A 72089-nucleotide genomic window follows, 5' to 3' on the forward strand; every position below is an offset into this window, starting at 1 on the left:
CAGTGCGTTAAAAGCCAACTATTAGTCATGTAAAAAAAGGGTCAACTTACCGAGAACGACGGCTGCGAGTGTGCCGAGAGCCACGGGTAGATTCATCGTGACGGCCCGGTAGATGCTGACTTATTCCCGCTTCTTTGAGTCCGATGTTGAAGCTGGTATGGCGATCGCAACTTTTGACGGCGTACAGCAGATTCGGATGTCGCTGATGCAATAGTCTTGTGTTTCAAAGATATCCTCAGTTTGTCTTTCATCAGTACACAGATGTTTCGAACAATAATGGGCGTGGCGGTCTACGACAACTGGTGACAGTAGACGTACAACACGGGGTGATCAACACGGGTGATCGACACCAATTAAGTGACAGTGGTCAAGCCATTAGGGCTCCGTGCGCCGACGAAAGAGGCCGCTCTTTTACCTAGCAACGACACGACGTCCCATGGGCGGGACGCGAATATTTTATCTACACAATAGTACAGGATACCCATTTTTCAGGCGACTTGAATCAAGGTTATGGGCGCTCTACAATCCTGTAAACTTTTACCTACGCGCGCGCGTGCGTATACTCTCTCTATATGTGTGAAAGTATATAATTATGATTAGTTCGATTCCTTGCTCTGCCCCTTCAGATTTTGCTCTTTTATCAACAATTTAAAGTTTTATCTTAAAAACGTTATTTGTCAGTCGGATACTACTTGTATAGCAGCAATTTTCTTTTTCTTTTCTGATACGGGGCTCTGGAGGATTTTTTTTTAAAGGGAAATAAAGTCCGAAATGCGTACCAAGTTGACAAATAGCAGCCTCCACTCAAGCCTGGAAACCATGCCCCATAGGAAAGCGCACAAAGTACCCCAGATAGTTGTGTAAAAAAAATATCGCGGGCGGGCGAGCGAGACATTGTACTATGAACACGCCGTGGCCGCGCTTCGCGGCAAATGAATTGCAGTCAGGCAAGATGGCGTCACCCCCAACTGTGCCTTCTTTGCCTGTGGGGGGGGGGGGGGGTACTTGTGAACGGAGCGGATAGGCCCGCCGGCTTTTTTTGGTCTCATTGTGTATATCATCTGGCGAAGAAGGAAATACACGCGCTACGTAGAAAATTAGTAAGTTAAGAAACTTACTTACACTTAAAATCGAGTGAGCAAGGCAAGACAAGACAAGAGCTTTGTTTCAGAGCCATTTTGTGTCCATTGTTATAGCGATTCCCTAAATATCTAATGCTGGGTATCGGGACAAAGCTGTGTATGAAAACAGATGTTCAAAAGTTTGTCATTATTTTTGGACATGATGTCAACGAAATAAGTATAGCATTACAAATCCAAATACTGTAGTCCATTGCCATTTTCTGGCATGATTTTAGTCTGAACAGTTGGTTCAATTTTTTGGTCAATTCAGTGTTCTGGTTTTTATATTTTCTTGTAACCGAAGAACGTGAAACTCACGATCACAGAAGTCATCAGGCGAAAGCGGTTGAAGTGGTTTGGCCATGTAGCAAGAAGGCCACCGGACAGCTATGTCGCTAGAGCATACCGGCAGGACTTCACGAACCCAAGACCTCGTGGCAGACCTCCAAAGAAGTGGATCTCACAAATTCGTGAGGACACCGGCCTTCCCATAGCAACAGCCGAACGCCGAGCATCTCACCGTGAGGGCATTCGTGGTTGTCTACAACAGGGGAGCACAAGGGTCCCATGGGACTGAGCATTTAAGTCAAGTAAGTCAAGAAGAACAAACTTCAAATCGGTTTACAAGCCTTACAAACCCTTTCATTAAAAAAAACGGTTTCTAAAAGAAAGAGCAGGTCAGGGGACTGCTGATCAATCTATTATTGGGGTTAAACTCCTTCAATTACGGATTGTTGACAAATGGCAATTAAAGAGAAGAACTTGGTGCGTGTGCCGTAAAGCCGTGGATGTGACGAGCTTGAGTGCTACATGCCTTATAAAAAAGTCAGACACATGTCGCTTGAGGACGGGGGGGGGGGGGCCATGGGCGTCGCCAGGATTTTTGTAGAGGGGGGCAAAGCGCATCCCCCCGAAATCCCTGTACTTAATTCCATCATATTCTCGATTTATCATTTTTCGAGGGTGGGCAGGGACATTTCCCCCGCCTCCCCAACCCTTTCAATTTCAGCAATATGACTTCGCACCTCTTTTCTTTTTCTCCCTCCCCCCCCCCTCCTTTTTGTGTGTGTTTTTTTGCTCTTCGGGGAGGGGGGGGGGGGGGTGCAAGCGCCCCCTTGTCCCCCCTCGCGGCGCCCATGGAGGGGGGGACTCACTGATCAAGATTGAGTGGCCTGTGACCAGCCACTGCCTTGTCGGCAAATCTCACAATATGGCCACACGCTTTTTTTTTATTGAAGACATTTATTATTCAAAAAGATACTGTTCAAAGGGAATATACAACATTTGCAAACATCGAAAAATAAAACTACCAAGTTTTTACGAAATATTTTACTAGGATGTTGGTAAATGACGGTCTCATGCATCTTTTAAAATTATGGCACCTGGTGGGAAGTCACTTTCAAGAAAATGGTATTTTTGTAAACATTTCCAACGGTGGTCGGCCGACCAGCGTTGGAAAAACCTAACTATTTTTCAACTACTGCTCCGAAATTTATCATTTTTTCCAGTCCAAATTTTGTTTGCTAATTGGTTACATGTTCATGAACGGGTGCAGGCCAGCTAGACTGGTTCCCTTGCCTTACAATTTTCCATCATCTATAAATTGATCCATTTTATATTTTGTGGAGTCAGGGAACCAGACTACTTGAACATTTTTGTTTTTCTTGGTTTTTCCAACCTTTTCGAACACCAAACTTCAAAAATGTCAGTGTTACAATATGTGATCTATTATACTAAGCTCTCAAATAGTTCATTTCTGAAAATTACAGCAAAAGCCAATGATGTACATTCCCTTTAATACATTACATCCTTGGCATTAAGCATTGTTAAAATGCTACTCCCAAAAAGCAACATATTTTGACTCACTATATTTTCTTTACAATATCAGTAGTATGTTGTACCTTCTATCTACATATTTTAGTGTGTGTGGTTATAAATGTGTATGTGAAAGGTTGAATCAAAATCGATCGATCAAAATGACTGTACCCACAAAACAATCAGATAACCCAGACTCAATTTGAATGGAACGAGAATGAAACTAAATTCAATTTTTGAAACACTGAAATCACAGCGTAACGTAAATTACATCTATGGTAAATGTATCGATAAATAGCATAAGAACGTTGCGAAATCCTCATTAGGATAAGTACCACTTGCTATAGCGTTTGAATTATCTAAAACACTGTGAAACTGTCTTATGAACAGTGTTAATATATTGTAAACGTTGTTCAATCTTTCTATATCTTACAAGTTTTCTACACACCTATCCGTATGCATTGTAGTTAATGGCTCACAAATTGGTCAACCATATTATTTACAACATAATACATAATAATCATTCCTTTGTATATTAGTAGTATTCAGATGTATAGCTTAAACAAATGTATTGTGTTAAACTATTCCGGTATGATTTCCCACCCTTAAAGGGCAATGAAATATAATGAAATATACCGGAAACGAATTTAGTTGGTCTATAGACTCCGTGCACAAGTGCGCCCTCACAAGCAACAAATAAAGAGTGTTAACAATTATATTATAGCTACTTAGTGCAGAATGTGCTGAACAAAGAAAAGAATGATATTAAGGTCAGGTAACCAGCCAAAGGTAACCGGTGTCTAGTGTCTGTAACTGGCCCCCGTCTGGTGCTTTCTTGCCTCTAACGTGTAGTGTGCTTGGAAATTAATCTGTGTGTTTTCGCGTAAAAACGTTGTAGCCAGTTATGGTTTGAAACCAAACTTAGATAAACTGTGAATAAGTGCTGATTTTTTTTTTTTTACTTCTTATCGACAAGGATATACACGTAATTCATAATTTATGAATATATTGAATTGAAGAATTAAATGACATGTGAAATATTGATCTACATAGAATAACACTTTCACAAGAAACACCCGCATTTTACTATACAAATTCATAAATATACCTAAGATAGTTTACCCATTCCCATTGGTCGATAGCCAGTCACGTGGCCGGTTTTACGGTCTATAAAGACCGGCTGGCTGGTCTTAAAACACTTTTCCAGTGTCACATGAAATTTGGACTCCTACATGAAATCCGGTGCCCGCCAGTACCGTTTTGTTGGTTAAACGTTCACAATCCTCACTTAGGTATGCGCAATATTGTTTCATAGTCCTATATTCACACTACACCGGAACAGCTGCGTTCTGCGCCGATAAGGAGTTTTTTACGGTTACTCGCGAAAGGGCCATACCAAAGCACATAAGCTAGATGGGTGTTCCGAAAAAAAAACAATGAAGTGAAATTGTTGAGTAAAATTGTTGGAATTTTTTTTAAAATTGACTTGTTTTGACTTTTAAACTGAAAGTTTTGATTTTTTTTGTACCGAAAAGGTATTTATGAACGGGAATAAATATGTGCTTGACCGCTATGAAACACTATGTTTTAGACCGGTTGGAGTATGGATGCTGATACAGCATTCACTATAATCTAAAAACCACCAGCACACACCTTGCAATAGGACGAAGGAATTTTAAGGGTAGTTGATATGAAAACGTAGAAGTTGATAAACGTATAGCATAACACAGATTTGCAATAATAACTTTTTCAGTGAAAAAGAGAGACAAAAAGCAAGCATCATTTGTTTGTGCAATTAGTAATCCGCAAAACTTACGCAAAAAGACGTATGTCTCGATTTTATTATTACATGTAATACGTGCAGTACTAAAGACGGCTCAAACTCTGGATTCTAAAATTCGATTCTTTGGTTTTTCCTTCATCAGTAAATCTTTTTCAAAGACACTACCATGTAACACCTAGTTTTTAGTAATATCGGACCAGTTCACTTCTTACCAAACCAACGCTCTTTTCAATCTTACCAAAACCGAAATACAGGGTTAGACCATGAAAATTAAACCGTACAAATCGCGATGCGGCAAGATAGTATTTGGTTACCAAACTCAAGCGCACCAGCCCACCTCATACCGCGATAATCTTGCCCCGTGTAGTTGACGGGACAGGAATACTCCCCATTTAGGTTAGTCGGCACGAGATCCACATTTCCGACTCCTCCAGTACAAGTCTTGAACCACCAGCCTCCCTTCAGCTGAGCGGCACAATTGGCGTTGCCATCGGCGTCATTGTCGCGATCGTAGGTTGAGAACGGCTGGCCTAGGGAAACGTCAGTGAGAGACTTACCTAGCAAACGGATGATAAAGGATACCAAGAGTTGAGATTGATCGAAAAGCAATGTGCTATTCCACTGAGCATGTGAGACCAAAAAACGCTTCCTCGGATTACTTCCGAATCCATGACTCCACCAACCATCAGAACGTCGACTGATACCAAACCGATATAACAAAACGTGCCCTTTTCAGGTAAACTCAATCTTAAAGAAGTGTCATCTTTTGAAATTTTAGGCGAAGAAAAGGTGTAGAGCAATCTTAAAGGGACATCTCTGACAACGAGTATCAAAAAGTTAATGTTGCTCCTAACAGTGTCCATTCAAAATGAATATTACATTTCTTTAGGGCTTTTATAAATTGTATATAAACAGTAGCATAAATATATTTAGAATGTAGACTAGTTGATACCTGCTACGTAATCAAGTTTCCATGGTTGCGGTGGATCCACATGCAGTGTGTAGTTGTCACCTGTGATCTTGAACTGCGTCAAGACTATTTTCTTGTAGTATCCTGCTTCTTCCACTATAATCTGTAGTTCCCAAGTGCCTTCCGAGGTCAGCTGGCGGACTACCTCGTTGCCCAGCCAGAACTCCCCCGTCAGATCACCGAAGCCGTCTCGGTACTCGGCCCAGCTACGGATGAAATTGACCGACCCGCGTTTACGATTCTGAATCACCTGGAATGAGTCAGCAAAGAACGAAGTTACCAAATGAAAAATCAATAGGTTTGGTAGTGGGGGGAGGGGGTGGTTCGTACCATACTTTCCTGGGGGCGCTGTTTATCCAACGATTATTAACACTATATCACACAATAGTGTACATATACCCCCTAGCCAAGCTGGCTCTGTCCGTATTTTGTGCAAAGGCAGAAATGTTTAACAATAAAACATTTTTTGGGTGTCAGAGCAGGGGGAGGGGTTGGCATTTTTTTTCTCATAAATTTCCATGGAAAAAAATTGAGGGAGCTGGGGTCCTCCCCCCCCCCCTTGATCCGTGCCTGCTTCCTTGACAATTTAACACATTGATATAAGACGATCGGTTTAATTCCGCGAAGTGCTGATTACACACAACAGGTGTTTCAAGTGCAGGTCAGTGTTATTGAAGGAGGGGGCTGGGCCAGAGGAGGGATTTGAATTAATCCTCCCCATTCGGTGACGAGTTCCGCATTTTCCTGCTTTTTGTTTAGTTAGATGTTTACTTTGTTTCCCATAATGTTCAAAAATATCACTACGACGCCATCTGTGCACACCAAAGATCCATCGCCAATGGGATAAGCGTATACACAATGTACATGTACGACTCGCATACATGCATTAGCACGATATTTGTGTAAAGTTGACATGAACAGTTCCATTTTGGGGGTTGACGAACCGCCGACTCTGAGGGAACGGGCCTGACTGCTGATTTCATGTCGGAACTGCATGTATTCGGTTCGGTAGTGACTTCGTCATACACGCGCACGCATCACTGATTACTAGCGCTCATTGGCTATAAAACACTCAAGTTGCGTTAACGTTCGGTTCCATTCGTGCTATACAAGGTGTCCCAATAAACATTGTGCATGAAGAAATCGCTGATTTTCTCAAAAGTTGGTAAGGACTAGCTTATCAAATTGTATAGCATATTTAGGCCTATGGTAATATGATTGGTGAAAAACATCAGGAAAATCCAACGATGCCAACCAGAGATATCTTTGATTTGGTAAGGCTATGTATTTTTCGACCTGCACAATGCACGTGTAATTTCCACACTATGCTACACCGTGTGAAGTACGCATGGTTAAATTGAGATGACGTCACACTAACGAACCGGATAGGGATGAGATAAAGCGAAGAAACTTACTATCCATTTCCCCCTGCAGTAAACGGTCAAGCCGTTTGGATATTGCGGTGGGCAGATAGTGTAGACACCCCGCTTAAACATGCCGCTGTCCACGATGTCACTGCAGTCAGCATATCGGGGAGCTGAGGGTGTTGACGAAATCTCGACCTCAGCCGTGGCTTCGGCTCCATCGCTGACTTCTAAATTATTGAGAAGCGATTCAGAAATAACTCTAAATTTAGTTTCGTATTAGCTTCTAAAACTCCTAAGAACTCTAACAATAATTAGACAATAACATGTTTAATTGATTCTATCGTCCTTGTGTATGGGAAAAATTGCGCAGCACTACTTTGTTCCTTCGTTCCCATTTGGGGAAAGGGGTGGTGGGTGCTCAGGCTTTTAAATTTTTATAAGGGGGAGTTAGATAAAGATTTATACTGTGGACGTCACTAAATTATTCATATGATATTATATAAATTATAACAAAATATGATAATTTTAAAGAAGCTTCGCTGAATCATGGTATTTTCTTGAGAAAGGTTGTTCACAGAAAGAGGCAAGGCATGAGAGTCCCATAACGTAGGTTCAATTCATAATGAAGACAATGAATCTAATAATTAAGGTAATAAATTGCATTAAAGGAGCTCAATCAACTATTTGGGAGAATACAAAATTCTCAACATTTCTGAATGATAATTATTGAAATATAATAAAGTATAGATATTTTAATTAATACTAATAAAGTAGATATATATATAATATTAACAAAGTAACTATTTTGAAAAGTGACTTCACTGATATTCACAACAAGATGCTTTTGAAGCTGTGTTCACTAAGTTCTCCTTACCAGTCGAGTGTCGTGTCCCTGTGCATCGTTGGTGTAGTTCTCGAGACGCTGCTTGCATCCAATGTTCACCAGGAAGCGGGTCCGGTACCAGGCCGAAGTAACTGCAAGTCCTCAACTGACTCTCAGCAACAACTAACTGTACTGCAGATTAAAAGTGAACCACAATCACCATTGATGAGAGTGTGTAGTGTGAAGCCGTGGCGAAATATATTTTGCTCTGATAGTTTGATTGATAGATTGTTCGTGTGATGGGGCGGTCATAAACGTTAAACGTTTCAAACCGGTTTTGGTGTCTGGCAGCCCATTGATGTAGCAAGAATACTGTTCGGTGGGGGAAGACATCGACATCTCATGGAGTGATGTGACGCTAAGAGACGCTCTTTTTTCTCTCTCTATTTAATAATATGATTTTTTTGTCAAAGTTCAAAAATAAAATTGACTGGAGCGAGGTTTGAGACTGAGACCTCCCGATTGTCGTTCCAGGCCTGGATCCAGAGGGGTGGTCTTGGTGGTCGAACCGCCCCCCCCCCCCAGCCCCTGACTCCTTTTTTTGTATAGAAATATATTACAAATAATGTGAACACCCCCCCCCCCCCCGCTCTGACACCCAAACAAATTGATGACAATCACTCCGGTAATAGTAATGTCCGCCTGTGCACAACATTCGGCCTGAAAAAGCTGGGGGTACGGAGGTATTTGTACACGATTCTGTAATATAGTGTTCATGACTGTCGGATTTAAACATCGCTCCCACTGGTATGGTACGAGCCACCCCCCCCACCCCCCACCCCGACCTATTGATATTACTGAGGCCAAGACCGGAGAGAAAAATGTCTACATTATTTTCAGCATTGATTTGCTGATGAAACCCCCCCCCCCCCCACACACACACAAATTTCTGGATCCGCCCCATGCGTGGACGGTAATTTTGTGTTCCCCCCTTCCTTGGTAAATCTGCCCCCCCCCCCCCCCGGACAGATTTACCTTGGGTAAATCTGTCCCCCTCCATGTAAATCTGTCCCCCTGCCCAAAATGTGTCCCCTTGGTAGATTAGGCTATACTTGAATCAATGGTTGGCCAACCGTATATACATGATGTAGTCTACCAATGATCGGTATGTAGTTATAAACATCTGGTCCAGTTGTTTTGCAATTAAAAGCTTGCCAGACGTTTGTCCCTATTTTTGAAATTATGCGACCGACAAACAAGGATGATCTGATCACAAATCATCCAGCTTGTCCACTATAATACAGTCGCTGACAACGTCGCGGACACTTTCGTCGGGGGCCGCCATCTTGAAATCACGTGAACAGAGTATGTGCTTTCAACATTGGCTATTTAATTTTTGTGGCTCAGACGTACGTAGCTCAAGATGCCCGCCCACGGCTGGCGAGATTTTCGCCTCACAAGGCGAAAACAAAATCAAACAGAACAGAGCAGGCTGCAGGTTGACCGTAAGGTCAGAGCCAAATTCTGCTAAATGCACATCCAAAATCTGTCAGATTTATTATCAAAAATCTGCCAAATTTCCCAGAATTACTCGAAACACACTATAAACACTTAAAATCACATGCAAATTGGTTAATTAAGATTCAAATTACATAATAAACAATCAAGTCACATAAAGATGTTGTGAAATTATTGGTAAATTTTGGGCAAATGCAGATCCGGTCACGACGAAGTCCGTTTCCCAGTGAACCTCAGCACCTAGATCAGCCAACCTGTCCCCATTACGCAAGGGTTTGTTTGAAAGGATTGAAACTTTTTTAAACAAAATTGTACACTTTTTTTGTTCAAATTTGCTGTTTTTCTGTCAAATAACCATTTTTGCAGAATTCTGCCAGAAATCTGCCACAAAAATCCATTCTGTCAAATTTTCTGTGAAACTCGATTTTTTATTAAAATTCTGTCAAAGTTAGGCAAAAATCGGCTAAAACGGTCACCCTGGCAGGCTGCCACGAATGACTTTTTGCTCAGCTTTAATAGATCTCGTGTAAAGTGCGGGCTTAACATGGGGCTTGATAGCTCAGTTCCGGAACGGCATATCCCAAGGTCGTCCGTTCAAACCCCGCCCAGTAAAATTCTTTGTTCAACTCAGGAATGGAATAAAAAAGAATTGTCCTCAAATCAGAGAGAATTTTTGTTTCACCTGCAGTGGCAAATTGGTTTTTAAACCAGACGTTCAATACTGCCCCACCGCATTCCCTTATGGGCATTAATAATTATTCCACAACACTACAAGTAGGCCGATTTTGTTAATTGGCCCATTTCAAAGTGAAAAGCTCTGGTTTTGCTAGAATAAAAATAGGATTTATTGTTATTATTATTATTATTACTTATTATTATTATTATTATTTATTCGACCTCAACAGCACATAAACAAGAACAGACAAAATATATATACATGTACAGAACAGATCGAAAAATCATAGAAATACAAAAATAACAAGACACATACATTATATATTTTGTTCGGGATAAAACACGATACCAAAAAGAAGAAAACTTCATTGATAATGAGAAGTTACCCAGCTGCTTTGGAGCGATATTTTCCCCTTTCTCCTCATGGCAATGTACTTGAATCCGTCGACTGTGTGTAATATGACACCACAATAATTAGCAATGCTCACTTTTTTGGTATTGCGTATAGATGAATATAGGTGAATGGCATTGCCCGTGTGAGTTATTACCATTTTTTTAACCAAGACGGAGGCAGAAATGAATGGTTGAACAAGTTCCAATATACAGATGCTAATTAGCAAGAAAACACCGATGAACAATCAAACGGAAAATACTTGAAACAAAAAAGAAGCGTATCTCACACTATCGAGTGATGAGATTCATTGGCTCCTCCGCGTATGCAATTACTGAACTATTGTACTTGCCTATCCGCCAACGCATGATTGCTAATATCTTAGTGTTATGCGTTTTAATAGTGGTGTTATTATTCACTAAGATAACGGGGAAGCGCCCTATCATCCAGTGAGGTTTCCCACATTTCGAATTTGGAACCTCCGAACGGCCGGTCCCCCCCCCCTCCCCAATAATTTTGGTTTTGGCTCTGCCGGTGAATACACGACGATCCTTAGCACCAAAGTTGTAGTACAAGCGTGACAGGTGCGGAGGGATGTTTTATCCCCCGGACAGTTTCTCCTAGGAAACTGTTTCCCTTCTAGGATATTCTGTCCCCTACTTCAGCGGAGAATTTGTCCCTTCGGGAGTTGTTATTGTTTCCATGCAGTGGGCCTGTAACGCATGATTTGCTCATTTCTGTTATACGTCAACTTAGTTGACAATAATATATATAGGTTTTCCTGGCCACTTAAAACAATATTTTACCTTTCAAATTGACCAACTCTATCATTCGATTTCGTCCAGGAAAAAAATTCCTACGCTTTTAACAAAATCAATTTAGTCATTTTTGGTCACCGGGTCGAGACTTTTCGTCATTTCAGATCAAATTCGTCCAAGCTGTTGCCGAATGGCAGCATGCGGATATCGAATTCGTCTTATATGAATCAATTAGACAAATTCTATTTGGCGTAGACGAGACGAAATCGAATACTCCAGGACGAAAACGTGTGCTCATTGTTTGAATTGGCTGGATCTGAATTTGAAATTGTCTGACAAAAAAGTGCACTGAATAGATGTTGATAGACGAATTTGAATACTAGAAACGGTGAATTCGAACGATAAACGCTTTAAACTAGCCAGGAAAACCATTATATTAGGCCAAAGTGGGCGAGTTCAAGATAATGTCGGGCCCCTAAACTATTTGTCACACTGAATCCGATCAAAAAATATGGATACCAGATGCACTGTAAATGCCTCAAATTCTTTTGCAGTGTGTGTTAAAAAAAAAATTACTATACTTTTAGTCATGTACGACAAAATTGTCAACTTACCAAGAACGACGGTCGCAAGTGTGCGGAGAGCCACGGGTAGATTCATCGTGACGGCCCGGTAGCTGCTGGCTGATTCTCGCTTCTTTGAGTCCAATGTTGAAGCTGGTATGTCGATCGCAACTTTTGACGGCGTATAGCAGATTCGGATGTCGCTGATGCAACAGTCCTCCTCAGTTTGTCTTTCATCAGTAATTTAGGCTACACTAGTCAAATAGTAGGCGTTGGCCACATCAGATATTCATCATGTGACATATCACGTGAATGAAATACATGGCTGCATTGTATAATTTCACTTGAATTGTTCAAAGGATAATAAAACCCACCTAAAGAATGCAACAGAAATGCTATACATGTCTCTGGTTGAAATTTAACCATTGTTGACTGCTGTGATGTGGGATATGACTTTTTAACACCCGAGGGGCCATATCATCCGAGGCAAAGCCGAGGGTGCTATGGTGCTATGCGCCCCGAGGCTATGCGCCCCTTTGCGCCCACGGATCCTAGACACCAGGATTAACGACTGTTCTGAGCTCTAGTACAAAATGCACTGAGCGGAGTTGTCTAGACGTGTGATAACGGGCATTAACACCCGTTGGCTAGTAATCGCGAATTTTCCAGGTGTACCATTGTGTTGGGTTTTCGCATGGCATCTAAAACGGAAATATTCATAAAACTGTCAGCAAAACTACTCCTTATTTTAAGATATAATTGTTCCAAAATTATTAAAAAATAAATACTTCAGGATATAACAGATGGCATTGTGCTTTTGATTTACCATTTTGCATTCAATCTAATCTCCGTCAGTATGCAGATGACACTGTCTTGTACAGAGTCATTAAAAATCAAGAGGATGAAGTGGCACTCCAGGATGACCTGCAGCACATAAACACTTGGTGTAATCTAAACTGTATGACTTTAAACCCAAATAAGTGATGACTGTGACCAGGTCTAGAAACCACTGTATAAAATTGCTGAAAACACTTTGGAAAATGTGGATAGTTACAAATACTTGGGTGTTATTATCTCCAGGGACTTAAGCTGGAAAACACATGTTAATAAAGTCACTTCCAAAGCCACTAGACTCAACGGATTTATTGGTAGAGTAGTTAAAACTAGAAACCCTAACATTCTGACTTCACTTTATCGCTCAATTAGCAGACCCATACTTGAATACGCAGCTCCAGTCTGGTGCCCTGTTCTTTCGACTCAGCAAAAAACGCTAGAGAAGGTACAGAGGCGATTCACCCGTTTTTGTTTGGGTCTGCCGAGAAGGGTTTTAATTGATTCTGTAAATGAAATTGAATATTCAGACAGGTGTGTCAAGCTGGGTCTGCCTCTTTTAATCAACAGGGTTCATTTCCTTTCAATTACGTTTGTTATTAAATGTTTATATAATAAATTTGACGTTGACACTGACACTCTAATTCCCATTAATTGTAGACATATCGAATCTGTTAAATTTGTCCATCATCGAGCTCGTTCCAATGCTGCCCATCATTCTCTTTTTCACAGATTCCCTAGATTATGGGATGAACTACCGGCCTGCATTAAAGATACAATTATCCATAGTTTATCCTCCTTTACAAATTCTCTCAGAAATCATTTATTAGTCCCTGGCCAGGAGGTCCCCTTGACCAAAACAGTTTAAATTTCTAGTTGCCTTGCCCATTCAAATACCTTGCTGCCTGTTTTTTCATCTCAATTTTATAGTGCCTTTTGCATTATAATTCACTCGAATCTCTCTTTTACCGAATCTGTATTTTTTAATGCCCATTTGTGCTTTTAAAGTTTTAACTGCTTGTATAGTTCTATATTCTTATACTGTAAGCCATGTTTTAATAATGTCCATTTGTAATGTCCTTTTGTATTGTCTCTTCTTAAATTGTGGCATCAGGAGATTAACTCGATAGTAATTTAGTTTACTTTTTTAAAATCCATCAGGGGTGCTACTTTTTTTCTCTTTTTCTTGTTCTCTCTCCTAACTGTATGTGCATGTTTTTGTTTTCTTTACTGTTCTTATTGTCTGTACTTGAATTTTTACCTGTAAAATTAATAAATGAAATGAAATGAAATGAAATTGTGCAGTTTTTGTCGTCATAGATGAAGTATTTACCCGGGGAATACACGTGAAATTTCGAGGAGAACACTGTTTACCCAAATTTCGTTTTTAATTAGGCTTTTATTAAAAAGTTTTAGAGAGATGTGATGCCGAACCGATGAATTAAAAGTGACATTTCATTGCTCATCTTAAAGCTACAGATATTGTGCTCGGCATTACCATGGTTATGTAGTTATCACCTATCAGAATTCAATAATAAAGACCAAAAACGTTGACTCATGAATATTCAAAAATATACTTCGCTGGCTTGACAGACTTCGACGCCAGATCGGGCGCAGAGCCTTGCAAATCTGAAAGCCACCGCGCGCAGTGGTCTTTGTTGGAAAGTATTCATGGTATTTGCCACCAGTACAGGCCGTTATCACGCGTCTAACCAGGAGTTGGGCGAGTCGTTATTCCTTGTGTGTAGGATCCGTGATGCGCCCCGCTTTCAATTTGAGATACCGACTTAAAACAATTTCGACTTGAGTCAAGTCTACCGTGAGTTCTCATTGGGCAGACCTAGCGCCTTGGCAGGTTCCACACGCGCGCGCAATGCGCACAATGAAGGCAATCCGATATCACGCTCAGTGTGGAACACGTAATTTTATTTGTCCAGACACGTGACCATCCTAGACCAATGAAATTACAGTATCCAAGCACACGAAAATAGCAACACCTTTTTTATTAATTTTCATATCAAGGTTGAGTAGCCTACTCTTATCACATCACACTATTTATAACGGCGCTAAAGCACGCGTTTATTACTCTCCGCCCATCGACAGGTGGCAGCAGACATGTTTACTGATAATACGTGAAACGAAAATAACGCAGTTCTGCAATAGTGGAGCTGCTAAGCGAAAGATCGTGCATTTTTGGTAATTAAAAAGCATGAATAGGGCTAAAATCAAGATGTGATCCAATCTTGGATCTTGCCCATAAAACAAAAAACTCATTAAAAACTGTATTTAGCATCCATTTTCCTTCTTTTTTTGTATGCTCTGAAATAAACGTATAAGATAAGATATTCTAACATTTTAACATCTGTTTCTTCCCCCATTTTGTGGGCATGGCGTTAATTTGTAAAAGAGGCTGTATATGATAGCAGTTGAATTGATTCAAATGTGGAAAAAAATCATTCAGATTGATAGTGATAAATTAAGAAATCGCAAAGACTGTGTCAAGGCATTTGCTTGAAAATAATTGAAATCAATAGAAATTGTGACTACATACTTGAAGCTTCAAAATTCCATTTTTTTTCCTCAATAGTTGGGCAGCCTTTGAGCTCACAACATAAGCAACTACCACGAACCTTGCGACACAGATGGTTCAAACAATAATGGGCGTGACGGTGCACGACAACTGGTGACAGTAGACGTACAACACGGGGTGATCAACACGGGGTGATCGACACAAAACGACCGTTTGGTTCACGACACCAACTAAGTGACAGTGGTCAAGCCATTGTTGTAGCCATTGCTATAGGGCTGCCGGCTTTCTTGGTCTCATTGTGTATAATCGTCGCATATCTGACGAAGTGACGAATCGGTCATTTTGGAGTTTTTTTTATTAATTGAGTTTTAGGGTTAAAAATATTCGAATTTTCAGATTTTTAGGTTTTTAATTCATGAAAACACTTCATTTTTGTTGTTCCGAAACCCACTAAGTGACGAATCGGCACATATTGGAAAAACTTTGTCTTGCGAACTGACGAATAAATTATTCGACGCTTGGTCATATCAGAACAGCGCGCATCCAGTATCTGACGAAGTGACGAATAACCAGTTATTCATTGGTTACGCACACACCCGTCTTAAAATTGAATGGCGTATGAGGGAACCAGGGATCTTCTGTTTCGCGCGCTTTCCGTCAGCTTTCAAAACGAACTAACGGCGCTGCAACATTATAATGAGGTCTAAAAGAGAAAACCGTTACTACTTCACCTTTATGTAATTTTGTGTATGTAGAGTTGTAATCCTAAAATGAACGGAGTACAAAATGAACTAGGCTAGGACTGCGCGACGGACAGGCTTATACAGACTGGGATTCATTTAAAACGTGCGATATACTTTCCTTCAAAACCGGCGTTTTATAGGAATTCCACAAAAGGTCTACTGCATTTCGAGAAAATCTCGAAAACGGTCCCCTTTAAGTGGCTAATGAGAGCTGAAAACCTCATTTTAATCAGCCCATACTGAAATGAAGTGCCTCCTAGGGGATGACAATTAGGATATTTTTTTTTAAAACGTGCAGTCCACTTTCTTTCATAAACGGCGTTTTATAGGAAAGCATTATTACTGCATTTCGACGGAGTCCATTTAAGCGGTTACTTAAAGCAGAATAGATTATTGGAATAAACCAATACTGAAATGAAGTGCACCCTAGAAGGTGAAAATAGGATTATTAAATAAAAATAGTATTTATTCAAAACATATGCGGTACACTTTCTTTCAAAACTGCGTTCAATGGGAGACCCGAAATACTGCATTTTGAGATATTCCCGAAAATGGAACCCCTTTAAGTGGATAATTTGAGCATAAGACCTCATGGGAATAAGCCCATAACGAAAATGAAGAGTGCCCAGGAAGGTGATACTCAGGATGATGACATAAAAATATGTTTTATTTGTAGATTTTCTTTCAAAGACGGCATTTTTAAGGAAACCCAAAACACTGCATTTCGAGATATTCTCGAAAACGGAGCCTCTTTAAGTGGCTAATTAGAGCAGAAAAACCTCATTGGAATGAGCCTATACTGAAATAACGTGTGCCCTAGCTGGTGACTGATGATAAGGATAATAAAATAAAAATATAAATTATTTCATTGTGTGCGGTACACTTTCTTTCAAAGACGACGTTTTATAGGATACCCAAAATACTGCATTTCGAGATACAGGTTTTGTATTCTCGAAACGGAGCCCTTTAAGCGGCTAATGAAAGCAGAATGCCTAAGGATAACAAGCCGTTACTGAGATTATTGTACCCTGGAAGACAATAATTATTGTTTTTAAAACAATTGCTGTCTTACATGAATGAATGAATGAATGAATGAATGAATAAATAGTGTTCGTTGTTAGTTCGCATTCACAGCTTTGTGTTCCTACTATTTTGTTGCGTCCATTCGAGATATTTTCCTTTTTAATAACTTTTTTATTAGGCTACTGTATATTATTAAAACATTATAGCAAGTACTTGGATTTGAACGTGGGGTTTAAGTGTTACCATATTTTTTCCTTAAAAGAAAATAGAAAATGTTTGTAAAACAAACACATTTCTTTGAAAATGCGCGTAGTGTTGTAAAGAAGTGACGAATATGCAATGGATTTATAATGCAAAAACGCGCGCACAGTCAAAATGTTATCTTACAAAGTGACGAATAAGACATTTTTACGTGGCGAATAAGCACAATGACGTTTAAATCTATCTCGCGAAGTGACGAATAAGTTTCACAGCAAAAATTAGACAAACCTTTAGTCTTACGAGCAAAAAACAAATTAATAGATATATTTTAACAATCACATAACTACCTTGAATAAATTATGAGTGTACAAAAGGGGAAAGTAGCATCGAAAAGGGACACGTAAAATGTGTTCAACTTTAAACGCGTTTTTCTCAGAATTGCGTTAACGCGTAATCGCGCGTATTCGTCGGTTCGTCAGATATGCGACGATATCATCTGGCGAAGAAGGAAAAAAAAGCGCTACGTAGAAAATTAGTCAGTTAGAAACTGAACACTTAAAATCGAGTGAGCAAGGCAAGACAAGACCAGAGCTTTGTTTCAGAGCCACTTTGTGTCCATTGTTATAGCGATTCCCTAAATATCTAATGCTGGGTATCGGGACAAAGCTGTGTATGAAAACAGATGTTCAAAAGTTTGTCATTATTTTTGGACATGACGACAACGAAATAAGTATAGCATTACAAATCCAAATACTGTAGTCCATTGCCATTTTCTGGCATGATTTTAGTCTGAACAGTTGGTTCAATTTTTTGGTCAATTCAGTGTTCTGGTTTTTATATTTTCTTGTAACCGAAGAACGTGAAACTCACGATCACAGAAGTCATCAGGCGAAAGCGGTTGAAGTGGTTTGGCCATGTAGCAAGAAGGCCACCGGACAGCTATGTCGCTAGAGCATACCGGCAGGACTTCACGAACCCAAGACCTCGTGGCAGACCTCCAAAGAAGTGGATCTCACAAATTCGTGAGGACACCGGCCTTCCTATAGCAACAGCCGAACGCCGAGCATCTCACCGTGAGGGCATTTGTGGTTGTCTACAACAGGGGAGCGCAAGGGTCCATTTAAGTCAAGTAAGTCAAGAAGAACAAACTGCAAATCGGTTTACAAGCCTTACAAACCCTTTTATTAAAAAAATACGGTTTCTAAAAGAAAGAGCAGGTCAGGGGACTGCTGATCAATCTATTATTGGGGTTAAACTCCTTCAATTACGGATTGTTGACAAATGGCAATTAAAGAGATGAACTTGGTGCGTGTGCCGTAAAGCCGTGGATGTGACGAGCTTGAGTGCTACATGCCTTATAAAAAAAGTCAGACACATGTCGCTAGAGGACAGGGGGGGGGGCATGGGCGTCGCCAGGATTTTTGTAGAAGGGGGCAAAGCACATCCCCCCGAAATCTCTGTACTTAATTCCATCATATTCTCGACTTATCATTTTTCGAGGGTGGGCAGGGACATTTCCCCCGCCTCCCCAACCCTTTCAATTTCAGCAATATGACTTCGCACCTCTTTTTTCTTTTTCTCCCTTCCCCCCCTCCTTTTTGTGTGTGTTTTTTTGCTCTTCGGGGAGGGGGGGGCAAGCGCCCCCTTGTCCCCCCTCGCGGCGCCCATGGAGGGGGGGACCCACTGATCAAGATTGAGTGGCCTGTGACCAGCCACTGCCTTGTCGGCAAATCTCACAATATGGCCACACGCTTTTTTTTTATCGAAGACATTTATTATTCAAAAAGATACTGTTCAAAGGGAATATTCAACATTTGCAAACATCGAAAAATAAAACTACCAAGTTTTTACGAAATATTTTACTAGGATGTTGGTAAATGACGGTCTCATGCATCTTTTAAAATTATGGCACCTGGTGTGAAGTCATTTTCAAGAAAATGGTATTTTTGTAAACATTTCCAACGGTGGTCGGCCGACCAGCGTTGGAAAAACCTAACTATTTTTCAACTACTGCTCCAAATTTACCATTTTTTCCAGTCCAAATTTTGTTTGCTAATTGGTTACATGTTCATGAACGGGTGCAGGCCAGCTAGACTGGTTCCCTTGCCTTACAATTTTCCATCATCTATAAATTGATCCATTTTATATTTTGTGGAGTCAGGGAACCAGACTACTTGAACATTTTTGTTTTTCTTGGTTTTTCCAACCTTTTCGAACACCAAACTTCAAAAATGTCAGTGTTACAATATGTGATCTATTATACTAACCTCTCAAATAGTTCATTTCTGAAAATTACAGCAAAAGCCAATGATGTACATTCCCTTTAATACATTACATCCTTGGCATTAAGCATTGTTAAAATGCTACTCCCAAAAAGCAACATATTTTGACTCACTATATTTTCTTTACAATATCAGTAGTATGTTGTACCTTCTATCTACATATTTAAGTGTGTGTGGTTATAAATGTGTATGTGAAAGGTTGAATCAAAATCGATCGATCAAAATGACTGTACCCACAAAACAATCAGATAACCCAGACTCAATTTGAATGGAACGAGAATGAAACTAAATTCAATTTTTGAAACACTGAAATCACAGCGTAACGTAAATTACATCTATGGTAAATGTATCGATAAATAGCATAAGAACGTTGCAAAATCCTCATTAGGATAAGTACCACTTGCTATAGCGTTTGAATTATCTAAAACACTGTGAAACTGACTTATTAACAGTGTTAATATTTTGTAAACGTTGTTCAATCTTTCTATATCTTACAAGTTTTCTACACACCTATCCGTATGCATTGTAGTTAAAGGCTCACAAATTGGTCAACCATATTATTTACAACATAATACATAATAATCATTCCTTTGTATATTAGTAGTATTCAGATGTATAGCTTAAACAGATGTATTGTGTTAAACTATTCCGGCATGATTTCCCACCCTTAAAGGGCAATGAAATATAATGAAATATACCGGAAACGAATTTAGTTGGTCTATACACTCCGTGCACAAGTGCGCCCTCACAAGCAACAAATAAAGAGTGTTAACAATTGTAGTATAGCTACCTAGTGCAGAATGCGCTGAGCAAAGAAAAGAATGATATTAAGGTCCGGTAACCAGCCAAAGGTAACCGGTGTCTATTGCCTGTAACTGGCCCCCGTTTGGTGCTTTCTTGCCTCTAACGTGTAGTGTGCTTGGAAATGAATCTGTGTGTTTTCGCGTAAAAACGTTGTAGCCAGTTATGGTTTGAAACCAAACTTAGATAAACTGTGAATAAGTGCTGATTTTTTTTTGTTTACTTCTTATCTTAAATTCATAATTTATAAATATATTGAAATAAATAATTAGATGACATATGTGAAATATTGATCTACATAGAATAACACTTTCACAATAAACACCCGCATTTTACTATACAATATTCATAAATACCTAAGACAGTTTTCCCATTCCTATTGGTCGAGAGCCAATCACGTGGCCGGTTTTACGGTCTATAAAGACCGGCTGGCAGGTCTTAAAACACTTTTCCAGCGACATATGAAAATTGGACTCCTACATGAAATCCGGTGCCTGCCAGTACCGTTTTGTTGATTAAACATTCACAATCCTCACTTAGGTATGCGCAATATTGTTTCATAGTCCTAAATTCACACTACACCGGAACAGCTGCGTTCTGTGCCGATAAGGAGGTTTTTAAGGTTACTCGCGAGAAGGCCATACCAAAGCACATAAGCTAGATGGGTGTTCCGAAAAAAACCCAATGAAGTTAAATTGTTGAGTAAAAATGTTGGAAAATTTAAAAAAAAATTGACTTGTTTTGTACCGAAAAGGTATTTATGAACGGGAATAAATATGTGCTTGCCCGAAATGAAACACTCTGTTTAAGGCCGGTTGGAGTATGGATGCTGATACAGCATTCACTATAATCTAAAAACCACCAGAAAACACCTTGCAATCGCACGTCGCTAGATTTCTATCACAAATTTCCTAAAGGAATGTTAAGGGTAGTTGATAAACGTAGAAGAACGGTTGCTTAATTTTTTTATCCTTTAAACTGTCATGGTTTCCATGATTTTCAGTGAAGCAGATAGTATTTGGTCACCAAACTCAAGCGCACCAGCCCACCTCATACCGCGGTAATCTTGCCCCGTGTAGTTGACGGGATAGGAATACTCCCCATTCAGGTTAGTCGGCACGAGATCCACATTCCCGACTCCTCCAGTACAAGTCTTGAACCACCAGCCTCCCTTCAGCTGAGCGGCACAATTGGCGTTGCCATCGGCGTCATTGTCGCGATCGTAGGTTGAGAACGGCTGGCCTAAGGAAACGTCAGTGAGAGACTTACCTAGCAAACGGATGAAAAGGATACCAAATGCTGAGATTGTTGGAAAAGCAATGTGCTATTCCACTGAACATGTGTAAGACAAAAAAGCTTCCTCTGAGTACATTCGAATGACTTCTAGCTTAAATTAACTGTACAAACGTTCAACCACCAACCATCAGTGTGTCGACTAGCCGATACCAAACCGATGTAACAAAACGTGCCTTTATCAGGTAAACTCCACCTTAAAAGAAGTATCATCTTTTGAAATTTTAGGCGACGAAGAGGTGTAAAGGAATTTTAAAGGGACATCTCTGACATATTTTACAGCCATATTTCACAGGTATCCATCAAAGACCACCAAAAAAACTACATCGTGACTTTTACTCGTTGAAAATCAAGTAGATTCCTAGCCAAAATAGAATAAGCTTTGTCAACACAGTCTGCGTGAAAAAGTATCACGCTTTATTTACACATAAATTGACAGGAAAATAAAGATTTGGGGTGAAACAATAACACGCATTCAATGCTTGGTGATGCAATTTTTGGAAAAGGTAATGTTGACCTGCTACGTGAGGTTTCGTGCACCGTGTACTTTTTATGCATTGTATCAATTGAATTTCGTGATTTCAATTCTTTGTTTTCCCTTCAATGACACAATGTAAACAAAGCACGACTTTGGTGTTTGCAATCATGGCGACAAAACTGGCATAATGGACAAAACTACTTTGAAATTGTTTCATAAAGGAGGCTATTACGACAACGAGTATCAAAGGGTAAAAGTTCGCATATTACTGTGTTCTTAACAGTGTCAATTCAAAACGAATATTACATTTCTTGAGGGCTTTTATGAATTGTATATGCACAGTAGCATATTTGTTTAGAAAGAAGACTAGTTGATACCTTTTGAGTAATGATGATCCCCTGGTTGCAATGGATCCACATGAAGTGTGTAGTTGTCACCTGTGATCTTGAACTGCGTCCAGGTTATTCTCTTTAAGCCTTTTGCTTCTTCCACTATAATCTGTAGTCTCCAAGTGCCTTCCGAGGTCAGCTGGCGGACTACCTCGTTGCCCAGCCAGAACTCCCACGTCAGATCACCGAAGCCGTCTCGGTACTCGGCCCAGCTACGGGTGAAATTGACCCACCCGCTTTTACGATTCTGAATCACCTAGAATGAGTCAGCAAAGAACCGAGTTACCAAATGAACAACTTTATCACTTTGTGTTATACAAAACGGGACAATTGTCTGTTTTGAGCGACGCCAGACCGATATTACCAACAGGCTACCCAGGGGCGGATCCAGGAATTTTTGCAAGAGGGGGAGGGTTCATCGGCGAAAAAATTTGAATGTAGACAGGTTTTTTTCTCCGGACACCTGGCCTCCGAAAATCAATAGGTTTGGTAGTGGGGGAGGGGGGGGGGGGGGGTTTCGTACCATACTTTCATGGGGGCGCTGTTTAAATCCAACGATTATTAACACTATATCACACAATAGTGTACATATACCCCCTAGCCAAGCTGGCTCTGTCCGTATTTTGTCCAAAGGCAGAAATGTTTAACAATAAAACATTTTTTGGGTGTCAGAGCAGGGGGAGGGGTTGGCATTTTTTTGTCATAAATTTCCATGGAAAAAAATTGAGGGAGCTGGGGTCCCCCCCCCCCCTTGATCCGCGCCTGCTTCCTTGACAATTTTAACACATTGATATAAGACGATCGGTTTAATTCCGCGAAGTGCTGATTAAACACAACAGGTGTTTCAAGTGCAGGTCAGTGTTATTGAAGGAGGGGGCTGGGCCAGAGGAGGGATTTGAATTAATCCTCCCCATTCGGTGACGAGTTCCGCATTTTCCTGCTTTTTGTTTAGTTACATGTTTACTTTGTTTCCCATAATGTTCGAAAATATCACTACGACGCCATCTGTGCACACCAAAGATCCATTGCCAGTGGGATAAGCGTATAAACATGTACAACTCGCATACATGCATTAGCACGATATATGTTTAAAGTTGACATGAACAGTTCCATTTTGGGGGTTGACGAACCGCCGACTCTGAGGGAACGGGCCTGACTGCTGATTTCATGTCGGAACTGCATGTATTCGATCGTTGGTGACTTCGTCATACACGCGCATGCATCAAACACTCAAGCTGCGTTAACGTTCGGTTCCATTCGTGCTATACAGGGTGTCCCAATAAACATTGTGCATAAAGAAATCGCTGATTTTACCAAAAGTTGGTAAGGACTAGCTAATCAAATTCGTCACCGACACCACGAAGTAACACCCATCTACATACCAGTAAAAACTAGCAATCGGAGAAAAAGGCAACTAAAGTTGAACGCCTTCTAAAACAACACTTTGCGTCAAAACGACAGAGTATTTTCAGTTGGGTTTCTCGTTGTGGACACTTGATGAATTGAATTTATTAAATCTGCTGTTTTTCACCCGTTTGTGTATTAAATAAACAAGAAATAAGAGAAAAAAGATGAGTGTTAGTTCGTGAAACCGAAAAGGCTGCAAAACTGTAAATTTCGTTTTCACGAAGTAACACTCTTCAATGTATTCAACACGAGGAAAGTGCAACCTTAGGTCAACGCGCGCGCTCATACAACTTATTGCAAGAAGAGTGTTACTTCGTGAAAACGTTTTTGCTCACTTATGAGCAGAGTGCGCGCCATGCATTGCAATGGTCAATGGAACTTGAGTGTTACTTCGTGAAAACGAAAATTGTCACTTTTGCGCAAAAGTTGCCATGGATACTTAGCGCAATTATTAAAGTAAAGCTCTTGAAGCTTTGAAACTTCGTGCAATGGTAGGCCTTGATGAATAATGTTTAAAAATCCAAAAAACTGAAAATCGAAAAAAAAATATGGTGTTACTTCGTGGTGTCGGTGACGAATTTTATAGCATTTTCAAACCTGTGGTCTTGTTTATAATTGGTTAAAAAAAAACAAGAAAATCCAACGTTGCAAAGCAAAGATATCTTTGATTTGGTAAGGCTATGTATTTTTCGACCTGCACAATGCACATGTAATTTCCACACTATGCTACACCGTGTGAAGTACGCATGGTTAAATTGAGATGACGTCACACTAACGAACCGGATAGGAATGAGATAAAGCGAAGAAACTTACTATCCATTTCCCCCTGCATTTAACGGTCAAGCCGTTTGGATATTGCGGTGGGTAGATAGTGTAGACACCCAGCCCAGACATCCCGCTGTCCACGATGTCACTGCAGTCAGCATATCGGGGAGCAGAGGGTGTTGACGAAATCTCGACCTCATCCGTGGCTTCAACTCCATCGCTGACTTCTAAATGTTTGAGAAGCAATTCAGAAATAACTCTAAATTTAATTTCGAATTTAAAAGGCTTTGATGTTCCCTTATAGGCAGATCGTGTTCGTATTGTTAGCCGGATTCCCAACGTTCAGGGCTTTAAATATCTTTAAGCGAAACCCGAAACAAAAGGTTTTAGAAACCCCTAAGAAATTTTACAATAATTAGACCATTTATGATACTTGATGCTTGCATCCCTGTGTATTAGAAATGTGCGCTGCACCACTTTGTAACTTCGTTCCCATTGGGATAAAGGGGCGGTGGGGGCTCAGACTTTTTTTATTTTTTATATAAGGGGGAGTTAATATAAAAGATCCATACTGCGGACGTCAAAACTAATCAGAAAATAAATAAATTAAAACAAAATTTGAAAATGTTAAAGAACGCTTCGCTGAATCATGGCATATTCTTGAGAAAGGTTGTTCACAGAAAGAAGCAAGGCATGGAAGTCACATAACGTAGGTTCAATTCATAATGAAGACAATAAATCTAATAATTAAGGTAATAAATTGCTAAAAAAAAATTGAGCTAAATCAACTATTCGGGAGAATACAAAATTCTCAACATTTCTGAATGATAATTATTGAAAAACAATTAAGTAGATAAAAATAAAGTAGATATATTAATTTAATATTAATAAAGTAACTATTTTGAAAAGTGACTTCATTGATATTCACAACAAGATGCTTTTGGAGCTGTGTTCACTAAGTTCTCCTTACCAGTCGAGTTTCGTATTTCTGGAGCGGCTGCTTGCGTCTGGTGTTCACCAGGAAGCGGCTCCGGTGGTGGAATGACGTAGCAAGTCATCGACGGATGACTCTCGACACCAATTAATTGTACTGCAGATTGAAATTGAACCATAATCACCATTGATGAGAGTGTGTAATGTGCAGCCGTGGCGAAATATATTTCGCTCTGATAGTTTGATTGATAGATTGATCGTGTGATGGGGCGGTCATAAACGTTAAACGTTTCAAACCAGTTTTGGGGTCTGGCGGCCCATTGATGTAGGAAGAATTTTGTTCGGTGGGGGAAGACATCGACATCTCATGGAGTGATGTGACGCTAAGAGACGCTCTTTTTTCTCTTTCTTTTTAATAATATGATAATTTTTTTCAAAGTTGAACAATAAAATTGACTGGAGCGAGGTTTGAGACTGAGACCTAACGTTACAGGCGTGTATCCAGAGGGGTGGTTTTTGGTGGTCGAAGCACCTCCCCCAGCCCTGACTCCTTTTTTTTATACAAATATATTACAAATAATGTGAACCCCCCCCCCCTCCCCGCTCTGACACCCAAAATAATTGATGACAATCACTCCGGTAATAATAATGTCCGCCTGTGCACAACATTCGGCCTGAAAAAGCTGGGGGTATGGAGGTATTTGTACACGATTCTGTAATATAGTGTTCATGATTGTCGGATTTAAACATCGCTCCCACTGAAAGAATGGTACGAGCCACCCCCCCCCCCACCCCCACCCCCACCTATTGATTTTACTGGGGCCAAGACCGGAGAAAAAATGTCTACATTATTTTCAACATTGATTTGCTGATGAAACCCCCCCCCCACAAAAAATTCTGGATCCGCCCCATGCGTGGACGGTAATTTTGTGTTCCCCCCTTCCTTGGTAAATCTGCCCCCCCCCCCCCCGGGACAGATTTACCTTGTCCCCCTGCCCAACGAAAAATGTGTCCCCCTGGTAGATTAGGCTATACTTGAATCAATGGTTGGCCAACCGTATATACATGATGTAGTCTACCAATGATCGGTATGTAGTTATAAACATCTGGTCCAGTTGTTTTGCAATTAAAAGCTCACCAAACGTTTGTCCCTATTTTTGAAATCATGCGACCGACAAACAAGGATGATCTGATCACAAATCATCCAGCTTGTCCTCTATAATACAGTCGCTGACAACGTCGCGGACACTTTCGTCGGGGGCCGCCATCTTGAAATCACGTGAACAGAGTATGTGCTTTCAACATTGGCTATTTAATTTGTGTGGCTCAGACGTACGTAGCTCAAGATGCCCGCCCACGGCTGGCGAGATTTTCGCCTCACAAGGCGAAAACAAAATCAAACAGAACAGAGCAGGCTGCAGGTTGACCGTAAGGTCAGAGCCAAATTCTGCTAAATGCACATCCAAAATCTGTCAGATTTATTATCAAAAATCTGCCAACTTTCCCAGAATTACTCGAAACACACTATAAACACTTAAAATCACATGCAGATTGGTTAATTAAGATTCAAATTACATAATAAACAATAAGTCACATAAAGATGTTGTGAAATTATTGGTAAATTTTGGACAAATGCAGATCCGGTCACGACGAAGTCTGTTTCCCAGTGAACCTCAGCACCTAGATCAGCCAACCTGTCCCATTACGCAAGGGTTTGTTTGAAAGGATTGAAACTTTTTTAAACAAAATTGTACACTTTTTTTGTTCAAATTTGCTGTTTTTCTGTCAAATAACCATTTTTGCAGAATTCTGCCAGAAATCTGCCACAAAAATCCATTCCGTCAAATTTTCTGTCAAACTCGATTTTTTATTAAAATTCTGTCAAAGTTAGGCGAAAATCGGCTAAAACGGTCACCCTGGCAGGCTGCCACGAATGACTTTTTTGCTCAGCTTTAATAGATCTCGTGTAAAGTGCGGGATTAACATGGGGCTTGATAGCTTTTCCGGAACGGCATATCCCAAGGTCGTCCGTTCAAACCCCGCCCACTAAATTCTTTGTTCAACTCAGGAATGGAATAAAAAAGAATTGTCCTCAAATCAGAGAGAATTTTTGTTTCACCTGCAGTGGCACATGGGTTTTTAATCCAGACGTTCAATACTGCCCAACCGCATTCCCTTATGGGCGTTAATAATTATTCCACAACACTACAAGTAGGCCGATTTTGTTAATTGGCTCATTTCAAAGTGAAAAGCTCTGGTTTTGCTTGAATTAAAATAGGATTTATTTTTATTATTATTATTATTACTATTATTAATTATTATTATTATTATTTATTCGACCTCAACAGCACAAAAACAAGATCAGACAAAATATATATACATGTACAGAACAGATCCAAAAATCATAGCAATACAAAAATAACAAGACACATACATTATATATTTTGTTCGGGATAAAACACGATACCAAAAAGAAGAAAACTTCATTGATAATGAGAAGTTACCCAGCTGCTTTGGAGCGATATTTTCCCCTTTCTCCTCATGGCAATGTACTTGAATCCGTCGACTGTGTGTAATATGACACCACAATAATTAGCAATGCTCACTTTGTTTGGTATTGCGTATAGATGAATATAGGTGAATGGCATTGCCCGTATGAGTTAATACCATTTTTTTTAACCACGACAGAAACCGAAATGAATGGTTGAACAAGTTCCGGATGCTTACATGTTTACAGATGCTAATTAGCAAGAAAACACCGATGAACAATCAAACGGAAAATACTTGAAACAAAAAAGAAGCGTATCTCACACTATCGAGTGATGAGATTCATTGGCTCCTCCGCGTATGCAATTACTGAACTAATGTACTTGCCTATCCGCCAACGCATGATTGCTAATATCTTAGTGTTATGCGTTTTAATAGTGGTGTTATTATTCACTAAGATAACGGGGAAGCGCCCTATCATCCAGTGAGGTTTCCCACATTTCGAATTTGGAACCTCCGAACGGCCGGTCCCCCCCCCCCTCCCCGATAATTTTGGTTTTGGCTCTGCCGGTGAATACACGACGATCCTTAGCACCAAAGTTGTAGTACAAGCGTGACAGGTGCGGAAGGATGTTTTGTCCCCCGGACGGTTTCTTTTAGGAAACTGCGTACCTTCTAGGATATTCTGTTCCCTACTTCAGCGGAGAATTTGTCCCTTCGGGAGTTGTTATTGTTTCCATGCAGTGGGCCTGTAACGCATGATTTGCTCATTTCTGTTATACGTCAACTTAGTTGACAATAATATATATAGGTTTTCCTGGCCACTTAAAAAATATTTTACCTTTCAAATTGACCAACTCTATCATTCGATTTCGTCCAGGAAAAAAATTCATACGCTTTTAACAAAATCAATTTAGTCATTTTTGGTCACCGGGTCGAGAATTTTCGTCATTTCAGATCAAATTCGTCCAAGCTGTTGCCGAATGGCAGCATTCGGATATCGAATTCGTCTTATATGAATCAATTAGACAAATTCTATATTTGGCGTAGACGAGACGAAATCGAATACTCCAGGACGAAAACGTGTGCTCATTGTTTGAATTGGCTGGATCTGAATTTGAAATTGTCTGACAAAAAAGTGCACTGAATAGATGTTGATAGACGAATTTGAATACTAGAAACGGTGAATTCGAACGATAAACGCTTTAAACTAGCCGGAAAAACCATTATATTAGGCCAAAGTGGGCGAGTTCAAGATAATGTCGGGCCCTCAACTATTTGTCACACTGAATCCGATCAAAAAATATGGATACCAGATGCACTGTAAATGCCTCAAATTCTTTTGCAGTGTGTGTTAAAAAACCCATTACTATACTTTTAGTCATGTACGACAAAATTGTCAACTTACCGAGAACGACGGTCGCAAGTGTGCGGAGAGCCACGGGTAGATTCATCGTGACGGCCCGGTAGCTGCTGGCTGATTCTCGCTTCTTTGAGTCCAATGTTGAAGCTGGTATGTCGATCGCAACTTTTGACGGCGTATAGCAGATTCGGATGTCGCTGATGCAACAGTCCTCCTCAGTTTGTCTTTCATCAGTAAGTTAGGCTACACTAGTCAAATAGTAGGCGTTGGCCACATCAGATATTCATCATGTGACATATCACGTCAATGAAATACATGGCTGCATTGTATAATTTCACTTGAATTGTTCAAAGGATAATAAAACCCACCTAAAGAATGCAACAGAAATGCTATACATGTCTCTGGTTGAAATTTAACCATTGTTGACTGCTGCGATGTGGGATATGACTTTTTAACACCCGAGGGGCCATATCATCCGAGGCAAAGCCGAGGGTGCTATGGTGCTATGCGCCCCGAGGCTATGCGCCCCTTTGCGCCCACGGATCCTAGACACCAGGATTAACGACTGTTCTGAGCTCTAGTACAAAATGCAATGAGCGGAGTTGTCTAGACGCGTGATAACGGGCATTAATACCCGTTGGCTAGTAATCGCGAATTTTCCAGGTGTACCATTGTGTTGGGTTTTCGCATGGCATCTAAAACGGAAATATTCATAAAACTGTAAGCAAAACTACTCCTTATTTTAAGATATAATTGTTCCAAAATTATTAAAAAATAAATACTTCAGGATATAACAGTAGTCAGGGATGTTAGGGCGTTATAGGGGCCGTTTGGTTCAGTTTCTTCCAAAAGCACCAAATTTGGCACAGATGTCAGTCATACCATACTATTTCGATTTTTGACGGGCGCCAAGACGGGCGCCCCACGGGGCCGCCATATTGGCAAAATCCAATATGGCCGCCAACCGGGTCAGAGGTCAATCGAACTAAACGAGCTAGAATCATAAATAATACCACTTTTCAGGTATTTTCGGGGTCGAGCAATCTGAATCTGATGTTATTTTAACGATTTGAGGCAAGACAGATTGGCAAAATCCAAAATGGCCGCCACATACCGCAGTTAAAAAACTTAACTAGCTAGAATCATAAGTAATACAAACTTTGGAGGGCTTTTCGGTGTCAACGAATCTGAATCTGAGGTTATTTTAATGATTTGATGCCAGACGGATGCCCCAGGGGCCATATTAGAAAAATCCAAAATGGCCGCCAGCCAAGTTAGAGGTAAGTCACAGTTAAAAACTAAACGAGCTACAATTAAGGATTGGACTTATCAATAAAGATTATTGTTTGAACTATTTTCATTTAAATATTTAGAGATGATGTCTGCAGTGACAAAATGCTATATGCCGCTGTGTGCGTTTAAATGGAGCTGTTCATTTGTAGAGGACCTTGCATATAGAAACCTACATGTAGTGTGATTGCATTTCAACCTTCCTTTGCATGAGGCAGCCGCAGCGCACGAGAATGGCACATGTCACTGAAGCATCATTGAGAGTTGGTCCATAGTGATTGCCATGTACTGGTACCATCTTTGTGCCAGCCCCACACGATGAAGTCAGGAATTTCCTGCTGGACCGAGGTGGCCTGTACGTAGTAGCGGTTGCTTTACATGTTCAAACAGCACGGCAGGTAGCTAGGATGCTTCCGACAAGCTGCTTCCAGTAGTGAAGAAGCGATGTCTGGCCCCTTTGATACCCAGTTGCACCACACCCCTTGTGCTCTGCATGAAATGGGGAAGCAAGTTGTGTCGCACCATGTTAGGCTTTGGAAGAAGGGTGGTGCCAAGGACTTTGTCAGACCGAGATCGGAGTAGATGCTTTGGATTAGAATGTTACTGTACTTTTCACCACTTCTGAAGCCCACCCAGATCTCCAATAGGCCAAGGATCTCCAAAACAAGCTTGAAATGATCTCGAAAGTGATCGCAGTGACTCGACTCTCAATCCTTCACTGGCTCAGTGGGTCGCATATCAAGTTACTCCAGTGCACCCTTAAGATGTGGATGCAGCCTTGTCTAGGTTTAGGGCGTACATCCCAATTTTGGCATGGGGCTTTGCCGTCTCGTTTGCTAGCACTGAGTTAATTGTATCCCAACCAGGTGAGGATGTCACCATCTGCAAACTTGTTATGATGTGTCGAAGAAGTCAAGCTTGATGAGCCCGCCTCACTGCAGGGTTCTCATGCGAGAAATGGATATTTACGGTTTGGGCATATCACTGGAACTCACCAAGTGAGAGGTTGCCCTGAGCCTTGGTTATCTGTGATCAACATCTTGGGTGGTGAAGACAATGAAACGACCGTTGGTTGATAGCTCCACCCATCCTCAGCATGGCAGACACACACCACACGCGCCTATACATCCTTAAAATAACTAGGGACAATTTTCTCGCTCCAATCTAAGATTGTTTCTGTGGTATGCGTAGCAATGTCAAACTGTCCGACATGTGCAGCTAATGGGAAAAGGTTTTTTTTATGGAATGACGCACCAGAAACACCAGGTATGACCGGAATGATCTCGAGTGGTAAACTTGACATCAAATAATTAAAATAACATCAGAATCAGACATTTGGACCCCCCCCCCCCAAAAAAAACCGTTGTATTGTTTTAACTGCGAGTACCTCCAACCTGGGTGGCGGCCATTTTTTTCAAAAATGGCGGCTCCTAGAGCATCTGTCTTGCCTCGAATCATTAAAATGACATCATATTTAGATTCTGTGACCCCGAAAACCCATAAAAGGTGGTATTATTTAAGATTTTAGCTCGTTATTTTCTTAACTGTGATATATGTGGCGGCCATTTTGGATTTTGCCAATATGGCGGTCCCTTGGGGCATCTGTCTTGCCTCAAATCGTTAAAATAACATCAGATTCAGATTGCTCGACCCCAAAAATACCTGAAAAGTGGTATTATATATGATTTTAGTTCATTTAGTTCAATTGACCTTTGACCCAATTGGCGGCCATATTGGATTTTGCCAATATGGCGGCCCCGCGGGGCGCCCGTCTTGGCGCCCGTCAAAAATCGAAATAGTATGGTATGACTGACATCTGTGCCAAATTTGGTGCTTTTGGAAGAATGTGAACCAAAATATCCCTAAGACCCCCGACTACAGATGGTATTGTGCAGTTTTTGTCGTCATAGATGAAGTATTTACCCGGGGAATACACGTGAAATTTCGAGGAGAACACTGTTTACCCAAATTTCGTTTTTAATTAGGCTTTTATTAAAAAGTTTTAGAGAGATGTGATGCCGAACCGATGAAACAAAAGTGACATTTCATTGCTCATCTTAAAGCTACAGATATTGTGCTCGACATTACCATGGTTATGTAGTTATCACCTATCAGAATTCAATAATAAAGACCAAAAACGTTGACTCATGAATATTCAAAAATATACTTCGCTGGCTTGACAGACTTCGACGCCAGATCGGGCGCAGAGCCTTGCAAATCTGAAAGCCACCGCGCGCAGTGGTCTTTGTTGGAAAGTATTCATGGTATTTGCTACCAGTACAGGCCGTTATCACGCGTCTAACCAGGAGTTGGGCGAGTCGTTATTCCTTGTGTGTAGGATCCGTGATGCGCCCCGCTTTCAATTTGAGATACCGACTTAAAACAATTTCGACTTGAGTCAAGTCTACCGTGAGTTCTCATTGCGCAGACCTAGCGCCTTGGCAGGTTCCACACGCGCGCGCAATGCGCACAATGAAGGCAATCCGATATCACGCTCAGTGTGGAACACGTAATTTTATTTGTCCAGACACGGGACCATCCTAGACCAATGAAATTACAGTATCCAAGCACACGAAAATAGCAACACCTTTTTTATTAATTTTCATATCAAGGTTGAGTAGCCTACTCTTATCACATCACACTATTTATAACGGCGCTAAAGCACGCGTTTATTACTCTCCGCCCATCGACAGGTGGCAGCAGACATTTTTACATACCGTTTTCCGCTGATAATACGTGAAACGAAAATAACGCAGTTCTGCAATAGTGGTGCTGCTAAGCGAAAGATCGTGCATTCTTGGTAATTAAAAAGCATGAATAGGGCTAAAATCAAGATGTGATCCAATCTTGGATCTTGCCCATAAAACAAAAAACTCATTAAAAACTGTATTTAGCATCCATTTTCCTTCTTTGTTGTATGCTCTGAAATAAACGTATAAGATAAGATATTCTAACATTTTAACATCTGTTTCTTCCCCCATTTTGTGGGCATGGCGTTAATTTGTAAAAGAGGCTGTATATGATAGCAGTTTAATTGATTCAAATGTGGAAAAATATCATTCAGATTGATAGTGATAAATTAAGAAATCGCAAAGACTGTGTCAAGGCATTTGCTTGAAAATAATTGAAATCAATAAAAATTGTGACTACATACTTGAAGCTTCAAAATTCCATATGTTTTTTCAATAGTTGCGCAGCCTTTGAGCTCACAACATAAGCAACTACCACGAACCTTGCGACACAGATGGTTCAAACAATAATGGGCGTGACGGTGCACGACAACTGGTGACAGTAGACGTACAACACGGGGTGATCAACACAAAACGACCGTTTGGTTCACGACACCAATTAAGTGACAGTGGTCAAGCCATTGTTGTAGCCATTGCTATAGGGCTGCCGGCTTTCTTGGTCTCATTGTGTATATCATCTGGCGAAGAAGGAAAAAAAAGCGCTACGTAGAAAATTAGTAAGTTAGAAACTGAACACTTAAAATCGAGTGAGCAAGGCAAGACAAGACAAGAGCTTTGTTTCAGAGCCATTTTGTGTCCAAATATCTAATGCTGGGTATCGGGACAAAGCTGTGTATGAAAACAGATGTTCAAAAGTTTGTCATTATTTTTGGACATGACGTCAACGAAATAAGTATAGCATTACAAATCCAAATACTGTAGTCCATTGCCATTTTCTGGCATGATTTTAGTCTGAACAGTTGGTTCAATTTTTTTGGTCAATTCAGTGTTCTGGTTTTTATATTTTCTTGTAACCGAAGAACGTGAAACTCACGATCACAGAAGTCATCAGGCGAAAGCAGTTGAAGTGGTTTGGCCATGTAGCAAGAAGGCCACCGGACAGCTATGTCGCTAGAGCATACCGGCAGGACTTCACGAACCCAAGACCTCGTGGCAGACCTCCCAAGAAGTGGATCTCACAAATTCGTGAGGACACCGGCCTTCCCATAGCAACAGCCGAACGCCGAGCATCTCACCGTGAGGGCATTCGTGGTTGTCTACAACAGGGGAGCACAAGGGTCCCATGGGACTGAGCATTTAAGTCAAGTAAGTCAAGAAGAACAAACTTCAAATCGGTTTACAAGCCTTACAAACCCTTTCATTAAAAAAAAACGGTTTCTAAAAGAAAGAGCAGGTCAGGGGACTGCTGATCAATCTATTATTGGGGTTAAACTCCTTCAATTACGGATTGTTGACAAATGGCAATTAAAGAGAAGAACTTGGTGCGTGTGCCGTAAAGCCGTGGATGTGACGAGCTTGAGTTGCTACATGCCTTATAAAAAAGTCAGACACATGTCGCTTGAGGACGGGGGGGGGGGGGGGCATGGGCGTCGCCAGGATTTTTGTAGAGGGGGGCAAAGCGCATCCCCCCGAAATCCCTGTACTTAATTCCATCATATTCTCGACTTATCATTTTTCGAGGGTGGGCAGGGACATTTCACCCGCCTCCCCACCCCTTTCAATTTCAGCAATATGACTTCGCACCTCGTTTTCTTTTTCTCCCTTCCCCCCCCCTCCTTTTTGTGTGTGTGGTTTTTTTTTTCCTGTTTTTTTTTTGGGGGGGGGGGCCTTGTCCCCCCTCGCGACGCCCATGGAGGGGGGGGACCACTGATCAAGATTGAGTGGCCTTTGACCGGCCAGCCACTGCCTTGTCGACAAATCTCACAATATGGCCGCACGCGTTTTTTATTGATGACATTTATTATTCAAAAAGATACTGTTTAGTACATTACATCCTTGTTAAGCAGTGTGAAAATGCTACTCACCAAAAGCAACATAGTTTGACTGACTATATTTTCTTAACAATATCAGTAGTATATTGTACCTTCTATCTACATATTTAAGTGTGTGTGGTTATAAATGTGTATGTGAAAGGTTGAATCAAAATCGATCGTTCAAAATGACTGTACCCACAAAACAATAAGATAACCCAGACTCAATTTGAATGGAACGAGAATGAAACTAAATTCAATTTTTGAAACACTGAAATCACAGCGTAACGTAAATTACATCTATGGTAAATGTATCGATAAATAGCATAAGAACGTTGCGAAATCCTCATTAGGATAAGTACCACTTGCTATAGCGTTTGAATTATCTAAAACACTGTGAAACTGACATATTAACAGTGTTAATATATTGTAAACGTTGTTCAATCTTTCTATATCTTAAAAGTTTTCTACACACCTATCCGTATGCATTGTAGTTAATGGCTCACAAATTGGTCAACCATATTATTTACAACATAATACATAATAATCATTCCTTTGTATATTAGTAGTATTCAGATGTATAGCTTAAACAGATGTATTGTGTTAAACTATTCCGGCATGATTTCCCACCCTTAAAGGGCAATGAAATATAATGAAATATACCGGAAACGAATTTAGTTGGTCTATACACTCCGTGCACAAGTGCGCCCTCACAAGCAACAAATAAAGAGTGTTAACAATTGTAGTATAGCTACCTAGTGCAGAATGTGCTGAGCAAAGAAAAGAACGATATTAAGGTCCGGTAACCAGCCAAAGGTAACCGGTGTCTATTGTCTGTAACTGGCCCCCGTTTGGTGCTTTCTTGCCTCTAACGTGTAGTGTGCTTGGAAATGAATCTGTGTGTTTTCGCGTAAAAACGTTGTAGCCAGTTATGGTTTGAAACCAAACTTAGATAAACTGTGAATAAGTGCTGATTTTTTTTTGTTTACTTCTTATCTTAAATTCATAATTTATAAATATATTGAAATAAATAATTAGATGACATATGTGAAATGTTGATCTACATAGAATAACACTTTTACAATAAACACCCGCATTTTACTATACAATATTCATAAATACCTAAGACAGTTTTCCCATTCCTATTGGTCGAGAGCCAATCACGTGGCCGGTTTTACGGTCTATAAAGACCGGCTGGCAGGTCTTAAAACACTTTTCCAGCGACATATGAAAATTGGACTCCTACATGAAATCCGGTGCCTGCCAGTACCGTTTTGTTGATTAAACATTCACAATCCTCACTTAGGTATGCGCAATATTGTTTCATAGTCCTAAATTCACACTACACCGGAACAGCTGCGTTCTGTGCCGATAAGGAGGTTTTTAAGGTTACTCGCGAGAAGGCCATACCAAAGCACATAAGCTAGATGGGTGTTCCGAAAAAAACCCAATGAAGTTAAATTGTTGAGTAAAAATGTTGGAAAATTTAAAAAAAAATTGACTTGTTTTGTACCGAAAAGGTATTTATGAACGGGAATAAATATGTGCTTGCCCGAAATGAAACACTCTGTTTAAGGCCGGTTGGAGTATGGATGCTGATACAGCATTCACTATAATCTAAAAACCACCAGCAAACACCTTGCAATCGCACGTCGCTAGATTTCTATCACGAAATTTCTATCACGAATTTTAAGGGTAGTTGATAAACGTAGAAGAACGGTTGCTTAATTTTTTTTATCCTTTAAACTGTCATGGTTTCCATGATTTTCAGTGAAGCAGATAGTATTTGGTCACCAAACTCAAGCGCACCAGCCCACCTCATACCGCGGTAATCTTGCCCCGTGTAGTTGACGGGATAGGAATACTCCCCATTCAGGTTAGTCGGCACGAGATCCACATTCCCGACTCCTCCAGTACAAGTCTTGAACCACCAGCCTCCCTTCAGCTGAGCGGCACAATTGGCGTTGCCATCGGCGTCAATGTCGCGATCGTAGGTTGAGAACGGCTGGCCTAAGGAAACGTCAGTGAGAGACTTTCCTAGCAAACGGATGAAAATGATACCAAATGCTGAGATTGTTGGAAAAGCAATGTGCTATTCCACTGAACATGTGTAAGACAAAAAAGCTTCCTCTGAGTACATTCGAATGACTTCTAGCTTAAATTAACTGTACAAACGTTCAACCACCAACCATCAGTGTGTCGACTAGCCGATACCAAACCGATGTAACAAAACGTGCCTTTATCAGGTAAACTCCACCTTAAAAGAAGTATCATCTTTTGAAATTTTAGGCGACGAAGAGGTGTAAAGGAATTTTAAAGGGACATCTGTGACATAGTTTACAGGCATATTTCACAAGTATCTATCAAAGACCACCAAAAAAACTACATCGTGACTTTTTACTCGTTGAAAATCAAGTAGATTCCTAGCCAAAATAGAATAAGCTTTGTCAACACAGTCTGCGTGAAAAAAGTATCACGCTTTATTTACACATAAATTGACAGGAAAATAAAGACTTGGGGTGAAACAATAACACGCATTCAATGCTTGGTGATGCAATTTTTGGAAAAGGTAATGTTGACCTGCTACGTGAGGTTTCGTGCACCGTGTACTTTTTATGCATTGTATCAATTGAATTTCGTGATTTCAATTCTTTGTTTTCCCTTCAATGACACAATGTAAACAAAGCACGACTTTGGTGTTTGCAATCATGGCGACAAAACTGGCATAATGGACAAAACTACTTTGAAATTGTTTCATAAAGGAAGCTATTTATACGACAACGAGTATCAAAAGGTAAAAGTTCGCATATTACTGTGTTCTTAACAGTGTCCATTCAAAACGAATATTACATTTCTTGAGGGCTTTCATGAATTGTATATAAACAGTAGCATATTTGTTTAGAAAGAAGACTAGTTGATACCTTTTGAGTAATGAAGTTCCCCTGGTTGCAATGGATCCACATGTAGTGTGTAGTTGTCACCTGTGATCTTGAACTGCGTCCAGGTTATTCTCTTTAAGCCTTTTGCTTCTTCCACTATAATCTGTAGTTTCCAAGTGCCTTCCGAGGTCAGCTGGCGGACTACCTCGTTGCCCAGCCAGAACTCCCCCGTCAGATCACCGAAGCCGTCTCGGTACTCGGCCCAGCTACGGGTGAAATTGACCGACCCGCGTTTACGATTCTGAATCACCTAGAATGAGTCAGCAAAAAACGAAGTTACCAAATGAACAACTTTATCACTTTGTGTTATACAAAACGGGACAATTGTCTGTTTTGAGCGACGCCGGAACGATATTACCAACAGGCTACCCAGGGGCGGATACAGGAATTTTTGCAAGAGGGGGAGGGTTCATCGGCGAAAAAAATCTGAAATGTAGACAGGTTTTTCTCCGGACACTTGGCCTCCGAAAATCAATAGGTTTGGTAGTGGGGGGAGGGGGGGGGGGTGGTTCGTACCATACTTTCATGGGGGCGCTGTTTAAATCCAACGATTATTAACACTATATCACACAATAGTGTACATATACCCCCTAGCCAAGCTGGCTCTGTCCGTATTTTGTGCAAAGGCAGAAGTGTTTACCAATAAAACATTTTTGGGTGTCAGAGCAGGGGTAGGGGTTGGCATCTTTTTGTCATAATTTCCATGGAAAAGAATTGAGGGAACTGGGGTTCCCCCCCCCCCCCCTTGATCTGCGCCTTCTTCCTTGACAATTTTAACACATTGATATAAGACGATCGGTTTAATTCCGCGAAGTGCTGATTAAACACAACAGGTGTTTCAAGTGCAGGTCAGTGTTATTGAAGGAGGGGGCTGGGCCAGAGGAGGGATTTGAATTAATCCTCCCCATTCGGTGACGAGTTCCGCATTTTCCTGCTTTTTGTTTAGTTACATTTTTACTTTGTTTCCCATAATGTTCGAAAATATCACTACGACGCCATCAGTTTTGTGCACACCAAAGATCCATCGTCAGTGGGATAAGCGTATACACATGTACAACTCGCATACATGCATTAGCACGATATTTGTGTAAAGTTGACATGAAAAGTTCCATTTTGGGGGTTGACGAACCGCCGACTCTGAGGGAACAGGCCTGACTGCTGATTTCATGTCGGCCCCGCTTGTGTTCGATTGTTGGTGACTTCGTCATACACGCGCATGCATAAAACACTCAAGCTGCGTTAACGTTCGGTTCCATTCGTGCTACACAGGGTGTCCCAATAAACGTTGTGCATAAAGAAATCTTCTCAAAAGTTGGTAAGGACTAGCTAATTAAATTTTATAGCATTTTCAAGCCTGTGGTCTTGTTTATAATTGGTTTAAAAAATCAAGAAAATCCAACGTTGCAAACCAAAGATATCTTTGATTTGGTAATTTTGGTAATGTATTTTTCGACCTGCACAATGTACATGTAATTTCCACACTATGCTACACCGTGTGAAGTACGCTAACGAACCGGATAGGGATGAGATAAAGCCAAGAAACTTACTATCCATTCCCCCCTGCAGTAAACGGTCAAGCCGTTGGGATATTGCAGTGGGTAGATAGTGTAGACACCCAGCCTAGACATCCCGCTGTCCACGATGTCACTGCAGTCAGCATATCGGGGAGCTGAGGGTGTTGACGAAATCTCGACCTCAACCGTGGCTTCGGCTCCATCGCTGACTTCTAAATGATTGAGAAGCAATTCAGAAATAACTCTAAATTTAGTTTCGTATTTAAACGGCTTTGATGTTCCCTTATAGGCACATCGTGTTCGTATTATTAGCCGGATTCCCAACGCTCAGGGCTTTAAATATCTTTAAGCGAAACCCGAAACAAAAGGTTTTAGAAACCCCTAAGAAATTTTACAATAATTAGACCATTTATGATACTTGATGCTTGCATCCCTGTGTATTAGAAATGTGCGCTGCACCACTTTGTAACTTCGTTCCCATTGGGATAAAGGGGCGGTGGGGGCTCAGACTTTTTTTATTTTTTATAAGGGGGAGTTAATATAAAAGATCCATACTGCGGACGTCAAAACTAATAAATAAATTATAACAAAATTTGAAAATGTTAAAGAAAGCTTCGCTGAATCATGGCATATTCTTGAGAAAGGTTGTTCACAGAAAGAGGCAAGGCATGGAAGTCCCATAACGTAGGTTCAATTCATAATGAAGACAATGAATCTAATAATTAAGGTAATAAATTGCTAAAACAATTGAGCTAAATCAACTATTCAGGAGAATACACAATTCTCAACATTTCTGAATGATAATTATTAAAGAACAATAAAGTATAGATAAAAATAAAGTAGATATATTAATATAATATTAATAAAGTAACTAGTTTGAAAAGTCACTTCACTGATATTCACAAAAAGACGCTTTTGAAGATGTGTTGACTAAGTTCTCCTTACCAGTCGAGTTTCGTGTCCCTTGGCATCGTTGGTGTAGTTCTCGAGACGCTGCTTGCATCCAATATTCACCAGGAAGCGGCTCCGGTGCCAGACCGAAGTAACTGCAAGTCCTCAACTGACTCTCAGCAACAATTAACTGTACTGCAGATTGAAATTGAATCATAATCACCATTGATGAGATTGTAGTGTGCAGCCGTGGCGAAATATATTTTGCTCTGATAGTTTGATTGGTTGATAGATTGATAGTGTGATGGAGCACCAGGAGAAGTCATAAACGTTAAACGTTTCAACCGGTTTGGGGGTCTGGCGGCCCATTGATCTAATAATATGATATTTTTTTTTCAAAGTTGAACAATAAAATTGACTGGAGCGAGGTTTGAGACTGAGACCTCCCCGATTGTCGTTCCAGGCATGGATCCAGAGGGGTGGTTTTTGATGGTCGAACCCCCCCCCAGCTCTGACTCCATTTTTTTAATAGAAATATATTACAAATAATGTGATCCCTCCCCCTCCCTGCTCTGACACCCAACAAATTGATGACAATCACACCGGTAATAATAATGTCCGCCTGTGCACAACATTCGGCCTGAAAAAGCTGGGGATACGGACGTATTTGTACAGTATTCTGTAATATAGTGTTCATGATTGTCGGATTTGATCATCGCTCCCACTGAAAGTATGGTACGAGCCAGTGGCGTAGCCACCGGGGGGCGTGGGGGGCGACCGCCCCCCCCCCCATGAAACCTTGTCGCCCCCCCCCCAGTCGCCCCCCCCCTGAGATTTTGAGTTTCTAAGAAAATTATCATTGATCTAAATCTAAATAGTCGCAAATGATCCACATGATGACCACTGAGAAACGACCCTTCGACCGGCGACCGCGGACCAGTAAGCTGACAACCGGCGTGACATAGCGCATAATGATAATCTAAAATGCGTATTAACACCCACTGCACTGCTCGCTCACACCACGGAACACGTATTATAGACAGGTGGTCCGTGGGTCACACAGTATCAGTCAGCGATATCACGCGAATCGGCCACGCACAAACTTTTTCCTCCATTCATATAAGCTAAATAATAATAATAGACCAATTAAAGGGAATATACAACATTTGCAAACATCGGAAAATAAAACTACCAAGTTTTTGCGAAATACCTTAATAGGATGTTGGTAAATGACAGTCTAAAGCATCCTGTAAAATTATGGCACCTGGTATACTGTCATTTTCAAGAAAAGTGGTATTTTTGTATCAATTTCCAACGCTGATCGGCCGATCAGCGTTGGAAACAACTGGCTTTTTTTTCAAATACTGGCCCCAATTGACCATCGCACTTGTTTACAATCGATTACAAACCTATGAACGGGTACGAGCCAGCTAGACTGGTTCCCTAACCTTACAATTCCCCAATGTATGTAAACTGTTCTGTTTCTTCTTATATGGAGTCAGGGAACCAGACTACAGGAAAATGATCGTTTTTCTTGGTTTTTATAGCATTTTCGAACCCAAAACCTCCAAAAAATCAGTGTAACTATATTTGCTTTATATTTCCAACCCCCCAATTCCAACCATTTCTGAAAATTACAGCAAAAGCAAATGATGTATATTCCCTTTAAAATTCCTTGAAATCAGTGGCGGAAACCTTGTCGCCCCCCCCCCCAGTAGCCCCCCCCCCCCCCCCAGGAAATATTGCCCCCCCCCCAACTGAGATATAGAGTTTCTAAAAAAATTATCATTGATCTACATGACGTCATGGGCGTCATACCTGGGGGGGGACAGGGGGACTGGTCCCCCCCCCCCCTACTTTTTGAAGGGTGGGGGACACAATATCAAATGCCCCCCCCCCCCAGATTTTTGAACTCATTTACAGGGCCCTATTATGTACTACAATGTATCTTTTGCTTAGAAAATATTGGTTAAAGTGGTCAGAAATTGTCTCAGATAGCACCACAGACCATTTAGAATCCACATTTTTTCGGGGCCCCTGAGCGGGCCCCGAACCCCACGCCTATAGCCCAGAATTCTGGTAGCTGATTCATTGACTCCAACCTCGAAAACAATGTTCAAAAAAATTTCTTATGCCTATTTTTGACATGTTCATGTCTCCCTAATGTCACAGTCCCCCCCCCCTTTAGAGGCGCAATTGAGTTATTTTTGTTGCTCGTGGACTACTTAGTAAACATACCAAAATTCGTGGAAAAAGGACAAGGGAATATTGTGTTAGGGCACATTTAAGTTTGAAAAATGTTGTGCACAAGTCTATGGGAATGTCTCCCAAATGTCTAATCCAGGGTAATAATAATAATTATTATTATTACATGTATTTATATTTATTCGACCTGAACAGCACAAAAATAAGAACAGACAAAATATATATACATGTACAGAACAGATCCAAAAACCATAGAAATACAAAAATAACAAGACAAATACATTAAATATTTTGTTCGGGATAAAACACGAGACCAAAAAACAAAAAAAACTTCATTCATAATTTCAACAAATTGACATCTGCCAAGAGTCAAATCACCCGCCAAATACGGCTCCTTTCCCGGTCTATCGAGACTAGCACCCCACCCACCTTACATCGAGGTAACTTACGGCCACCACGTCTGAAATTTCAGAGTGCATTCCAGGATCGCTGGAGCAATCTCCAGGAGAGAACGTCGTTGCTCTTTACAAGAGTAACATTGGAGGAATACCTAACAATTTGAATTATACTGAACATTAAATGAAATCTAGTGGTGGCTTTTTGAAATTCAAATTGAGAATTGAGCTTGGTGATGTTCGGGGACGAAATTAAAGTATCGATATAGGGAATTCGTGTGATACAAGTGTTAAAAGAGCCGGGAAAACCTATATCAGGCCAAAGTGGGCGAGTTCAAGATAATGTCGGGCCCCTAAACTATTTGTCACACTGAATCCGATCAAAAAATATGGATACCAGATGCACTGAAAATGCCTCAAATTCTTTTGCAGTGTGTGTTAAAAAAAACCATTACTATACTTTTAGTCATGTACGACAAAATTGTCAACTTACCGAGAACGACGGTCGCAAGTGTGCGGAGAGCCACGGGTAGATTCATCGTGACGGCCCGGTAGCTGCTGGCTGATTCTCGCTTCTTTGAGTCCAATGTTGAAGCTGGTATGTCGATCGCAACTTTTGACGGCGTATAGCAGATTCGGATGTCGCTGATGCAACAGTCCCCCTCAGTTTGTCTTTCATCAGTAATTTAGGCTACACTAGTCAAATAGTAGGCGTTGGCCACATCAGATATTCATCATGTGACATATCACGTGAATGAAATACATGGCTGCATTGTATAATTTCACTTGAATTGTCCAAAGGATAATAAAACCCACCTAAAGAATGCAACAGAAATGTTATACATGTCTCTGGTTGAAATTTAACCATTGTTGACTGCTGTGATGTGGAATATGACTTTTTAACATCCGAGGGGCCATATCATCCGAGGCAAAGCCGAGGGTGCTAAGGTGCTATGCGCCCCGAGGCTATGCGCCCACGGATCCTAGACACCAGGATTAACGACTGTTCTGAGCTCTAGTACAAAATGCACTGAGCGGAGTTGTCTAGACGTGTGATAACGGGCATTAACACCCGTTGGCTAGTAATCGCGAATTTTCCAGGTGTACCATTGTGTTGGGTTTTCGCATGGCATCTAAAACGGAAATATTCATAAAACTGTAAGCAAAACTACTCCTTATTTAAGATATAATTGTTCCAAAATTATTAAAAAATAAATACTTCAGGATATAACAGATGGTATTGTGCAGTTTTTGTCGTCAGATTTATTATTTACCCGGGGAATACACGTGAATTTTGAGGAGAACACTGTTTACCCAAATTTCGTTTTTAATTAGGCTTTTATTAAAAAGTTTTAAAGAGATGTGATGCCGAACCGATGAAACAAAAGTGACATTTCATTGCTCATCTTAAAGCTGCAGATATTGTGCTCGGCATTACCATGGTTATGTAGTTATCACCTATCAGAATTCAATAATAAAGACCAAAAACGTTGACTCATGAATATTCAAAAATATACTTCGTTGGTTTGACAGACTTCGACGCCAGATCGGGCGCAGAGCCTTGCAAATCTGAAAGCCACCGCGCGCAGTGGTCTTTGTTGGAAAGTATTCATGGTATTTGCCACCAGTACAGGCCGTTATCACGCGTCTAACCAGGAGTTGGGCGATTCGTTATTCCTTGTGTGTAGGATCCGTGATGCGCCCCGCTTTCAATTTGAGATACCGACTTAAAACAATTTCGACTCGAGTCAAGTCTACCGAGAGTTCTCATTGCGCAGACCTAGCGCCTTGGCAGGTTCCACACGCCCGCGCAATGCGCACAATGAAGGCAATCCGATATCACTCTCAGTGTGAAACACGTAATTTTTTCTCCAGACACGTGACCATCCTAGACCAATGAAATTACAGTTTCCAAGCACACGAAAATAGCAACACCTTTTTTATTAATTTTCATATCAAGGTTGAGTAGCCTACTCTTATCACATCACACTATTTATAACGGCGCTAAAACACGCGTTTATTACTCTCCGCCCATCGACAGGTGGCAGCAGACATGTTTACATACCGTTTTCGGCTGATAATGCGTGAAACGAAAATAACGTAGTTCTGCAATAGTGGAGCTGCTAAGCGAAAGATCGTGCATTCTTGGTAATTAAAAAGCATGATTAGGGCTAAAATCAAGATGTGATCCAATCTTGGATCTTGCCCATAAAACAAAAAACTCATTAAAACTGTATTTAGCATCCATTTTCCTTCTTTTTTGTATGCTCTGAAATAAACGTATATTTATATTTTTGTGGGCATGGCGTTAATTTGTAAAAGAGGCTGTATATGATAGCAGTTTAATTGATTCAAATGTGGAAAAATATCATTCAGATTGATAGTGATAAATTAAGAAATCGCAAAGACTGTGTCAAGGCATTTGCTTGAAAATAATTGAAATCAATAGAAATTGTGACTACATACTTGAAGCTTCAAAATTCCAATGATCAATTCAGTGTTCTGGTTTTTATATGTTCTTGTAACCGAAGAACGTGAAACTCACGATCACAGAAGTCATCAGGCGAAAGCGGTTGAAGTGGTTTGGCCATGTAGCAAGAATGCCAACGGACAGCTATGTCGCTAGAGCATACCGGCAGGACTTCGCGAACACAAGACCTCGTGGCAGACCTCCAAAGAAGTGGATCTCACAAATTCGTGAGGACACCGGCCTTCCTATAGCAACAGCCGAACGCCGAGCATCTCACCGTGAGGGCATTCGTGGTTGTCTACAACAGGGGAGCGCAAGGGTCCATTTAAGTCAAGTAAGTCAAGAAGAACAAACTTCAAATCGGTTTACAAGCCTTACAAACCCTTTCATTAAAAAAAATACGGTTTCTAAAAGAAAGAGCAGGTCAGGGGACTGCTGATCAATCTATTATTGGGGTTAAACTCCTTCAATTACGGATTGTTGACAAATGGCAATTAAAGAGAAGAACTTGGTGCGTGTGCCGTAAAGCCGTGGATGTGACGAGCTGGAGTGCTACATGCCTTATAAAAAAGTCAGACACATGTCGCTTGAGGACGGGGGGGGGCATGGGCGTCGCCAGGATTTTTGTAGAGGGGGGCAAAGCGCATCCCCCCGAAATCCCTGTACTTAATTCCATCATATTCTCGATTTATCATTTTTCGAGGGTGGGCAGGGACATTTCACCCGCCTCCCCACCCCTTTCAATTTCAGCAATATGATTTCGCACCTCTTTTTCTTTTTCTCCCTTCCCCCCCCCTCCTTTTTGTGTGTGTGTTTTGTTCCTTTTTTTTTTGGGGGGGGGGGCCTTGTCCCCCCTCGCGACGCCCATGGAGGGGGAGGGGACCACTGATCAAGATTGAGTGGCCTATGACCGGCCAGCCACTGCCTTGTCGACAAATCTCACAATATGGCCGCACGCATTTTTTATTGATGACATTTATTATTAAATGTTGCGAAATCTTCATTAGGATAAGTACCACTTGCTATAGCGTTTGAATTATCTAAAACACTGTGAAACTGACTTATTAACAGTGTTAATATATTGTAAACGTTGTTCAATCTTTCTATATCTTACAAGTTTTCTACACACCTATCCGTATGCATTGTAGTTAAAGGTAGAGTCCATCATTTGCAGCCATCCGAAAAGTAACTGGCGTAATTATTGTTGAAAAACTAACTTGGTTGAAAGATAGTAAGGAGACTAAACTCCATGTGAAATTATTCTTTCTGGGAAGCTGTCATTTTGAAGTAATCAACGAAAGAAGGCATTTCCAACGGTGATTCTTAAGAAGCACCGTAGGAAAATTTAAATTAGTAGTTCGTTTTGTTACTCAGCGCAGCGCGCACAAGTATTCGAACGACGCACACGCGCGCGCGGTTGTTATAATTCGTCGGATCAGTGCGCGACGTCGCGTATAGTTGCAATACAAAACAATTCAAAAACATGATTCAGCAACTTTTGATTTGAAATTGAGATCTTAGAATGCTGTTTTTCTCAGAATGTACAGCTGAAGCTTAGCTGAAACTTCATCAGGTTGGTTGCTCAGTATCCTTCATTAGATTTTGAACTCTTTTGTTGCTTCAAACGAACAAAATGCACAAATTACAAATGATGGACTCTACCTTTAATGGCTCACAAATTGGTCAACCATATTATTTACAACACAATACATAATAATCATTCCTTTGTATATTAGTAGTATTCAGATGTGGGTCATTCCATGTCAGACCAACGCACTTTTTTACCTCATGTCTTCCGATTTTGATAAAAATTGCTGTGCTTGTAGGTCCTGATGAGCAATGAATGCACACCAATTTTTAGCCCGATCCGACCTACCATGTGGTCAGGGCAGAAACCACAAAAAACTGACATTTTTAGAGTAAAATACCACCCTTTTGGTATAAATATGTCAAAACTATGGCAATTTTCATCGAATATATGTGAATTTGGTATTAAAATAATGAAGATTGCATGCTCAAATCACTTCTTTTGTCAAAATTAAATTTTATGAAAAGTAGGTCACGTGACCTTTAATATGCTATTGTGACCTTTGACCCAATTTTTGTAATAATGTATCATTCCGAAAATCAACGAAATAAAAATAACTTGCTAGAGCATGTCTTCCTCTATCAGAATCTACTAAAAATCAGTTGGGGTCTTCAAAATTTACAACTTTATGACTATTTTTGTACAGTTGGTAGGTTACAAATGAGTCAATTTATAGACTTTACATAAGAAATACACCAACACAACTTACTATTCTGTTTCTTAAGTTAATAAAATTTATCTAGATTTTTATGTATAAAGTACAAAGCCAGAAAAAACAAAATTCTACCTTCTGATTCCAAAGAAACTGTCTAATCAGAATATCTGGACTCAGAAGTGTGCTAACCACTAACAGTAACCAGGCCTTCACCCAGTACAGCGGACTCACGTCCAGGTGAAATTCATCTCAAAGGAACAAAATGCCAAGTCTGTGAGAGTCATTAAAGTTCAAGAAGCACAGTGATGAATGAGTAAAGGTAACTTTGATTGTAATATTAAGTATTATCTTCAAACAAACTTGAATCCTAGACCCTGATTAGTCCATCTTTAGCAACAACTGTGTGATTTTATATAATATTGCACAGCTATATTGCACCCCAGATATTAAAAATGTACGTGTACATATGTTGTGTTATTTCCTGCTGAACGGACCAATACACTACATGTATGCACGTACATCTTCACCGCGTGTACGCATTTGATATCAAGTTTGCTTGAAGATAAATTGGTTATAAATCCCACTTGCGCTCGTGGAACACGGAATTATGTAGTGCATCGAGTGGCATATGGGTCACGGCAGCATTGCATTATTTCATATTCCAAGCGCTCGTGGGATAACTAATTATCAGTGGCACCCAGGAGGGGGGGGGGGGGGCTTGAACCCACCCCCAACATTGTCAATTTGTTTGTTTGATTTTAGGCTAGTTTTGTTGGTCCAATCTTTTACAGAAATTTGAACAAAAACCAATTTATGACCCCCCCCCCCCCCACCAAAAGCCAAATCCTGGGTGCGCCACTGCTGATAATTTACACTATGAGTCTGGTTAGACCTCATCAGCCCTCAGAATGAGAAATTCACAAACCAAGATATATTTTAGAAACTTTAGAAACAGAATAGTAAGTTGTGTTGGTGTATTTCTTATGTAAAGTCTATAAATTGACTCATTTGTAACCTACCAACTGTACAAAAATAGTCATAAAGTTGTAAATTTTAAAGACCCCAACTGATTTTTAGTAGATTCTGATAGTGGAAGACATGCTCTAGCAAGTTATTTTTATTTCGTTGATTTTCGGAATGATACATTATTACAAAAAATGGGTCAAAGGTCACGATAGCATATGAAAGGTCATGTGACCTACTTTTCACAAAATTTAATTTTGACAAAAGAAGTGCTTTGAGCATGCAATCCTCATTATTTTAATACCAAATTCACATATATTCGATGAAAATTGCCATAGTTTTGACATATTTATACCAAAAGGGTGGTATTTTACTCAAAAAATGTCAGTTTTTGTGGTTTCTGCCCTGACCACATGGTAGGTCGGATCGGGCTAAAAATTGGTGTGCATTCATTGCTCATCAGGACCTACAAGCACAGCAATTTTTATCAAAATCGGAAGACATGAGGTAAAAAAGTGCGTTGGTCTGACATGGAATGACCCATGTATAGCTTAAACAGATGTATTGTGTTAAACTATTCCGGCATGATTTCCCACCCTTAAAGGGCAATGAAATATAATGAAATATACCGGAAACGAATTTAGTTGGTCTATACACTCCGTGCACAAGTGCGCCCTCACAAGCAACAAATAAAGAGTGTTAACAATTGTAGTATAGCTACCTAGTGCAGAATGCGCTGAGCAAAGAAAAGAATGATATTAAGGTCCGGTAACCAGCCAAAGGTAACCGGTGTCTATTGTCTGTAACTGGCCCCCGTTTGGTGCTTTCTTGCCTCTAACGTGTAGTGTGCTTGGAAATGAATCTGTGTGTTTTCGCGTAAAAACGTTGTAGCCAGTTATGGTTTGAAACCAAACTTAGATAAACTGTGAATAAGTGCTGATTTTTTTTGTTTACTTCTTATCTTAAATTCATAATTTATAAATATATTGAAATAAATAATTAGATGACATATGTGAAATATTGATCTACATAGAATAACACTTTCACAATAAACACCCGCATTTTACTATACAATATTCATAAATACCTAAGACAGTTTTCCCATTCCTATTGGTCGAGAGCCAATCACGTGGCCGGTTTTACGGTCTATAAAGACCGGCTGGCAGGTCTTAAAACACTTTTCCAGCGACATATGAAAATTGGACTCCTACATGAAATCCGGTGCCTGCCAGTACCGTTTTGTTGATTAAACATTCACAATCCTCACTTAGGTATGCGCAATATTGTTTCATAGTCCTAAATTCACACTACACCGGAACAGCTGCGTTCTGTGCCGATAAGGAGGTTTTTAAGGTTACTCGCGAGAAGGCCATACCAAAGCACATAAGCTAGATGGGTGTTCCGAAAAAAAACCCAATGAAGTTAAATTGTTGAGTAAAAATGTTGGAAAATTTAAAAAAAAAATTGACTTGTTTTGTACCGAAAAGGTATTTATGAACGGGAATAAATATGTGCTTGCCCGAAATGAAACACTCTGTTTAAGGCCGGTTGGAGTATGGATGCTGATACAGCATTCACTATAATCTAAAAACCACCAGCAAACACCTTGCAATCGCACGTCGCTAGATTTCTATCACAAATTTCCTAAAGGAATTTTAAGGGTAGTTGATAAACGTAGAAGAACGGTTGCTTAATTTTTTTTATCCTTTAAACTGTCATGGTTTCCATGATTTTCAGTGAAGCAGATAGTATTTGGTCACCAAACTCAAGCGCACCAGCCCACCTCATACCGCGGTAATCTTGCCCCGTGTAGTTGACGGGATAGGAATACTCCCCATTCAGGTTAGTCGGCACGAGATCCACATTCCCGACTCCTCCAGTACAAGTCTTGAACCACCAGCCTCCCTTCAGCTGAGCGGCACAATTGGCGTTGCCATCGGCGTCATTGTCGCGATCGTAGGTTGAGAACGGCTGGCCTAAGGAAACGTCAGTGAGAGACTTTCCTAGCAAACGGATGAAAATGATACCAAATGCTGAGATTGTTGGAAAAGCAATGTGCTATTCCACTGAGCATGTGTAAGACAAAAAAGCTTCCTCTGAGTACATTCGAATGACTTCGAGCTTAAATTAACTGTACAAACGTTCAACCACCAACCATCAGTGTGTCGACTAACCGATACCAAACCGATGTAACAAAACGTGCCTTTATCAGGTAAACTCCACCTTAAAAGAAGTATCATCTTTTGAAATTTTAGGCGACGAAGAGGTGTAAAGGAATCTTAAAGGGACATCTCTGACATATTTTACAGGCATATTTCACAGGTATCTATCAAAGACCACCAAAAAAACTACATCGTGACTTTTTACTCGTTGAAAATCAAGTAGATTCCTAGCCAAAATAGAATAAGCTTTGTCAACACAGTCTGCGTGAAAAAGTATCACGCTTTATTTACAGATAAATTGACAGGAAAATAAAGAATTGGGGTGAAACAATAACACGCATTCAATGCTTGGTGATGCAATTTTTGGAAAAGGTAATGTTGACCTGCTACGTGAGGTTTCGTGCACCGTGTACTTTTTATGCATTGTATCAATTGAATTTCGTGATTTCAATTCTTTGTTTTCCCTTCAAAGACACAATGTAAACAAAGCACGACTTTGGTGTTTGCAATCATGGCGACAAAACTGGCATAATGGACAAAACTACTTTGAAATTGTTTCATAAAGGAAGCTATTTATACGACAACGAGTATCAAAAGGTAAAAGTTCGCATATTACTGTGATCTTAACAGTGTCCATTCAAAACGAATATTACATTTCTTGAGGGCTTTTTTGAATTGTATATGAACAGTAGCATATTTGTTTAGAAAGAAGACTAGTTGATACCTTTTGAGTAATGATGATCCCCTGGTTGCAATGGATCCATATGTAGTGTGTAGTTGTCACCTGTGATCTTGAACTGCGTCCAGGTTATTCTCTTTAAGCCTTTTGCTTCTTGCACTATAATCTGTAGTCTCCAAGTGCCTTCCGAGGTCAGCTGGCGGACTACCTCGTTGCCCAGCCAGAACTCCCACGTCAGATCACCGAAGCCGTCTCGGTACTCGGCCCAGCTACGGGTGAAATTGACCCACCCGCTTTTACGATTCTGAATCACCTAGAATGAGTCAGCAAAGAACGGAGTTACCAAATGAACAACTTTATCACTTTGTGTTATACAAAACGGGACAATTGTCTGTTTTGAGCGACGCCGGACCGATATTACCAACAGGCTACCCAGGGGCGGATCCAGGAATTTTTGCAAGAGGGGGAGGGTTCATCGGCGAAAAAATGTGAATCTAGACAGGTTTTTTTTCTCCGGACACCTGGCCTCCGAAAATCAATAGGTTTGGTAGTGGGGGAGGGGGGGGGGGGTTCGTACCATACTTTCATGGGGGCGCTGTTTAAATCCAACGATTATTAACACTATATCACACAATAGTGTACATATACCCCCTAGCCAAGCTGGCTCTGTCCGTATTTTGTGCAAAGGCAGAAATGTTTAACAATAAAACATTTTTTGGGTGTCAGAGCAGGGGGAGGGGTTGGCATTTTTTTGTCATAAATTTCCATGGAAAACATTGAGGGAGCTGGGGTTCCCCCCCCCCCCCCCCCTTGATCCGTGCCTGCTTCCTTGACAATTTTAACACATTGATATAAGACGATCGGTTTAATTCCGCGAAGTGCTGATTACACACAACAGGTGTTTCAAGTGCAGGTCAGTGTTATTGAAGGAGGGGGCTGGGCCAGAGGAGGGATTTGATTTAATCCTCCCCATTCGGTGACGAGTTCCGCATTTTCCTGCTTTTTGTTTAGTTACATGTTTACTTTGTTTCCCATAATGTTCGAAAATATCACTACGACGCCATCTGTGCACACCAAAGATCCATCGCCAGTGGGATAAGCGTATAAACATGTACAACTCGCATACATGCATTAGCACGATATATGTTTAAAGTTGACATGAAAAGTTCCATTTTGGGGGTTGACGAACCGCCGACTCTGAGGGAACGGGCCTGACTGCTGATTTCATGTCGGAACTGCATGTATTCGATCGTTGGTGACTTCGTCATACACGCGCATGCATCAAACACTCAAGCTGCGTTAACGTTCGGTTCCATTCGTGCTATACAGAGTGTCCCAATAAACATTGTGCATAAAGAAATCGCTGATTTTCTCAAAAGTTGGTAAGGACTAGCTAATCAAATTCGTCACCGACACCACGAAGTAACACCCATCTACATACCAGTAAAAACTAGCAATCGGAGAAAAAGGCGACTAAAGTTGAACGCCTTCTAAAACAACACTTTGCGTCAAAACGACAGAGTATTTTCAGTTGGGTTTCTCGTTGTGGACACTTGATGAATTGAATTTTGTTTTTCACCCGTTTGTGTATTAAATAAACAAGAAATAAGAGAAAAAAGATGAGTGTTAGTTCGTGAAACCGAAAAGGCTGCAAAACTGTAAATGTTCGTTTTCACGAAGTAACACTCTTCAATGTATTCAACACGAGGAAAGTGCAACCTTAGGTCAGCGCGCGCGCGCTCATACAACTTATTGCAAGAAGAGTGTTACTTCGTGAAAACGTTTTTGCTCACTTATGAGCAGAGTGCGCGCCATGCATTGCAATGGTCAATGGAACTTGAGTGTTACTTCGTGAAAACGAAAATTGTCACTTTTGCGCAAAAGTTGCCATGGATACTTAGCGCAATTATTAAAGTAAAGCTCTTGAAGCTTTGAAACTTCGTGCAATGGTAGGCCTTGATGAATAATGTTTAAAAATCCAAAAAACTGAAAATCGAAAAAAAAAATATGGTGTTACTTCGTGGTGTCGGTGACGAATTTTATAGCATTTTCAAACCTGTGGTCTTGTTTATAATTGGTTAAAAAAACCAAGAAAATCCAACGCTGCAAAGCAAAGATATCTTTGATTTGGTAAGGCTATGTATTTTTCGACCTGCACAATGCACATGTAATTTCCACACTATGCTACACCGTGTGAAGTACGCATGGTTAAATTGAGATGACGTCACACTAACGAACCGGATAGGGATGAGATAAAGCGAAGAAACTTACTATCCATTTCCCCTGCAGTAAACGGTCAAGCCGTTTGGATATTGCGGTGGGTAGATAGTGTAGACACCCCGCCCAGTCATCCCGCTGTCCACGGTGTCACTGCAGTCAGCATATCGGGGAGCAGAGGGTGTTGACGAAATCTCGACCTCATCCGTGGCTTCGGCTCCATCGCTGACTTCTAAATGATTGAGAAGCAATTCAGAAATAACTCTAAATTTAGTTTCGTATTTAAAAGGCTTTGATGTTCCCTCATAGGCAGATCGCGTTCGTATTGTTAGACGGATTCCCAACGCTCAGTGCTTTAAATATCTTTAAGCGAAACCCGAAACAAAAGGTTTTTGAAACCCCTAAGAAATTTTACAATAATTAGACCATTTATGATAGTTGATGCTTGCATCCCTGTGTATTAGAAATGTGCGCTGCACCACTTTGTAACTTCGTTCCCATTGGGATAAAGGGGCGGTGGGTGCCCAGACTTTTTTATTTTTCATAAGGGGGAGTTAATATAAAAGATCCATACTGCGGACGTCAAAACTAATAAATAAATAAATTATAACAAAATTTGAAAATGTTAAAGAAAGCTTCGCTGAATCATGGCATTTTCTTGAGAAAGGTTGTTCACAAAAAGAGGCAAGGCATGGAAGTCCCACAACGTAGGTTCAATTCATAATGAAGACAATGAATCTAATAATTAAGGTAATAAATTGCTTTAAAAAAAATTGAGCTTAATCAACTATTCGGGAGAATACAAAAATCTTAACATTTCTGAATGATAATTATTGAAATATAATAAAGTAGATAAAAATAAAGTAGATATATTAATATAATATTAATAAAGTAACTATTTTGAAAAGTGACTTCACTGATATTCACAACAAGACGCTTTTGAAGATGTGTTCACTAAGTTCTCCTTACCAGTCGAGTTTCGTGTCCCTGGGCATATTTTGCGTATCTCTCGAGGGGCTGCTTGCATCCAATGTTCACCAGGAAGCGGCTCCGGTGGCGGACCGAAGTAACAAGTCCTCAACTGACTCTCGACACCAATTAATTGTACTGCAGATTGAAATTGAATCATAATCACCATTGATGAGATTGTGTAGTGTGCAGCCGTGGCGAAATATATTTTGCTCTGATAGTTTGATTGGTTGATAGATTGATAGTGTGATGGAGCAGTCATAAACGTTAAACGTTTCAAACCAGTTTTGGGGTCTGGCGGCCCATTGATCTAATAATATGATATTTTTTTTTTCAAAGTTGAACAATAAAATTGACTGGAGCGAGGTTTGAGAATGAGACCTCCCCGATTGTCGTTACAGGCGTGGATCCAGAGGGGTGGTTTTTGGTGGTCGAACCCCCCTAGCTCTGACTCCATTTTTATTATAGAAATATATTACAAATAATGTGACCCCCCCCCCCTCCCTGCTCTGACACCCAACAAATTGATGACAATCACACCGGTAATAATAATGTCCGCCTGTGCACAACATTCGGCCTGAGAAAGCTGGGGATACGGAGGAATTTGTACACTATTCTGTAATATAGTGTTCATGATTGTCGGATTTGATCATCGCTCCCACTGAAAGTATGGTACGAGCCCCCCCCCCCCCCCCCCACCCCAACCTATTGATTTGACTGAGGCCAAGTGTCCGGAGAAAAAATCCGGATCCGCCCCATGCGTGGACGGTAATTTTGTGTTCTCTCCCCTCCCCCCTCCTTGGTAATCTGCCCCCCCCCCCGGGCAGATTTACCTTGGGTAAGTCTGTCCCCCTCCAAGTAAATCTGTCCCGCTGCCCAACGGAAAATGTGTCCCCCTGATAGTGGCCAGATTATACTTGAATCAATGGTTGGCCAACCGTACATGCATGATGTAGCCTACCAATGATCGGTATGTAGTTACACATATTTGGTCTGGTTGTTTTGCAATTAAAAGCTCACCAAACGTTTGTCCCTATTTTTGAAATCATGCGACCGACAAACAAGGATGATCTGATCACAAATCATCCAGCTTGTCCTCTATAATACAGTTGCTGACAACGTCGCGGACACTTTCGTTGGGGGCCGCCATCTTGAAATCACGTGAGCAGAGTATGTGCTTTCAACATTGGCTACTTAATGTTTGTGGCTCCGACGTATAGGATGCCCGCACACGGCTGGCGAGATTTGCGCCTTGCAAGGCGAAAAAAAATCGTGTGCCTCACGGCCTCGTGACTTGTGAGGCAGAAAACTCAGTAAAAATTGACTGCACACGGTGATCAGTGAGCTATAGGGCCTACGTGCTAATAAGCAGACTGCCATAAATGACTTTTTGCTCGGCTATAATAGATCTCGTGTAAAGCGCGGGCTTAACATAGGGCTGGATAGCTCAGTTGGTAGAGCACCGGAACGGCAATCCCGAGGTCGCCCATTCAAACCCCGCCCAGTAAAATTCTTTGTTCAATTTGGGAATGGAATAAATAAAATCAGAGAGTATTTTGTTTCACCTGCAGTGGCAAATGGGTTTTTAAACCAGACGTTCAGTACTGCCCCACCGCATTCCCTTATGGGCATTAATAATTATTCCACAACTATCAGTAGGCCGATTTTGTTAATTGGCTCATTTCAAGTGAAAAACTCTGGTTTTGCTAGAATATAAATAGGATTTATTATTATCATTATACGTGTAAAGGTACCATGAAGGAGACACGGTATCGTAATTCCTTCGAACGGTGGGAGACACCGATCATTAGGGAGACATTTTCATGTCTCCCTAATGTCACAGTCCCCCCCCCCCCCCCTTTAGAGGCGCAATTGAGTTATTTTTGTTGCTCGTGGTCTAATTAGTAAACATATCAAAATTCGTGGAAAAAGGACAAGGGAATATTGTGTTAGGGCACATTTAAGTTTGAAAAATGTTGTGCACAAGTATATGGGAATGTCTCCCAAATGTCCAATCCAGGGTAATAATAATTATTATAATTACATGTATTATTATTTATTCGACCTCAACAGCACAAAAACAAGAACAGACAAAATATATATATACATGTACAGAACAGATCCAAAAACCATAGAAATACAAAAATAACAAGACAAATACATTAAATATTTTGTTCGGGATAAAACAAGAGACCAAAAAACAAAAAAAATTCATTGATAATGAGAAGCTACGCAGCTGCTTTTGATCGATATTTTCCCCTTTCTCCTCATGGCAATATACTTGAATCCGTCGACTGTGTGTAATGACACCACAATGATTAGCGATGGTCCCTTTTTTTTACAGATGCTAATTAGCAAGGAGACACCGATGAGCAATCAAACGGAAAAATACTTGAAACAAAAAAGAAACGTATCGCACACTATCGAGTAATGAGGTTTTTGGCTCCTCCGCGTATGCAATTACTGAACTAATGTACTTGCCTATCCGCCAACGCATGATTGCTAATGCCTTAGTGTTATGCGTCTTAATAGTGGTGTTATTAGTCACAAAGATAATGGGGGAAGCGCCCTATCATCCAATGAGGTTCCCCCACATTTCGAATTTGGAACCTCCGAACGGCCGGTTCCCCCCCCCCCCGATAATTTTGGTTCTGGATCTGCCGGTGAATACACGACGATCGTTAGCACCAAAGATTTAGTACACATTACGTGACAGGTGCGGAAGGATATTTCTATCCCCCAGGATGTTTTATCCCCCGGACAGTTTCTCCTAGGAAACTGCGTACCTTCTAGAATATTCTGTCCCCTACTTTAGTTTCGTATTTAAAAGGCTTTGATGTTCCCTTAGGCAGTTGTTAGCCAAATTCCCAACGTTCAGGGTGTTTGAATATCTTTAGGCAAAACCCGAAACGAAACCGAGGTTCTAAAACTCCTAAGAACTCTAACAATAATTAGACAATAACATGTTTAATTGATTCTATCTTCCTTGTGTATGGGAAAAATTGCGCAGCACTACTTTGTTCCTTCGTTCCCATTTGGGGAAAGGGGAGGTGGGTGCTCAGGCTTTTAAATTTTTATAAGGGGGGGTTAGATAAAGATTTATACTGTGGACGTCACTAAATTATTCATATGATATTATATAAATTATAACAAAATATGATAGTTTTAAAGAAGCTTCGCTGAATCATGGTATTTTCTTGAGAAAGGTTGTTCACAGAAAGAGGCAAGGCATGAGAGTCCCATAACGTAGGTTCAATTCATAATGAAGACAATGAATCTAATAATTAAGGTAATAAATTGCATTAAAGGAGCTAAATCAACTATTCGGGAGAATACAAAATTCTCAACATTTTCGAATGATAATTATTGAAATATAATAAAGTAGATATTTTAATTAATACTAATAAAGTAGATATATATATGATATTAACAAAGTAACTATTTTGAAAAGTGACTTCACTGATATTCACAACAAGATGCTTTTGAAGCTGTGTTCACTAAGTTCTCCTTACCAGTCGAGTTTCGTGTCCCTGTGCATCGTTGGTGTAGTTCTCGAGCGGCTGCTTGCATCCAATGTTCACCAGGAAGCGGCTCCGGTGCCAGGCCGAAGTAACTGCAAGTCCTCAACTGACTCTCAGCAACAACTAATTGTACTGCAGATTGAAATTGAACCACAGTCACCATTGATGAGAGTGTGTAGTGTGCAGCCGTGGCGAAATATATTTTGCTCTGATAGTTTGATTGATAGATTGATCGTGTAATGGGGCGGTCATAAACGTTAAACGTCTCAAACCGGTTTTGGTGTCTGGCAGCCCATTGATGTAGCAAGAATATTGTTCGGTGGGGGAAGACATCGACATCTCATGGTGTGATGTGACGCTAAAAGACGCTATTTTTTTCTCTCTCTATTTAATAATATGATATTTTTGTCAAAGTTGAACAATAAAATTGACTGGAGCGAGGTTTGAGACTGAGACCTCCCGATTGTCGTTCCAGGCGTGGATCCAGAGGGGTGGTTTTTGGTGGTCGAAACACCTCCCCCAGCCCTGACTCCTTTTTTTGTATAGAAATATATTACAAATAATGTGAACACCCCCCCCCCCCCAGCTCTGACACCAAAACAAATTGATGACAATCACTCCGGTAATCATAATGTCCGCCTGTGCACAACATTCGGCCTGAAAAAGCTGGGGGTACGGAGGTATTTGTACACGATTCTGTAATACAGTGTTCATGATAATTGTCGGATTTAAACTTCGCTCCCACAGAAAGTATGGTACGAGCCACCCCCCCCCCCCACCCCCACCCCCACCTATTGATTTTACTGTCCCCCTGGTAGTGGCCAGATTAGGCTATACTTGAATCAATGGTTGGCCAACCGTATATACATGATGTAGTCTACCTGTAACCTCCCCAGATTACAGAAATACCAATAAGCTCAGTTTGAAACTCATGCTTGGATTGCTGTCACAATGTTTAATTCACAATTCACAGTGGTGTCTCAAGTAGCAAGTAATGTGTACAGTAGGATGTGGCAAACAATCAGGTTGCAAGTAGTAGTAAGCAAGTAGCAAGCAAGCAAGCAAGCAAGCAAGGTTCAACTATAAGAATAAAGAAAAACAAAAACTAATTTTGAGTCAAGTGCTCTATAAATCTATCCATGGTAAGTATAAATAACAACACTTTTCATCTTACAATGTCTTTCAATTATATAAAATGGCTCAATGACAAACAAGGAGTGACTCACATGGTTCAATTTGACTGGCTAAATAATCCAAATTTACACACAAATTTCCTTTTCAATTATGAAAATAAATCTCTAATCACAATCATAAATAAGTAAATAAATGTCAGTAAACTTACTTTTGCTGAGCTTCCAAAGGGATGTCACATAAATGGCAAATTACAGAGTGTTGTCAGAGCATGTCTGCATACATGTAGGTGTCTGCATAGGTGTGCACATGTACATGTACATACACATGTACATGTGGTCATGCATGTCTAAGGAGCTGACCACACCCAATCAAACAGCGCCCTCAGGCAACAAAAATGCAAGAGCTATTATGCATAATTATGCAAATAAGGAAAGTTTTCTAGACTTGTTTACAAGTGTCAAATTCGGTCTGTTACATTCCGGCCCCTAATGCTCTTGTAATATCAAGACATTATCTAAACATAAAAGGCAGAATTTAAACTTAAAGTGTCATTCAAAATTCATTACAAAACCCACCACCAGTTATAATCAAATTACAGTCCAACGACACTCATCAGGGTGTGTCAGTTAATAGCAAATCTGTATATGCTCATGCTGATCTCACATGTCCATCACATGAAAACTTCTGCGTTGATCGACTGACCCTCAGTCCGCGTTCAAGAAGTGTCGTTCTCTTGGACCATCATGTCTCCCTCCAAGAGACACAGTTTGTGGATGGGACGAAGATACACTCCAGTATGTGTTTTCACCTGCACAGATCTCACCTTTCCATCCCTGCCTGGGTAAGTCGTCACCACAAGTCCCATGGGCCACTGGTATCGAGGTGTGTTCTTGCTCCTAATCAACACAAGATCTCCCACACTGACATTACGCTTTGGGTTGATCCATTTCTGCCGTTCTTGCAATGATGGCAGATATTCTCTGAGCCATCGTTTCCAGAAGACGTCGGCAAGATATTGTACTTGGCGCCATCTTCGTCGGTGGACATCCTGCTCTACAAACTGTCCTGGAGGCAGATTGGGTCCAGAACGGAGGAGCAGCAGGTGATTTGGTGTCAAAGGAGCAGGATCCCGTGTGTCATCGGAGAGTCGAGTAATTGGTCTCCCGTTGACAATGGTCTCAACAATACACATCAGTGTCAGGAGTCCTTCGTCAGTAAGTTCTTGTTGACGGAGTAAACTGTTCAATACAGAACGAACTGTTCGGATCTGGCGCTCCCAAACGCCACCAAAGTGAGATGCTGCAGGCGGATTGAACACCCAACGTATCTCCTTTTGAAGTAGACAGTCATGAATTTTATCCTGATTCCATTCCTGGATCGCTTGTCGTAATTCACGGTTCCCTCCAACAAAGTTGGTACCATTATCAGACCTCACTTCAATAGGACGACCACGGCGAGATATGAAACGCTGCAATGCGTTGATGAAAGAGTCCGTGTCTAACGTGTGACAAATCTCAAGATGAACTGCTCGTGTAGACAGACATGTAAACAAACAGCCATACCGCTTCACTTGGCTTCTGGCACGCTTCACCATAAAAGGGCCAAAAATGTCAACCCCTACCAAGCTGAATGGCGCAAGCCCAGATGTTACACGATCTGCTGGTAAGTCGGACATACGCTGAGTCAAGGTAGGTGCTTTTCTCTTTCTGCATGGAATGCACTTGTGGATCACTTGCTTCACAGCTGAACGCCCCTTTACGACCCAGAACCGTTGACGAATTTCTGCAAGTGTGCGCTCTGTTCCAGAATGCCCCGTAGCTTCATGATAATGCCTCACGATTAGTGTTACAACAGGATGCCGCTTGGGTAGAATCCAGGGATGTTTGACATCATCAGCAAGATCGGAATTGCCTAGTCTTCCACCAACTTGAACAATACCCTCATCTGTCGTATACGGTGACAACTTCCGAAAGGAATGTGACTTCAGAGTAACATCATCAAAACTGATGTGCTGGACATGACGTATTATGGCTTTCTCTGAAGAAGATACTTCATCTACCGTGAGTGGCTGAGATGGCTCTGAAACTGAATTTCCTTTCCCAATCCGGTGAAGGAGAATTGCCTTTGCACGAAGTATCCAAGCGACCGCTTTCCGCAGTCGATACCAGAGGAGAAATGACCAAAGAGCTTACTCAAAGCGTCTTGCTCCTCTTTGGATGTGCAGGTACTATAGATGACAGGGTCTCTTTTCACCTCCAGAACACCTGGTGACACATGGGTATCAAAATCTGGTTGCCTTGGCCAATGAGATTCATCACAGAGTAAGAATTGTGGACCTTGCACCCAACGCTCACTTCCAATTAACTCCTGCGCTGTTAAACCTCTCGAGACATCATCAGCCGGGTTAGACATGGAGTCAACATATCTCCACTGCGATGCCTTGGAGAGCTCCAGTATCCTGGAAATGCGATTGGCCACGAAGGTCTGGTAGCGTTTGTCCTCGTTCCTGAGGTAGTGTAGCACAATCATACTGTCACTCCAGAAAACACTTTCTTGCAGAGGCAACAACAACTCTCTTCGAATCATTTCGTCTAGTTTGACGGAGACAACACCAGCAGCAAGTTCCAGACGTGGAATGGTGGTTTTCTTCAGAGGTGCTAACTTGGCCTTGGCCATTAGCAGGCAAGAGCTTACTCTTTCATCAACATCCTGTAGCCGCAGGTAAGTCACCGCGCCATATCCCCTCTCTGAGGCGTCACAGAAATGATGTAGCTGAACTGTAGTGCTGGTACCAAACCCTCGTGGTTTGATGCAACGGGGTATTGATAGACTCTTCAGCTGAGGTAAGTCTGCCAACCATCTCTCCCACTGCCTAGCAATCTCATCCGGTATTGAATCATCCCAACCAATCTTTCGTCTACAAAGCTCCTGAAACAGCATCTTGGCGGTAAGTATGAAAGGACTAGCAAAACCCAATGGATCATACACCGAGCTGACAATACTTAGCAGTCCTCGGCGTGTCATCGGCTTACTGCTCACATGAACATCAAATGTGAAGACGTCACTCTCTACATCCCAAAGAACACCCAAGGCTCGTTCGGTAGGTAAGAGCTCCCTGTCCAAATCCAGAGAAAGAACTGTCTTTGTTCTCTCAGATGGTGGAATTGTCTGCAGGACTTCACGAGAGTTGCTAATCCACTTTCGGAGTTTGAAGCCTCCAAGAACCAACATACTGCACAACTGGTCGATGAGTCTAATGGCTTCGTCACTGGTGGCAACCGACTTCAGACAATCGTCTACATAGAAATTCTTATCAACAGTCCTGACAGTTTCGGTGTCGTACTTGTGGATGTTGTCTTGCGCCGTCTGCTTTAGAGCGAAATTCGCACAACTTGGGGACCACACTCCACCAAATAAATGAGCCGTCATGCGATACACCTTCGGTGAAGAAGATATACTGTCGTTGGACCACCACAAAAACCGCAACACGTCACGGTCTGGTTTGTTGACAACTTCCTGATGGAACATACCCTCTATGTCCGCCATGAATGCAACTCGTTCCAGTCGAAAACGCAACAAGACGCCAACCAATTTATTGATGAGATCAGGACCTCGATGCACTGTGTCATTGAGTGATATTCCCTGGAACTTGGCCGCACAGTCGAATACGATCCTGAGTTTGTCTGGCTTATGCGGATGAAATACTGGGTGATGCGGCAGGTACCAAATTGCACCATCGGCTCTCTCCAGCTGCTCTGATGGCACTTCTTCAGCATAGCCCTTATCCATCAACTCCTTGATGCTCGAAGTGTACTTGTCTTTCATGACTGGATCCCTCGTCAATTTCCTTCCGAGTAGACGAAGGCGATGTTGTGCCATAGCCTTGTTATCAGGGAGACAGGGTGGCCTTGTCTTGAATGGAATGTCCACTGCATAATGTCCATTCTCTAGATGAATAGAGTGTTCCCATACAGCTATCGCCTTTCTGTCACTCACTGACATGCTGGTATCACAACCTCCAAGATCCTCCATCAGCCAAAACTTCTCAACCTGGCGTTGAAGACAGACATCAGCATCAATGAAGTGTGAAGTTACCTTGTTCCGAGGCCCCGATTTGACTGGTCCGTTAAGTGTCCATCCCAAAATGGTCTTGGTGGCGTAGGGTGTTCCAAAATTACCTTTACGAACTTCTTTAGGGGTCATCGCAGAAGGGTTATCCTGCCCAATGATTAGGAGTACGTCATTAGGGTTGACATCAGGCAGCACAATATCCCACAAATGTGGCCATGAGCTGATCTCCTCCTGTGTTACCAAACAATCAGAGTTGACACATATGTTGGGCCTCGTCATAACATTAGACATGACGAGAAGATTTTCATCATTGACGTCTGTGACTTCCAAATCGACGACAAAAGTATCAACAAGTGTGTTGTGGTCATCCAGCGTTGTGAGCTTCACAGTGTCACGCCTGCCATGAATTCCGAGTTCTCTCGCCAAAGCCTCCGCACAAAATGTCTGCGTGGACCCAGTGTCAAGAAGTGCATAGGTAGTGATAAAGTCTGTGGAACCTTTACCTCTCACCTTGACTGGCACAATAGGTAGAACCACCTTCCCAACTCCGGCCCCAGTGATGTTACATGTCACATTACCGGAAGTACCTGGACTTGTGTTGACAAATGGAGGTGCCTCTGCTGACAAAGATGTAGAAGGGTTGTTTCCCGTGTCTGTGCATGTTGAGTTTCCGCTGCGAAGTAGATGCAGAAACTTTGTATGCTTGAGGCCACAGCCGGGAACAGTACAGACAGTAGCTCTCTCACAGTCGCGTCCATAATGTCCTGGCAGAAGGCAATTTACACAAAGATGTTTGCTGCGTACGAACTTCAGACGGTCTGCAACTTTCAACGCCTTCCAACCATTACAACCAAATAAGTCGTGCCCTTGAGCACAGTACGGGCATACAGCAAAGCCTACACTAGGACCAGTAACCACTCCACCTGACTTAGGTTTCTGCTTTGGCTGAGACTGGCGACTATATGAAGTAGTCTTCTGAGATGGTGTCTGCTCCACTTGAGTATTAAAGCTGGCACGGGGCTTGCTCTTCCAACTTTCCTTTGGTGTGTTCTTGCGTGATTTGTCAGGTCGATCTCAACTCAGTAGTTTACCAAACACAGGATCATTTGCACGCTCTGCAGCTACAGACACAAACACCAACACGTCATCAATTGTGGGAAGCCTCATTTCGATGTACTTAAGATGGTGAACCCTTTTCAGCCAACCCTTTCTGAGGTCAAACGGCAACTTCTCGATGATTTTAGCCAAGCTCTGCCGATTATTCAACTCCCCAAGCTTGCCCATCGTCTGCAACGTCTCACGACAATTTCTCAACTCATCTGAAAACTCCAGTAACCCCTTGTTGTCAGAAACAGCAGGACGACCGACAATCTTGTTAATCCATGCGTCTGAGATGTCATATGCATTTCCAAATCGGCTCTGAAGCAGCTTTCTTGCCAGACGATAACCTTCACTGGGCTCCTTGACAGCACAGCACTGCATAAGCTTCCTAGCTGGACCTGTACAATACTGCATCAACCTAGCAAGCTTTGCACCATCACCAATTGTTTCTTTGTCGACTATGTTCTCGAAGGAGCGAATAAACATCCAATATTTAACAGGTTCCCCATCCAAACTCATCAGCTCGGTTTTTGGTAGCTGAAGAGTCTCGACCAAAGACTGCTGCTGTAAGTGACTGTTATTGAGCATTTGCACCAAGATGTCTCCTGACCGGTCATCGCTGGCTATGGTTGAAGGTAAGTTGGACGAACGTCGTCTAAGCTCAGGGTAAGTGTGGTAAGCAGTATTTGTAGGAGCATTCGTATCAGGCATCTGTGTTGTTTGTGTGTGACTGGACAATCGTGCTCGTGGTTTGTCATCTAAATCACGTGGAGTTGACTGCATGAAACTCATGCTTGGATTGCTGTCACAAAGTTTAATTCACAATTCACAGTGGTGTCTCAAGTAGCAAGTAATGTGTACAGTAGGGTGTGGCAAACAATCAGGTTGCAAGTAGTAGTAAGCAAGTAGCAAGCAAGCAAGCAAGGTTCAACTATAAGAATAAAGAAAAACAAAAACTAATTTTGAGTCAAGTGCTCTATAAATCTATCCATGGTAAGTATAAATAACAACACTTTTCATCTTACAATGTCTTTCAATTATATAAAATGGCTCAATGACAAACAAGGAGTGACTCACATGGTTCAATTTGACTGGCTAAATAATCCAAATTTACACACAAATTTCCTTTTCAATTATGAAAATAAATCTCTAATCACAATCATAAATAAGTAAATAAATGTCAGTAAACTTACTTTTGCTGAGCTTCCAAAGGGATGTCACATAAATGGCAAATTACAGAGTGTTGTCAGAGCATGTCTGCATACATGTAGGTGTCTGCATAGGTGTGCACATGTACATGTACATACACATGTACATGTGGTCATGCATGTCTAAGGAGCTGACCACACCCAATCAAACAGCGCCCTCAGGCAACAAAAATGCAAGAGCTATTATGCATAATTATGCAAATAAGGAAAGTTTTCTAGACTTGTTTACAAGTGTCAAATTCGGTCTGTTACACTACCAATGATCGGTATGTAGCTATAAACATCTGGTCCAGTTGTTTTGCAATTCAAAGCTTGCCAGACGTTTGTCCCTATTTTTGAAATCATGCGACCGGCAAACAAGGATGATCTGATCACAAATCAACCAGCTTGTCCTCTATAATATAGTGGCTGACAACGTCGCGGACACTTTCGGTGGGGGACGCCATCTTGAAATCACGTGAACAGAGTATGTGCTTTCAACATTGGCTATTTAATTTGTGTGGCTCAGACGTACGTAGCTCAGGATGCCCGCCCACGGCTGGCGAGATTTTCGCCTCACAAGGCGAAAACAAAATCAAACAGAACAGAGCAGGCTGCAGGTTGACCGTAAGGTCAGAGCCAAATTCTGCTAAATGCACATCCAAAATCTGTCAGATTTATTATCAAAAATCTGCCAACTTTCCCAGAATTACTCGAAACACACTATAAACACTTAAAATCACATGCAGATTGGTTAATTAAGATTCAAATTACATAAAAAACAATCAAGTCACATAAAGATGTTGTGAAATTATTGGTAAATTTTGGGCAAATGCAGATCCGGTCACGACGAAGTCCGTTTCCCAGTGAACCTCAGCACCTAGATCAGCCAACCTGTCCCATTACGCAAGAGTTTGTTTGAAAGGATTGAAACTTTTTCAAACAAAAAACGTTTTCACGAAGAGAGAAAAGTGGCCAGAAATCTTCATATTTTCGAAATTCTGTTTTTGGTCTTAATTGAATAAGTGAACAACAACGAACATCCTGGCAAACTTCTGTTTTGTCAAAATCAGTTTAAATCAACGGAATCACGCTTTTCTCTCTTCGTGAAAACGCTAAGATGTGTTTTGCCCTACCCGCAGTCACTTTTCTCTCTTCGTGAAAACGGTACGCGCTGTACGCGCAGTGGCGTAGTGCGGTAAAATGCACTTTCGCTCTTCGTGAAAACTGTACGCGCAGAACGCGCAGTGGCGTAGTTGCGGTGAAATCATTTAGCTCTAGGGTGAAATGCACTTTCGCTCTTCGTGAAAACGGTCAAGTCGATCTAGGGCAGTGTTTTCCCCTACATTCGCACATTATCCGTGTACACAACTATGGTAGATGAGCAAACGCGCGTTATTTTGTCACTTAGAAGATTTTGGTTTCCACGTAAAAACGTAATTATAATTAAATGGTCTCTTTTTAGACAAATCGTGGGTTCTCATTCGTATTCTTCGGCATTTTATAATAACAGATGCAGGTCGGTCGGCAAGATGATATGCATTATTTATTGTGTGATACTGCAGTAGCAAAAGGGAACTTTCGGGTTACTGTGTGTTGAAAATATCAGGTCACATAGACAGTTAGACTGACAGTAACTATTTTTGTTTACATTCGTAAAGTTTTTCTTTCAATTTTTTCCACCAAAGTAATTACAAGAGGACCCTTCAGCTTACTGATGGAATATGAATTTTGTCTGATACCATTAACGCAAATAGAACAAAAGGAAGTTTTTATGACAATTGATACCGTACTGGATTGCCATGTACCTTTTTTTTTAATGCACCTTTTTTGGGGGAGGCGTGCGTGAAACGATGGAAAATATGTCTTTAATTGAAGATGTTTTGAGTAATGAGTTGACCTGCTACACCGCTAAAACATGCTATTTTGATCATGTTTTTATGTCTCATAAGTGCACTCTAAATAAAAACATGTACATTATTTCAAAGTGTTTCTGTTCATCATTAAACGTCTTGTAACAATGTATACAGAAAACGATCAAGAGAAGTACTCAGAAGATAAAATTCGTCAAAATTCAGCATGCTTATGTGAAGATTTCAATTGGCAGGAGGACGTTTGGGAAGCTTGCACAAGTGCTTAGATCATTTGTTATTAATAATAATAGCTTTTATTTGCGGAATGCTTTTCAAACTGGTTTGAAACTGGCAATGTTGCTTTGATGGCCGGACCATTTTTTTATCGCGTGAGGAGCACTATAATGTTTTTTTACAGGCCAGTTTTCCATCTTGAGAGGGGCACAGTTTAAAAATGTTGCGAGCAGGGTACTTATTATGCTTTCGAGGGGCACTTTTCCATCTCGATAAGTTTTTGGGAGAGGAGCACTTTTGTTTTTGATAGCCAATTTCAAATCTCGAGAGGGGCACAATTTTATTATTGCGAGAGGGGAATTGGTGCTTTCGAGGGATAATTTTCCATTTCGAGAAGAATCACAAATCTTGAGAAGGTTCACGCGAGAGGTATTGTGTTTTTGAGGGGCAATTTTTCATTACATGAGAGGAGACAATATTTAAGCGCAGTCATGATAATGTTTTCATGACTTCGTATTGGCAGTTTTGTTTTCATCTCGAAGGGGCACATTTACGACCGCGAGAGGGGCACTTTAGTTGGCCTGGGAAAATGGGGGGGGGAGGGGCAAGTTCCCCCTTCCCCCGGTTCTGCCGCACCCAATTGGTGCCACATTTTACTTCTCCTCAATCTTACATCTCTTCTCCTTTGCCGATTGCCTGCTCATGACGAGAGGTGTTCCTTTCGTATGGAAAATTCCGTAAAAAATGAACCCGCTAAGCATCCCTTCCCTTCCCTTCCGCTCATTGAAACTACGTTCTTCAGTTCATTGCCATTCTGATATTATTAGTGGATACAACAACCATTTAATTAGAACTGGCTTGAATTTAAGCCAAATAGGCCTATATCATTATTTATCAAGGTTTCTGGACTGAACTTTAAAACGGTGGTTGTGTTTACAATTCCATAACGTGAACATTACATGAATAACTTGATTATTATTCTTGCACTAAAAGAAAGCTGATGAATTGGGTTTTCATATCCTAGATTTTAAAAGTGCTACATGCGAACTTATTTTCCTTTGTTGCACGAAAGCAAAACAAACAAACAAACAATCAAACAAAAAGGCATTAAAAAATGAAAATGGCAAATGGCAATCCAGTGCGGTCACTTGTTTGTAATGAAAACTTCATTTTGATAATTTTGCGTTCATGGTATCAGGCAAAATGAAAAGTCTATCACTAAGCTGAAGGGTCCTCTTGTAGTAACTTGATTATAAATGTGGGGAAACAAAACAAATAAATGAGAACAGTTTGAATGGGAAAAAATGTACAAATGTAAACAAAAGTTTACCCAGTCCCAACTGCCTGAAATTTTCAACACGCAGTAACCCGAAAGCACCCTATAGCTACTGCAGTAACACATAATAAATGACGTCATTTAATCTTACTGCATCTGTTATACGGCTGGATAAGAGACCAATGATTTGTCAAAAAAGACCATAATTCTTTGGGTTGCAAAATAACGCGCGTTTGCTCATCTACCTTAGTTGTGTACACGGATAATGCGCGAATGCAGAGAAAAACACTGCCCTTGATCGACTTGCCCGTTTTCACGAAGAGCGAAAGTGCATTTTATCCCAGAGCTATATGATTTTACCGCACTACGCCACTGCGCGTACTGCGCGTACCGTTTTCACGAAGAGCGAAAGTGCATTTTACTCATAGTTCTATATCTATGATTTTACCGTACAGCGCGTACCGTTTTCACGAAGAGAGAAAAGTGACTGCGGGGAGGGCAAAACACATTTTAGCGTTTTCACGAACAGACAAAAGTGTTTCTTTACTAATTAAGCAATGTTTAGTAATTCTTTTTGGAAATAATTTAATAGTTTGGAGTCATTCAACATCTGGTCTTTCGAGTGGTAATATTGGTTAATTCAAAAGAGTACCGAGTAATAGGGAAATGCGCGATGCAAAAAGAGACCAACTTCAAATGCGATTTTCTCAAAACATGCTTTTCACTTTAATAACTGGCAGACTTTTGTCTCTTTGTGAAAACGGTGACGATTAATGTACACTTTTTTGTTCAAATTTGCTGTTTTTCTGTCAAATAACCATTTTTGCAGAATTCTGCCAGAAATCTGCCACAAAAATCCATTCTGTCAAATTTTCTGTCAAACTCGATTTTTTTATTAAAATTCTGTCAAAGTTAGGCGAAAATCGGCTAAAACGGTCACCCTGGCAGGCTGCCACGAATGACTTTTTGCTCAGCTTTAATAGATCTCGTGTAAAGTGCGGGCTTAACATGGGGCTTGATAGCTCAGTTCCGGAACGGCATATCCCAAGGTCGTCCATTCAAACCCCGCCCAGTAAAATTCTTTGTTCAACTCAGGAATGGAATAAAAAAGAATTGTCCTCAAATCAGAGAGAAGTTTTGTTTCACCTGCAGTGGCACATGGGTTTTTAAACCAGACGTTCAATACTGCCCAACCGCATTCCCTTATGGGCATTAATAAGGGAATAAATGTGTGCTCCGGAGGTTTTTATCACTCTGTTTAATACCACTTAGAGTCTGGGTGCTGATAATTACCCGAGCCAGAGGCGAGGGTAATTATCAGCACCCAGACTCTAAGTGGTATTAAACAGAGTGATAAATACCGACGGAGTACATATTTATTCCCATTCATAAATACCTTTTCGGTAAAAAAAAATCATATAATTCGTGCAAAACATCCCGATTTTGTTCAACAAATTCACTTTATGCTTTTTGAATCATCCCTTCTGCAAAATAATGGAGTGTTCAGCTGGCGAGTAAGATGAAAACAACCCTTTTATGGAGATTGACGCGCGCGTATCATGTTCTATGCGATGTCGCGCAGAACGCACCTGGCGCGTTGCGTTTTGAATTTAGAACTATAAAATTCTAACTCCCTGGTAGTGTTGCGCATGCCTACGTGAGGATTGTGAACGTTCAACCAATTAAACGATAAGAGGCACTGGATTTTTAGGAGTCCACATTTTATTGTGACACTGGAAAAGTGTTTAAGACCAGCTAGCCATGTCTTTATCATCCGTTTAATACCGGCCACGTGACGGGCTCTCGACCAATAGGAATGGCTAAACTGTCTGAGGTATTTATGAATAATTATTCCACAACACTACAAGTAGGCCGATTTTGTTAATTGGCTCATTTCAAAGTGAAAAGCTCTGGTTTTGCTAGAATAAAAATAGGATTTATTGTTATTATTATTATTATTACTTATTATTATTATTATTATTATTTATTCGACCTCAACAGCACAAAACAAGAACAGACAAAATAAATATACATGTACAGAACAGATCCAAAAATCATAGAAATACAAAAATAACAAGACACATACATTATATATTTTGTTCGGGATAAAACACGATACCAAAAAGAAGAAAACTTCATTGATAATGAGAAGTTATCCAGCTGCTTTGGAGCGATATTTTCCCCTTTCTCCTCATGGCAATGTACTTGAATCCGTCGACTGTGTGTAATATGACACCACAATAATTAGCAATGCTCACTTTGTTTGGTATTGCGTATAGATGAATATAGGTGAATGGCATTGCCCGTATGAGTTAATACCATTTTTTTTAACCACGACAGAAACCGAAATGAATGGTTGAACAAGTTCCAATATGCAGATGCTAATTAGCAAGAAAACACCGATGAACAATCAAACGGAAAATACTTGAAACAAAAAAGAAGCGTATCTCACATTATCGAGTGATGAGATTCATTGGCTCCTCCGCGTATGCAATTACTGAACTAATGTACTTGCCTATCCGCCAACGCATGATTGCTAATATCTTAGTGTTATGCGTTTTAATAGTGGTGTTATTATTCACTAAGATAACGGGGAAGCGCCCTATCATCCAGTGAGGTTTCCCACATTTCGAATTTGGAACCTCCGAACGGCCGGTCCCCCCCCCCCTCCCCAATAATTTTGGTTTTGGCTCTGCCGGTGAATACACGACGATCCTTAGCACCAAAGTTGTAGTACAAGCGTGA

At 40.9% G+C, this 72089-nt stretch overlaps 5 protein-coding genes across 6 annotated transcripts; all 5 read right to left on the reverse strand.

Moving 5' to 3' along the window:
* Nucleotides 1–3883: 3883 nt before the first annotated feature.
* Nucleotides 3884–12364, reverse strand: LOC119730774 (ficolin-3-like). The gene is made up of 5 exons (XM_038203802.1): nucleotides 11836–12364; nucleotides 7931–8071; nucleotides 7105–7283; nucleotides 5672–5939; nucleotides 3884–5276 (listed from the first exon to the last, which is right to left on the reverse strand). The coding sequence occupies exons 1-5, from the start codon at nucleotides 11879–11881 to the stop codon at nucleotides 4990–4992; spliced, it is 921 nt and encodes a 306-aa protein (XP_038059730.1). The 5' UTR covers nucleotides 11882–12364; the 3' UTR covers nucleotides 3884–4989.
* Nucleotides 12365–20614: 8250 nt separating this feature from the next.
* LOC119730775 (angiopoietin-4-like) lies at nucleotides 20615–29538 on the reverse strand. The gene is made up of 5 exons (XM_038203803.1): nucleotides 29356–29538; nucleotides 25498–25617; nucleotides 24576–24754; nucleotides 22344–22611; nucleotides 20615–21464 (listed from the first exon to the last, which is right to left on the reverse strand). The coding sequence occupies exons 1-5, from the start codon at nucleotides 29399–29401 to the stop codon at nucleotides 21169–21171; spliced, it is 909 nt and encodes a 302-aa protein (XP_038059731.1). The 5' UTR covers nucleotides 29402–29538; the 3' UTR covers nucleotides 20615–21168.
* A 7474-nt stretch (nucleotides 29539–37012) lies between these two features.
* On the reverse strand, nucleotides 37013–44199 carry LOC119730186 (angiopoietin-2-like). Of its 2 annotated transcripts, XM_038202971.1 has the most exons (5): nucleotides 43758–44199; nucleotides 40719–40859; nucleotides 39807–39985; nucleotides 38242–38509; nucleotides 37013–37357 (listed from the first exon to the last, which is right to left on the reverse strand). In XM_038202971.1, the coding sequence occupies exons 1-5, from the start codon at nucleotides 43801–43803 to the stop codon at nucleotides 37062–37064; spliced, it is 930 nt and encodes a 309-aa protein (XP_038058899.1). In that variant the 5' UTR covers nucleotides 43804–44199; the 3' UTR covers nucleotides 37013–37061. The 2 variants fall into 2 exon arrangements, with proteins under 2 accessions (XP_038058899.1, XP_038058900.1); XM_038202972.1 differs by lacking the exon at nucleotides 40719–40859.
* A 5891-nt stretch (nucleotides 44200–50090) lies between these two features.
* On the reverse strand, nucleotides 50091–54144 carry LOC119730872 (angiopoietin-related protein 4-like). The gene is made up of 3 exons (XM_038203935.1): nucleotides 54053–54144; nucleotides 51827–52094; nucleotides 50091–50943 (listed from the first exon to the last, which is right to left on the reverse strand). The coding sequence occupies exons 2-3, from the start codon at nucleotides 51864–51866 to the stop codon at nucleotides 50648–50650; spliced, it is 336 nt and encodes a 111-aa protein (XP_038059863.1). The 5' UTR covers nucleotides 51867–52094; nucleotides 54053–54144; the 3' UTR covers nucleotides 50091–50647.
* Nucleotides 54145–61677: 7533 nt separating this feature from the next.
* On the reverse strand, nucleotides 61678–65505 carry LOC119730035. Its single transcript, XM_038202825.1, has 2 exons — nucleotides 64785–65505; nucleotides 61678–64457 (listed from the first exon to the last, which is right to left on the reverse strand). The coding sequence occupies exons 1-2, from the start codon at nucleotides 65503–65505 to the stop codon at nucleotides 61678–61680; spliced, it is 3501 nt and encodes a 1166-aa protein (XP_038058753.1).
* Nucleotides 65506–72089: the final 6584 nt, after the last annotated feature.

Source organism: Patiria miniata, unplaced genomic scaffold (assembly GCF_015706575.1).
Source record: "Patiria miniata isolate m_02_andy unplaced genomic scaffold, ASM1570657v1 HiC_scaffold_22, whole genome shotgun sequence".
In the NCBI taxonomy this organism is placed as follows: domain Eukaryota; kingdom Metazoa; phylum Echinodermata; class Asteroidea; order Valvatida; family Asterinidae; genus Patiria; species Patiria miniata.

Coding starts and splice junctions, on each gene's coding strand:
- LOC119730872 (XM_038203935.1), bottom strand. CDS start 51,866: ATGGATCCATTGCAACCAGGGGATCATCATTACTCAAAAG. Junction 50,944..51,826: donor GGATCATCATTACTCAAAAG/GTATCAACTAGT, acceptor TCCGTTTGCTAG/GAAAGTCTCTCACTGACGTT.
- LOC119730775 (XM_038203803.1), bottom strand. CDS start 29,401: ATGAATCTACCCGTGGCTCTCCGCACACTTGCGACCGTCGTTCTCG. Junction 22,612..24,575: donor AATGCAGGGGGAAATGGATA/GTAAGTTTCTTC, acceptor GACTCATTCTAG/GTGATTCAGAATCGTAAAAG. Junction 21,465..22,343: donor GGATCATCATTACTCAAAAG/GTATCAACTAGT, acceptor TCCGTTTGCTAG/GTAAGTCTCTCACTGACGTT.
- LOC119730774 (XM_038203802.1), bottom strand. CDS start 11,881: ATGAATCTACCCGTGGCTCTCCGCACACTTGCGACCGTCGTTCTTG. Junction 8,072..11,835: donor ACTTGCGACCGTCGTTCTTG/GTAAGTTGACAA, acceptor TTTAATCTGCAG/TACAGTTAGTTGTTGCTGAG. Junction 7,284..7,930: donor AGGGACACGACACTCGACTG/GTAAGGAGAACT, acceptor TCAATAATTTAG/AAGTCAGCGATGGAGCCGAA.
- LOC119730035 (XM_038202825.1), bottom strand. CDS start 65,505: ATGCCTGATACGAATGCTCCTACAAATACTGCTTACCACACTTACCCT. Junction 64,458..64,784: donor TGCAAATGATCCTGTGTTTG/GTAAACTACTGA, acceptor GCCTTCTGCCAG/GACATTATGGACGCGACTGT.
- LOC119730186 (XM_038202971.1), bottom strand. CDS start 43,803: ATGAATCTACCCGTGGCTCTCCGCACACTTGCGACCGTCGTTCTCG. Junction 40,860..43,757: donor ACTTGCGACCGTCGTTCTCG/GTAAGTTGACAA, acceptor TTCAATCTGCAG/TACAGTTAATTGTTGCTGAG. Junction 38,510..39,806: donor ACTGCAGGGGGGAATGGATA/GTAAGTTTCTTG, acceptor GACTCATTCTAG/GTGATTCAGAATCGTAAACG.